This window comes from Musa acuminata, chromosome BXJ1-7 (genome assembly GCF_036884655.1).
Source record: "Musa acuminata AAA Group cultivar baxijiao chromosome BXJ1-7, Cavendish_Baxijiao_AAA, whole genome shotgun sequence".
Lineage (NCBI taxonomy): Eukaryota > Viridiplantae > Streptophyta > Magnoliopsida > Zingiberales > Musaceae > Musa > Musa acuminata.
This window is the reverse complement of record NC_088333.1, coordinates 10,403,442-10,474,850: the sequence shown is the minus strand read 5'-3', so window position 1 is coordinate 10,474,850 and position 71,409 is coordinate 10,403,442. Positions and strand designations below refer to the sequence as shown.

The window sequence follows — 71,409 nt, the reverse complement described above, 5'->3', positions numbered from 1 at the left end:
TTCTTGCGTTTAAAGCAAGTAGTTCCATTCTTTTTGCTTTTTAATTTTCGTTTCATTTTAAGTTCACCATCACTTGAGCTTATGCTCGAGTGGTCTTCAAATGTTCTATGTCCCAAATCCTTCCTGTTCTTTGGAAGGTTGGTTTGTTCATCATTGTCCTCATCACTTGAGTCATCGCTCAAGTGGCATTCATTTGTCCAGAGTTCCAAATCCTTCCTGTTCTTTGGAAGGTGGTTCTCAAGTTCTTCACGTGCATTGCACGTCATTTCATATGTGATCAATGAACCAATTAGTTCTTCAAGTGGAAAATGGTTCAAGTTTTTCGATTCTTGAATAGCAGTTACTTTTGAATCCCAAGTTTTAGAAAGTGAGCGCAGAACTTTGTTAACGAGTTCAAAATCCGAAAAGCTTTTACCAAGTGATTTCAAACCATTGACGACATCCGTAAATCGGGTGTACATGTCAACAATGGTTTCGCTTGGTTTCATATGAAAAAGCTCGAAATCAAGCAGTAAAATATTAACTTTCGAGTCTTTGACTCTACTAGTTCCCTCGTGCGTGATTTCAAGAGTGCGCCAAATATCGAAAGCCGTTTCACACGTAGAAATCCGATTGAACTCATTTTTGTTCAATGCGCAAAATAAGGCATTCATAGCCTTTGCGTTTAAAGAAAAATTCTTCTTCTCCAAAACCGACCATTCGTTCATCGGTTTGGAGGGAAGTTGAAAACCGTTTTCAATGATATTCCATAAATCCAGATTTAGAGAAATTAAGAAAACTCTCATTCGAGTTTTCCAATAAGTGTAGTCCAATCCGTTAAAGAACGGTGGACGAAAGACCGAACATCCCTCTTGAAAAGTCATTTCTCTCGGGTGTAAATCCGAAATGAGAAAAACCCTGCTCTGATACCAATTGTTAGGATCAAGAGCACTAAGAGGGGGGGGGGGGGGGGGGGTGAATTAGTGCAGCGGAAATCTTATAATAATTTAAAAACCAAAAGCTGCGTTCGTTCAAAAACTATTATGATGCAAAAGCAAATTCTCAGTTTGTATCTAAGTGCAGTTTGCGTCTAAGCGCAGATTTACGTCTAAATGCAGATTTACGTCTAAACGCAGATTTACGTCTAAACGCAGTTTTACGTCTAAACGCAGTTTTACGTCTAAACGCAGTTTTACGTCTAAACGCAGATTTACGTCTAAACACAGTTTTACGTTTAAACGCAGTTTTACGTCTAAACGTAGATTTACGTCTAAATGCAGTTTTACGTCTAGACGCAGATTTACGTCTAAACGCAGTTTTACGTCTAAACGCAGTTTTACGTCTAAATGTTGAAACTCGTTCGTAAAATCGTAGAGGACAGATTGCAGTTATTAATAGGATTAAAATGTAAGCGTAAACTGCAAGGAAGCTCGTTCGTAAAAGCGCGGAAAACAGTTCTGCAGAATCAAACGTAAACGTAAACTGTAATGTATGAAAATACAAGTTTACGTCTGAATGTAGATTTGGAAGAACAGCACTTAGAACTTGTTCGTGAAAGCGCAGAGAGCAGTAGTGATGAGGGAGGTTTGCAGTAATGATAAAGTGCTCGAAAATAAACGCAAACCAGAGATTTAGAGTGGTTCGGTCAGCCTTGACCTACTCCACTTTTGGCTTCCTCCACCGATGAGGTTGCCGACGTCAACTAGGTGCCTTCCTTCAATGGGCGAAGGCCAAACTTCCCTCTTACAATTTCTCTCCTTTTGACAGGCTTAGGAGACAACCTTTACAGATGTTTTCTCTCCTCTCTTTTCAACTCAAACTTGAAGAACAGAAGGAGGAGGAAAACTAGCAGTTTTGAGCTCTAAGAACCACTGAAAAGATCAAGATTTCGGGTCAGTTCTTGCTCAATTCAGTGCTGAATGGGTGGGGTATTTATAGGCCCCAACCCAATTCAAAATTCGAGCTCAAAACAATCAAATCGATCAAATCCCAGAATTCTGGGATCAGGCGGTTGCACCTCTCGACTGGAGAGGTGGCACCGCCTGGCAGAGCTCGAAGACTGAGCTCTGCCGATTGCTTCTCTCTGCCAGAGCTCGAAGACTGAGCTCGATGGTTGCATCACCTGGCAGAGCTCGAAGACTGAGCTTGGTGATTGCATCACCTGGCAGAGCTCGAAACAGAGCTCGGTGGTTGCATCACCTGGCAGAGCTCCAAGCTGAGCTCAGGCTGATCCACCTCTCTGCCAGAGCTCGAAGACTGAGCTTGGTGAATGCATCACCTGGCAGAGCTCGAGACTGAGCTCAGGCTGATGCACCTCTCTGCCAAAGCTCGAAGACTGAGCTTGGTGGTTGCATCGCCTGGCAGAGCTCGGAACTTGAGCTCAGGCGGTGCAACCTCTTGGCTGGGGCGGTTGCACCTCCCAGCCGTGCAGCCCTGGCGGTTGCACCTCCTGGCTGGGGCGGTTGCACCTCCCAGCCCCACAGCCCAGGCGGTTGCACCTCCTGGCTGGGGCGGTTGCACCTCTCAACCCCACAGCCCAGGCGGTTGCACCTCCTGGCTGGGGCGGTTGCACCTCCTGGTGCAATCAGGGTCCGAATGGTTCACTCCATTCGACCCACTTTGAATCTTTTCAGGGGCCCAATTGCCCCAAGATTAAGCTAATGGGATCACCTCCCATTTTCATGCTTAATCATCGTGCTAACTACGATTATCTCTAAGACAACTTCTGCAGCTTTGCTCCGATGCGTCAATCGCTTCTTCCGGCGAGTTTCCGGCCAACTTCCGTCGATCAACCGATAACCTTCGGTGATCCTTCTGCGGACATCCGGCATACTCCTGGACTTTGCGACGATCCACTTGGCGAGTTCCGACGAGCTTCGCTTGGCAAGCTTCTGGACTTCTCGGATCTGTTCTCTCTGAACCTCCGACGACCGTCCGAACTTCCGTCGAACTCTCGAACTCCAAACGTGATCATGATCTTGACTCCGGCGCAACTCCTGCTGCTTGTCTTACTCTCATCGTAGTTAATCCTGCACAACAAATCAAAACTTCGATCGAGACAATTAATCCTAAGCAATTAACCAAGTTGTCCGACATGTCATTGGTCCCTCGACGCTTCGTCCGATTCTTCGGCGCATCGTCCTCTCGTGCAGCCTATTGCCCAATCGGCCAGTTGACTCCGCAACTCCGATATCCTTGGCACAATACCCGCTCTTCTTGGCCCGATGCCCGAGTCCACGGCCCGACGTCCAATCTTCTGACATGTTCCTTCGGCACAACATGATTTTCCTGCTTTAATTGTCTCATCCTGATCGAAGCATCCTGCGTCACTCAAAACGCAGATTAAATCATAAACATATATCAAGTAGTTTCATCATCAAAATACGAGATTCAACAATCTCCCCCTTTTTGATGATGACAACCACTTGATGACGGAGTTAAACTTAACTCCCGGAGTTTAAACAAACTCCCCCTATCAATATGCCATATTGATAGAACCTTGAATTCAAACTGAATTCAAGTCATTGCAATATTCATCATGAATACATGCAATACGTCAACATGAACTTATGCATAAACTTATGCATCACATGTCATGTCATCAACATACTTCTCCCCCTTTGTCATCAACAAAAAGGAGAAGTACTACAAACAAGTGTGTGTGATATTGGTTCAACTCATTGCATGAAAAAGATAGTATCAAGTTTTATCATCATGCAAGTTTGCTAATATCAACATGAAAAATTACGATGTAAGCTTTTGATATCATAACGCAAACATTTCAAGTGTTTATCAATTGTAGCATTTCATCACATGGTAAGATATCAATGCGTAAAATTACGATACAAGCTCTTGATATCTTAACGCATGATGCAAACATGGCATAATGCAAGTTTGGCAATCATAGCATCAATTCATATATTTCTCACCCTTTGTTATCAACAAAACGGAGAACGATATAAGCAAATTTTAAGCATAAGTGCTTGTTGTTATGTATGTGAAATAAATCCTTGCAAGTAAAAACACTTTCATCCATATTCATCAAATCAATTTCTCAAAAAATATTTTTCACATGATGTGTGTATGAGAGATGTATTTGCTAGTTAATTACATATGTCAAAAATCAATGATATGAACTAAACTTGATATGACATATGCTTGTTAAGTTTGGAAGAGAGTGAACTTGATATGTTAGATTCAAGAGAATCCGAAAATGAAATTTGACTCTTTCTTCCATTCGGACAAGGTTTTGCTATAGATATTCAATTACAATCATAAAGATAAGACATACTCATCATCATGATAGTATGATAGCAGGTTTACCATATACAAGCTAGCAAAAAATTTCTACATTTTAAGGCCCGCAAGCTAGCAATTTTGAGATGTTCAAGAAAGCAACTCTTGCTTCTTGATATATGCAAATTTGTCAAGTTTTGCTAGATGTGCAAGTTAGCATTTTTGCCTCTTGAGATAGGCAAGATAGCACATTTGCTTCTTTTGAGATAGCAGCTTTTCGCTTCTCTTTAGACTACGAGCTAGCAATTTTTACGATGTACAAGTTTCACATTATACAAGCTAGCAAAAATTTCGAAAGCAAATGCAAGATAAATTTCTTGTGTAAGCTCATGATTCTTGCTTCCTATTGCAATGTGCAAATTGCAAGTTTTGATTCTTGAGATATTCAAGATAGTGATGTTTAAGAAGACAATTTTTCTTCTTGAAATAAGCAAGTTAGCAATCTTTGCTTCTTAAAATAGGTAAGCTAGCAAATCAAGTTTTTGCATCTTCTTGACTTGTACAAGCTAGCTATCTCCCCCTTTGTCATTGTCAACAAGGGAAAAACCCTTTACATCAATTTCTAAATCATGACAAAGGTAAGTAATCATTTTTATTTGTGCATCATTATAGTTTCAATGCACAGATTCATTAACATTACATTTCAAAAAATTTATGCATGATACCGAAAAATCAATCATCATTATGAGCATATCAAACATGATATTCAAGCATTCGTGATATATCATTTTGGCAGCATAATCATAGATATTCAAACGATGGTATCTAGAATTCATTACATCCTATTATGCATGATCATTAACTCCTCATTTGTATTTCATGCATTATTTCATTTCATCTCATAAGGAATATCAAGAAGAGTTATTGGATGATGAGATAAATATTTTATGAATACACAGAAAATCATAAGTGTTTCATGTATCCATATTATCACATGAAGCATATTATCATTTTTAAGATTCATAACATGAATAACGTTATTACTATTTCATCAAAATCAGTTTCGAGATTCACATAATATCATGAAATCATTAATCTCGATAAAATGGGAAGAACATTTTCTTTTTAAGTGATTCTTTTAACACATCATAAAAAAGAAAAACTCATTCATAATTCAAGTGATTTACAAGATATCATAAATGAATTTATCACTTGTATTTCACCAAAATCGAAAACTCTTAGAGATAGAAAATGATTGAAGCATTTAATCTGATTGAAGAATGATTCATATTTAAAGTGTAGCATTTGTCAAATCTGAAATCATCAAGTATAACTTTAATATTTTCATTGCAACATTAAGCAAGGTTTCATTGAACATAATTTTGAATGATTCTTATAGATGCCTAAAACCTCTTTAGTTTTAATTTATGATTGACTTTATAATAGCATGCTCAAATCTTTATTTTTATGTCAAAACCATACATTATATTTCATAAACAAAGACAATAAAAAAAATATCAAGCCTTCCAGACAAAAGCCATGTATCGTCATTGAAAAGCAATATGAAAATCATCAAAATATACATTCTTGCTTCTCAAGCACATAAATAAGATTAATCTCACTAGGTGTAAAATCATTAGATTTCTATCTTGCATTAACATAAGACATGCAATTTTCATTATCATTTTCAAGATTACAAGCATGATCATATTTTTGCATTTTCATTATTAAATTATTAAAAATATAATTTTCAAGAAAATTTAAAGAAAAAGAAAAATGCATCATGAAAAGCATCATGTAATTTCGAAGTAAATTAGGGGGATTTTGATTACCTCATCATTGTAGGCTGTTAAGGCGTAGTTTGCCGCCTTGCTTTTGTTGACTTTCTCTTCTTCGGAGGAGCTCGATTCATCCCAATTTTTGTTCTTCTTCTTGCGTTTAAAGCAAGTAGTTCCATTCTTTTTGCTTTTTAATTTTCGTTTCATTTTAAGTTCACCATCACTTGAGCTTATGCTCGAGTGGTCTTCAAATGTTCTATGTCCCAAATCCTTCCTGTTCTTTGGAAGGTTGGTTTGTTCATCATTGTCCTCATCACTTGAGTCATCGCTCAAGTGGCATTCATTTGTCCAGAGTTCCAAATCCTTCCTGTTCTTTGGAAGGTGGTTCTCAAGTTCTTCACGTGCATTGCACGTCATTTCATATGTGATCAATGAACCAATTAGTTCTTCAAGTGGAAAATGGTTCAAGTTTTTCGATTCTTGAATAGCAGTTACTTTTGAATCCCAAGTTTTAGAAAGTGAGCGCAGAACTTTGTTAACGAGTTCAAAATCCGAAAAGCTTTTACCAAGTGATTTCAAACCATTGACGACATCCGTAAATCGGGTGTACATGTCAACAATGGTTTCGCTTGGTTTCATATGAAAAAGCTCGAAATCAAGCAGTAAAATATTAACTTTCGAGTCTTTGACTCTACTAGTTCCCTCGTGCGTGATTTCAAGAGTGCGCCAAATATCGAAAGCCGTTTCACACGTAGAAATCCGATTGAACTCATTTTTGTTCAATGCGCAAAATAAGGCATTCATAGCCTTTGCGTTTAAAGAAAAATTCTTCTTCTCCAAAACCGACCATTCGTTCATCGGTTTGGAGGGAAGTTGAAAACCGTTTTCAATGATATTCCATAAATCCAGATTTAGAGAAATTAAGAAAACTCTCATTCGAGTTTTCCAATAAGTGTAGTCCAATCCGTTAAAGAACGGTGGACGAAAGACCGAACATCCCTCTTGAAAAGTCATTTCTCTCGGGTGTAAATCCGAAATGAGAAAAACCCTGCTCTGATACCAATTGTTAGGATCAAGAGCACTAAGAGGGGGGGGGGGGGGGGGGGTGAATTAGTGCAGCGGAAATCTTATAATAATTTAAAAACCAAAAGCTGCGTTCGTTCAAAAACTATTATGATGCAAAAGCAAATTCTCAGTTTGTATCTAAGTGCAGTTTGCGTCTAAGCGCAGATTTACGTCTAAATGCAGATTTACGTCTAAACGCAGATTTACGTCTAAACGCAGTTTTACGTCTAAACGCAGTTTTACGTCTAAACGCAGTTTTACGTCTAAACGCAGATTTACGTCTAAACACAGTTTTACGTTTAAACGCAGTTTTACGTCTAAACGTAGATTTACGTCTAAATGCAGTTTTACGTCTAGACGCAGATTTACGTCTAAACGCAGTTTTACGTCTAAACGCAGTTTTACGTCTAAATGTTGAAACTCGTTCGTAAAATCGTAGAGGACAGATTGCAGTTATTAATAGGATTAAAATGTAAGCGTAAACTGCAAGGAAGCTCGTTCGTAAAAGCGCGGAAAACAGTTCTGCAGAATCAAACGTAAACGTAAACTGTAATGTATGAAAATACAAGTTTACGTCTGAATGTAGATTTGGAAGAACAGCACTTAGAACTTGTTCGTGAAAGCGCAGAGAGCAGTAGTGATGAGGGAGGTTTGCAGTAATGATAAAGTGCTCGAAAATAAACGCAAACCAGAGATTTAGAGTGGTTCGGTCAGCCTTGACCTACTCCACTTTTGGCTTCCTCCACCGATGAGGTTGCCGACGTCAACTAGGTGCCTTCCTTCAATGGGCGAAGGCCAAACTTCCCTCTTACAATTTCTCTCCTTTTGACAGGCTTAGGAGACAACCTTTACAGATGTTTTCTCTCCTCTCTTTTCAACTCAAACTTGAAGAACAGAAGGAGGAGGAAAACTAGCAGTTTTGAGCTCTAAGAACCACTGAAAAGATCAAGATTTCGGGTCAGTTCTTGCTCAATTCAGTGCTGAATGGGTGGGGTATTTATAGGCCCCAACCCAATTCAAAATTCGAGCTCAAAACAATCAAATCGATCAAATCCCAGAATTCTGGGATCAGGCGGTTGCACCTCTCGACTGGAGAGGTGGCACCGCCTGGCAGAGCTCGAAGACTGAGCTCTGCCGATTGCTTCTCTCTGCCAGAGCTCGAAGACTGAGCTCGATGGTTGCATCACCTGGCAGAGCTCGAAGACTGAGCTTGGTGATTGCATCACCTGGCAGAGCTCGAAACAGAGCTCGGTGGTTGCATCACCTGGCAGAGCTCCAAGCTGAGCTCAGGCTGATCCACCTCTCTGCCAGAGCTCGAAGACTGAGCTTGGTGAATGCATCACCTGGCAGAGCTCGAGACTGAGCTCAGGCTGATGCACCTCTCTGCCAAAGCTCGAAGACTGAGCTTGGTGGTTGCATCGCCTGGCAGAGCTCGGAACTTGAGCTCAGGCGGTGCAACCTCTTGGCTGGGGCGGTTGCACCTCCCAGCCGTGCAGCCCTGGCGGTTGCACCTCCTGGCTGGGGCGGTTGCACCTCCCAGCCCCACAGCCCAGGCGGTTGCACCTCCTGGCTGGGGCGGTTGCACCTCTCAACCCCACAGCCCAGGCGGTTGCACCTCCTGGCTGGGGCGGTTGCACCTCCTGGTGCAATCAGGGTCCGAATGGTTCACTCCATTCGACCCACTTTGAATCTTTTCAGGGGCCCAATTGCCCCAAGATTAAGCTAATGGGATCACCTCCCATTTTCATGCTTAATCATCGTGCTAACTACGATTATCTCTAAGACAACTTCTGCAGCTTTGCTCCGATGCGTCAATCGCTTCTTCCGGCGAGTTTCCGGCCAACTTCCGTCGATCAACCGATAACCTTCGGTGATCCTTCTGCGGACATCCGGCATACTCCTGGACTTTGCGACGATCCACTTGGCGAGTTCCGACGAGCTTCGCTTGGCAAGCTTCTGGACTTCTCGGATCTGTTCTCTCTGAACCTCCGACGACCGTCCGAACTTCCGTCGAACTCTCGAACTCCAAACGTGATCATGATCTTGACTCCGGCGCAACTCCTGCTGCTTGTCTTACTCTCATCGTAGTTAATCCTGCACAACAAATCAAAACTTCGATCGAGACAATTAATCCTAAGCAATTAACCAAGTTGTCCGACATGTCATTGGTCCCTCGACGCTTCGTCCGATTCTTCGGCGCATCGTCCTCTCGTGCAGCCTATTGCCCAATCGGCCAGTTGACTCCGCAACTCCGATATCCTTGGCACAATACCCGCTCTTCTTGGCCCGATGCCCGAGTCCACGGCCCGACGTCCAATCTTCTGACATGTTCCTTCGGCACAACATGATTTTCCTGCTTTAATTGTCTCATCCTGATCGAAGCATCCTGCGTCACTCAAAACGCAGATTAAATCATAAACATATATCAAGTAGTTTCATCATCAAAATACGAGATTCAACAATCTCCCCCTTTTTGATGATGACAACCACTTGATGACGGAGTTAAACTTAACTCCCGGAGTTTAAACAAACTCCCCCTATCAATATGCCATATTGATAGAACCTTGAATTCAAACTGAATTCAAGTCATTGCAATATTCATCATGAATACATGCAATACGTCAACATGAACTTATGCATAAACTTATGCATCACATGTCATGTCATCAACATACTTCTCCCCCTTTGTCATCAACAAAAAGGAGAAGTACTACAAACAAGTGTGTGTGATATTGGTTCAACTCATTGCATGAAAAAGATAGTATCAAGTTTTATCATCATGCAAGTTTGCTAATATCAACATGAAAAATTACGATGTAAGCTTTTGATATCATAACGCAAACATTTCAAGTGTTTATCAATTGTAGCATTTCATCACATGGTAAGATATCAATGCGTAAAATTACGATACAAGCTCTTGATATCTTAACGCATGATGCAAACATGGCATAATGCAAGTTTGGCAATCATAGCATCAATTCATATATTTCTCACCCTTTGTTATCAACAAAACGGAGAACGATATAAGCAAATTTTAAGCATAAGTGCTTGTTGTTATGTATGTGAAATAAATCCTTGCAAGTAAAAACACTTTCATCCATATTCATCAAATCAATTTCTCAAAAAATATTTTTCACATGATGTGTGTATGAGAGATGTATTTGCTAGTTAATTACATATGTCAAAAATCAATGATATGAACTAAACTTGATATGACATATGCTTGTTAAGTTTGGAAGAGAGTGAACTTGATATGTTAGATTCAAGAGAATCCGAAAATGAAATTTGACTCTTTCTTTCATTCGGACAAGGTTTTGCTATAGATATTCAATTACAATCATAAAGATAAGACATACTCATCATCATGATAGTATGATAGCAGGTTTACCATATACAAGCTAGCAAAAAATTTCTACATTTTAAGGCCCGCAAGCTAGCAATTTTGAGATGTTCAAGAAAGCAACTCTTGCTTCTTGATATATGCAAATTTGTCAAGTTTTGCTAGATGTGCAAGTTAGCATTTTTGCCTCTTGAGATAGGCAAGATAGCACATTTGCTTCTTTTGAGATAGCAGCTTTTCGCTTCTCTTTAGACTACGAGCTAGCAATTTTTACGATGTACAAGTTTCACATTATACAAGCTAGCAAAAATTTCGAAAGCAAATGCAAGATAAATTTCTTGTGTAAGCTCATGATTCTTGCTTCCTATTGCAATGTGCAAATTGCAAGTTTTGATTCTTGAGATATTCAAGATAGTGATGTTTAAGAAGACAATTTTTCTTCTTGAAATAAGCAAGTTAGCAATCTTTGCTTCTTAAAATAGGTAAGCTAGCAAATCAAGTTTTTGCATCTTCTTGACTTGTACAAGCTAGCTATCTCCCCCTTTGTCATTGTCAACAAGGGAAAAACCCTTTACATCAATTTCTAAATCATGACAAAGGTAAGTAATCATTTTTATTTGTGCATCATTATAGTTTCAATGCACAGATTCATTAACATTACATTTCAAAAAATTTATGCATGATACCGAAAAATCAATCATCATTATGAGCATATCAAACATGATATTCAAGCATTCGTGATATATCATTTTGGCAGCATAATCATAGATATTCAAACGATGGTATCTAGAATTCATTACATCCTATTATGCATGATCATTAACTCCTCATTTGTATTTCATGCATTATTTCATTTCATCTCATAAGGAATATCAAGAAGAGTTATTGGATGATGAGATAAATATTTTATGAATACACAGAAAATCATAAGTGTTTCATGTATCCATATTATCACATGAAGCATATTATCATTTTTAAGATTCATAACATGAATAACGTTATTACTATTTCATCAAAATCAGTTTCGAGATTCACATAATATCATGAAATCATTAATCTCGATAAAATGGGAAGAACATTTTCTTTTTAAGTGATTCTTTTAACACATCATAAAAAAGAAAAACTCATTCATAATTCAAGTGATTTACAAGATATCATAAATGAATTTATCACTTGTATTTCACCAAAATCGAAAACTCTTAGAGATAGAAAATGATTGAAGCATTTAATCTGATTGAAGAATGATTCATATTTAAAGTGTAGCATTTGTCAAATCTGAAATCATCAAGTATAACTTTAATATTTTCATTGCAACATTAAGCAAGGTTTCATTGAACATAATTTTGAATGATTCTTATAGATGCCTAAAACCTCTTTAGTTTTAATTTATGATTGACTTTATAATAGCATGCTCAAATCTTTATTTTTATGTCAAAACCATACATTATATTTCATAAACAAAGACAATAAAAAAAATATCAAGCCTTCCAGACAAAAGCCATGTATCGTCATTGAAAAGCAATATGAAAATCATCAAAATATACATTCTTGCTTCTCAAGCACATAAATAAGATTAATCTCACTAGGTGTAAAATCATTAGATTTCTATCTTGCATTAACATAAGACATGCAATTTTCATTATCATTTTCAAGATTACAAGCATGATCATATTTTTGCATTTTCATTATTAAATTATTAAAAATATAATTTTCAAGAAAATTTAAAGAAAAAGAAAAATGCATCATGAAAAGCATCATGTAATTTCGAAGTAAATTAGGGGGATTTTGATTACCTCATCATTGTAGGCTGTTAAGGCGTAGTTTGCCGCCTTGCTTTTGTTGACTTTCTCTTCTTCGGAGGAGCTCGATTCATCCCAATTTTTGTTCTTCTTCTTGCGTTTAAAGCAAGTAGTTCCATTCTTTTTGCTTTTTAATTTTCGTTTCATTTTAAGTTCACCATCACTTGAGCTTATGCTCGAGTGGTCTTCAAATGTTCTATGTCCCAAATCCTTCCTGTTCTTTGGAAGGTTGGTTTGTTCATCATTGTCCTCATCACTTGAGTCATCGCTCAAGTGGCATTCATTTGTCCAGAGTTCCAAATCCTTCCTGTTCTTTGGAAGGTGGTTCTCAAGTTCTTCACGTGCATTGCACGTCATTTCATATGTGATCAATGAACCAATTAGTTCTTCAAGTGGAAAATGGTTCAAGTTTTTCGATTCTTGAATAGCAGTTACTTTTGAATCCCAAGTTTTAGAAAGTGAGCGCAGAACTTTGTTAACGAGTTCAAAATCCGAAAAGCTTTTACCAAGTGATTTCAAACCATTGACGACATCCGTAAATCGGGTGTACATGTCAACAATGGTTTCGCTTGGTTTCATATGAAAAAGCTCGAAATCAAGCAGTAAAATATTAACTTTCGAGTCTTTGACTCTACTAGTTCCCTCGTGCGTGATTTCAAGAGTGCGCCAAATATCGAAAGCCGTTTCACACGTAGAAATCCGATTGAACTCATTTTTGTTCAATGCGCAAAATAAGGCATTCATAGCCTTTGCGTTTAAAGAAAAATTCTTCTTCTCCAAAACCGACCATTCGTTCATCGGTTTGGAGGGAAGTTGAAAACCGTTTTCAATGATATTCCATAAATCCAGATTTAGAGAAATTAAGAAAACTCTCATTCGAGTTTTCCAATAAGTGTAGTCCAATCCGTTAAAGAACGGTGGACGAAAGACCGAACATCCCTCTTGAAAAGTCATTTCTCTCGGGTGTAAATCCGAAATGATAAAAACCCTGCTCTGATACCAATTGTTAGGATCAAGAGCACTAAGAGGGGGGGGGGGTGAATTAGTGCAGCGGAAATCTTATAATAATTTAAAAACCAAAAGCTGCGTTCGTTCAAAAACTATTATGATGCAAAAGCAAATTCTCAGTTTGTATCTAAGTGCAGTTTGCGTCTAAGCGCAGATTTACGTCTAAATGCAGATTTACGTCTAAACGCAGATTTACGTCTAAACGCAGTTTTACGTCTAAACGCAGATTTACGTCTAAACGCAGTTTTACGTTTAAACGCAGTTTTACGTCTAAACGTAGATTTACGTCTAAACGCAGTTTTACGTCTAGACGCAGATTTACGTCTAAACGCAGTTTTACGTCTAAACGCAGTTTTACGTCTAAACGCAGTTTTACGTCTAAATGTTGAAACTCGTTCGTAAAATCGTAGAGGACAGATTGCAGTTATTAATAGGATTAAAATGTAAGCGTAAACTGCAAGGAAGCTCGTTCGTAAAAGCGCGGAAAACAGTTCTGCAGAATCAAACGTAAACGTAAACTGTAATGTATGAAAATACAAGTTTACGTCTGAATGTAGATTTGGAAGAACAGCACTTAGAACTTGTTCGTGAAAGCGCAGAGAGCAGTAGTGATGAGGGAGGTTTGCAGTAATGATAAAGTGCTCGAAAATAAACGCAAACCAGAGATTTAGAGTGGTTCGGTCAGCCTTGACCTACTCCACTTTTGGCTTCCTCCACCGATGAGGTTGCCGACGTCAACTAGGTGCCTTCCTTCAATGGGCGAAGGCCAAACTTCCCTCTTACAATTTCTCTCCTTTTGACAGGCTTAGGAGACAACCTTTACAGATGTTTTCTCTCCTCTCTTTTCAACTCAAACTTGAAGAACAGAAGGAGGAGGAAAACTAGCAGTTTTGAGCTCTAAGAACCACTGAAAAGATCAAGATTTCGGGTCAGTTCTTGCTCAATTCAGTGCTGAATGGGTGGGGTATTTATAGGCCCCAACCCAATTCAAAATTCGAGCTCAAAACAATCAAATCGATCAAATCCCAGAATTCTGGGATCAGGCGGTTGCACCTCTCGACTGGAGAGGTGGCACCGCCTGGCAGAGCTCGAAGACTGAGCTCTGCCGATTGCTTCTCTCTGCCAGAGCTCGAAGACTGAGCTCGATGGTTGCATCACCTGGCAGAGCTCGAAGACTGAGCTTGGTGATTGCATCACCTGGCAGAGCTCGAAACAGAGCTCGGTGGTTGCATCACCTGGCAGAGCTCCAAGCTGAGCTCAGGCTGATCCACCTCTCTGCCAGAGCTCGAAGACTGAGCTTGGTGAATGCATCACCTGGCAGAGCTCGAGACTGAGCTCAGGCTGATGCACCTCTCTGCCAAAGCTCGAAGACTGAGCTTGGTGGTTGCATCGCCTGGCAGAGCTCGGAACTTGAGCTCAGGCGGTGCAACCTCTTGGCTGGGGCGGTTGCACCTCCCAGCCGTGCAGCCCTGGCGGTTGCACCTCCTGGCTGGGGCGGTTGCACCTCCCAGCCCCACAGCCCAGGCGGTTGCACCTCCTGGCTGGGGCGGTTGCACCTCTCAACCCCACAGCCCAGGCGGTTGCACCTCCTGGCTGGGGCGGTTGCACCTCCTGGTGCAATCAGGGTCCGAATGGTTCACTCCATTCGACCCACTTTGAATCTTTTCAGGGGCCCAATTGCCCCAAGATTAAGCTAATGGGATCACCTCCCATTTTCATGCTTAATCATCGTGCTAACTACGATTATCTCTAAGACAACTTCTGCAGCTTTGCTCCGATGCGTCAATCGCTTCTTCCGGCGAGTTTCCGGCCAACTTCCGTCGATCAACCGATAACCTTCGGTGATCCTTCTGCGGACATCCGGCATACTCCTGGACTTTGCGACGATCCACTTGGCGAGTTCCGACGAGCTTCGCTTGGCAAGCTTCTGGACTTCTCGGATCTGTTCTCTCTGAACCTCCGACGACCGTCCGAACTTCCGTCGAACTCTCGAACTCCCAACGTGATCATGATCTTGACTCCGGCGCAACTCCTGCTGCTTGTCTTACTCTCATCGTAGTTAATCCTGCACAACAAATCAAAACTTCGATCGAGACAATTAATCCTAAGCAATTAACCAAGTTGTCCGACATGTCATTGGTCCCTCGACGCTTCGTCCGATTCTTCGGCGCATCGTCCTCTCGTGCAGCCTATTGCCCAATCGGCCAGTTGACTCCGCAACTCCGATATCCTTGGCACAATACCCGCTCTTCTTGGCCCGATGCCCGAGTCCACGGCCCGAAGCCTTCTGTCGATACGTCGACCGATCCACCGGCCCGACGTCCAATCTTCTGACATGTTCCTTCGGCACAACATGATTTTCCTGCTTTAATTGTCTCATCCTGATCGAAGCATCCTGCGTCACTCAAAACGCAGATTAAATCATAAACATATATCAAGTAGTTTCATCATCAAAATACGAGATTCAACAATAAATTTATGGACTTTTATACTCTATATTATAACATATATTTGCACTCTTATATCGTCATTGTAATATATACATACACTTCTATGTTACATGTCATACGATATTCATGCACTCATATACCGCACGTCAGAGAAAGTATATGCACTCTCACATCATATGTCATCGCATATACATGTATACAATAAATTTTTATCATAATATATATATATATATATATATATATATATATATATATATATATATATATATATATATATATATATATATATATATATATATATATATATATATATATATATATATAGCTCATACCTATCCCATGACAATTATATCATTCCAAAATATGCTTTTCAAAATATACTATAAATATTATAATTTACACTATCATTATTTTATAGTAAATTAAACTTATACTTACCCAATTCAATTCAAAAATAAAGATGTTAATGAAAGATCATATTTTTTATTAATCGAGTCTATTAGAGAGTAATACATTTATCAAAGTGGGAGCACACGATCATAAGATGTCTTGATTAAGAATTTTATCTCTTGAACTATTGATTTATAATAATTTATAAAAAAAGTTTGATAAAATCTTTCATGAAATAAACTATATTTAACCTAAAAATGCATCCAGATTTCACCATTATTTTTTTAATAATTAACTTTGTAATATCAATCAAATCATCAGACAATTACGTGAAAAAGTTTTACTTCACTAGTCTATGTAACTAAATGATCTTGAATTATCATAAAATTTAAAACTAAGAGACATAAAACTAAATATACATCAAATTTTAGCTTAAAATAAATCACTTGAAGGTTAAACTATCCTCCTAATTTATTACCAACACTTATTCTATTATGTTAAAATTGAGTTGGGACTATCCGAACTTATAAACCTTATATCATAGTGCATAGAGACTGTATTTATTCAATTTCAAATCTTACGGAATCTTTAAAAAATCTTTTAAAATATATCAAAAGGTCAGAACCTAATCATATTCTTGAGGGCCAATTCAACTTGAATAGAATCTCATATTATGACACTCATACCTTCATGCATAAATATACTAAAGGTCTTATAATCATAAGATATTCATATAAAATATATCCAAAAATTTAATATAAATTCAAATTTTATGTTACTCAAAAATAGCTAAAAAAATCAATCTGAAATTTGTAGAATTAAAATCCTAAATATAGTAAAGAAAAAAATTAGATTTTTCTTACCTCAATTTTTTTTTTAGAGCTAGGGTTTCTTGAGCTCCATAAATAAAGCTGACAAAATGGCTAAAGAAGGAAAGAAATGATCATGAGTTATCAGTTAAGTAAAGAGGATACTGCTAAAATAAGGTAGAGATACTTAAGAGGTTATCTTGATGTCTATTATTCAATCCTATTAGATCTCATTTCAAGTTTCGTTTTACTAAAATAATTCTAATGTTGTAGCAAATTCAATTGAGTTTAATTTAGTTTAATAAAAATGATATTTTTTATCTATGCTCATTCATAAATCTCACTTATATATCTCAACATTTAGTATAACATTATTTTTTATTTGTAGCTCTATTTAATTTTTAATTACTCCATCCATACTTAAGTAACTTATTATCTTCCATATACATGAGATTTAAAATTTAAAATTTATTACTTTAATCATATTAAAATTCATTCAAATCTTAAGATTCACTTAAGATCGATTACAAAATTATTAGTTGTAGCTGAACATGTGTGAAACTCGGGCATTATGCAATCTATATTTCATTATGTTGGATAATGAAAGCACGTGATGGACAATCTTGTATTTTTTGTTTCATTAATTTTATTTCATGTAGTCTTTTAGGAATATCAAAATTAGCATATATGCTCTTTTAAAACTTATGTTTATTCGCACAATTTTGCAGGGAAATATAGCACGTCCCAAGTGAGAGAACTTTCGTTTTGGACCGGCATTCCTTGGTGTCCTTGCTAGGGTTATCTTTTCTAATGGGCTCTCGTTTTTCTTCGTGGGCATTTGGGAAGCTAAGCTCATTTTGTAGTGATCCATTAATTTGGAAATTGGTGTCCTCGTGTTCTTTTAACATTGGAATTCTAAGTTCTCTCATTGGCTTTCGTTTTTCCTCATGTTCGATCTTTTATAGGGCTTTTTCTTTTTTGTGTGGATATGGATATAGATTGAAATCTGTTGCGCTAAGTGGACCATTTGTTCTCTTCACACCCATCAATTCAGGTCACTACAGATTTAGAATGACAAAAGATTTTTCACTCGGTTACCATGTAGCTTGATGCAGTTTAATGATGAACTCTACATAAGAAAAGTATCATACAACTGAGTCCACGGGACTAGCTTGTGAAGCACCGTATATTAATTAGGTGAGTGAGAAAAAGAAAATAAAAGAAAAAAAATACCACACAGCTACTTTTATTATTATTATTATTATTAAGAAGGATCGAGCAAGCAACCTCTCCAACAATCCCTTGTGCTTCCCAATTCCGGATCATAATCTAGTGGTGGAGCCATCCGTTCCTGATTTCAGTTAATTCACTGATGACATCTCGCATCTGCATTCGTTCTTGTGGGGATTCCTTGGCACACCTGACGCCGATCCTGAGCGACAAGTTCACGTACTCCACTGCTTTGTCTCGAATGTAATCGGTGCCTTGAATGTGACCATTTGCAGCTTCACCTTCCTCAAAGTGCAGGTTTGGATCGATGATTTCGGAGACCCGCTCCGGGAGTGCCATCTCCACATATATAGGAAGGCTGAGACCGTCCATGAAACTTTCACCGGTAGGCCTCTTCCCCGTGAGTGTTTCCAGCAGAAGTATCCCGTAACTATAGACATCCCCTTCGACCGAAACTTTGTTGGCCACTCCATACTCTGTATCATGAATCGGTAGGTTAAATGTACAAAGAGAAGAACTTGAGAAACACAACTGCGCAAGTAATGGCATAAAGAAATAACATATTCTGCTCTTGGTTAAAGCAATGTACCTGGAGCAACGTAACCGATGGACCCCTTGAATATCATGGAGGTAGAAGATCTTTGAGATGCTTCAACGGGGCTGCTGTTGAGGAACCTCGCCAATCCAAAGTCTCCAACATGAGCTACCATGTCATGGTCCAAAAGAACATTGCTTGGCTTTATGTCGCAGTGGACAATCGGCTCTGGCCCATGGTGGTGGAGGTAATCTAATGCGGAGGCCACATCGATCAATATATTTAACCTTTTGATGAGGCTTAACGCCCGCGTCTGACCTTGCTCGTTTGCTTCTGGATGCACCCACTTCTCTAAGCTCCCATTCGGCATGAACTCATAAAGCAAAGCTTTGAAATCATTTCCCCGGTAATCTGTACTTGTGCAAACTGTTAAAATCTTGACGAGGTTCCGATGCCGGACATTTCTCAGCGCTTCGCATTCAGCAACGAAGCTCCTTGAAGCTCCTCTCTGTTGGAGGTCGAGTACCTTGACAGCAACAAGTTGGTATTCCTCGTAATTGAGTAACCCTTTGTACACCGAACCAAAACTTCCCACGCCGATGAGATTAGCAGAAGAGAAACCATCTGTAGCTCTTAGCAACTCGGCATATGTGACCATCATATGTGGAACCATTCTGTTGTCTGCGGCACGAGGTTCCTTCTTCGACTTACGTATCCAACGATGAATGCCAAACAAAGCGAGGAGAAAGATTAGGCATATTATTCCCCCGGCAACTGAGATCGCGGCTACCAGCTTCCGGGATAAATGTGATGACCGGGTGGGGCAGGGAGGCAGGTTCAGAGCTTGGACACCCCCACAAAGCTTACTATTTCCAAGCACAGAGAACGCACTGAGGTTTGTGAAGATGCCATGTTTTGGAAGCTCACCCTCAAAATTGTTGAATGAGAGATTCAGATAGCTCAAGAACTTAAAATTCCCAAGAAATTCTGGTATGAGCCCGGACAAGTTGTTTCTTGAAAGATCCAGCGATTGGAGCCCCTTCAGCTGGCTAAATGACGAAGGGATTGATCCCTGGAATGAATTCCCTGCCATGTCAAGACTGTCGAGTTGTTGACAGTCACCAAGGGTTCTTGGAATTGTACCTGATAGTCTGTTGCCAGAGATGTCGAATTCACCAATATTTTTTAGTTTTCCAACTTCAAATGGCAGAGATCCTTCCAATGAATTGTAAGATACATTAAGTAACCTGGTGAGGGTGGGGATGGCCATAATTTCTTTCGGCACTGTGCCATTTAACTTGTTGACTGAAAGATCCAAGAGATTCAGAGGGCAGTTTCCAAGGCTCGGAGGTAAGGATCCTTGCAGTTGATTCGAATGCAGGCGGAGTTCGAATAGCTGAGTTAGATGGCCAAGGGTTGCTGGGATTTCTCCTGTGAAGTAGTTCCTACTCAAGTCCATTATATGTAAATTCGAAAGGTTTCCCACTGTTGCAGGGATTTTACCAGTGAAAAGGTTCGAGTTCATCCGAACCAAGGTCAAAGAAACCAGGTTGCCGATCTCTGCCGGAATGCTTCCGGCTATGTGGTTGTCGTCGATTTCAAACCATTCCAGGGTTGTAGAAAAATTGACGATCGATCGTGGCAGGAAGCCTCCGAGCTTGTTGCTTGTTATTTGCAAATATTTCAGGCTGCTACAGTTGGCTAAATCATCCAGGAAGCCCCATTCGACAGCATTCCTTGCTTCTAGCTGATTATAACAAAGATCAAAGTGATATACCTTCTGTAAGGATCCCAAACCTCTGGGTATGGTGCCTGTGAATCTGTTCTTATATAGTTGAATTTCGATGAGGTTGGTAGCATTGGACAGTGAAATTGGAAGAGGCCCGTAAAACTGGTTGTCGTTGATGTGTAGTGCTTCAAGAAGGGGAAGTGTGATTCCCATATCCCGCGGAATAGACCCGGTAAAGTGGTTGCTCTGGAGCTCTAAGGTTCTGAGAGAGGAGAGGTTCCAAATGGAGGGTGGGATGACCCCTCCAAGATTGTTGAATGACAGTCCAAGATAAGTGAGGGAAGTGAGGTTTCCGATCGCTGCAGGAACTGGGCCCACAAAGCCATTGGACAGTAAATCGAGAAAAGTTAGATTCACGAGGTTTCCAATCTCAGATGGTATAATTCCAGTGAGTTGGTTATCATGCAAAAGAAGTATACTTAGTCTGACAAGATTCCCGATCCCCCGTGGAACAGGGCCTTCAAGTTTGTTGCTATACAAACTGAGATCATTCAAATTCACAAGGCTTCCAATTTCTGAAGGAATGCTTCCTGTGAGACGGTTGCTAAACAAACTAAGAACAGACAAATTCCCAAGGTTTCCAATTTCTGGAGGAATGCTTCCTGTGAGACGGTTGTACGCTAAGTAGAGAAATTTCAACTTTGTCAAGGAACTAATATCGCTCGGAATCTTTCCTTCAAGTGTATTATTTCCCAAATAAACATATTGTAGTTCTGAACAGTGACTAAGGTCGGGTGGGATGTCTCCTACAAGTTGATTATACGAGAGATCAAGCAAAATAAGAGACGTCAAGTTCCCTATCGAGGCAGGAATGACGCCGGTGATTTGGTTGCTATCCAAGTAAAGTTGTACGAGTCTGACAAGGTTCCCAATCTCTGAAGGAACAGATCCCGAAAGCTTATTCCGAGGCAAGTCAAGAATAGTCAGATTCGAAAGGTTTCCAATCTCCAATGGGATTTTGCCCGTGAGTTGGTTTTCATGCAAAATAAGTTTTCTTAGACTGACGAGATTCCCGATCTCCGGAGGAATAGAATGTTCGAGGTTGTTGCTTGACAAATCGAGAGTAATCAAATTCGCAAGGTTCCCAATTTCTGGAGGTATGCTTCCTCTGAGGTGGTTGACCCCGAGTGCGAGAAGCTTCAGATTTGACAAAGAACCGATATCACTAGGAATCTCTCCTTCAAGTGTATTATTTCCCAGGTAAATGTATTGTAGTTCGGAGCAATGGCTAAGATTGTGTGGGATGACGCCTGTAAGTTGATTCTGTGAGAGTGCAAGTAAAACAAGAGAAGTGAGGTTCCCTATTGAAGTAGGAACAGTGCCAGTGAGTTGGTTAACATCCAAGAAAAGTTCTTCAAGCCTGACAAGCTTCCCGATCTCTAGAGGAACAGATCCTGAAAGCTGGTTGATAGCCAAAGAAAGAGTCGTCAAACTTGTCATGTTTCCGATCTCAGATGGGATAGAACCGATGAGTTGGTTTTCATGCAAATAAAGTTCTCTTAGACTGACGAGATTCCCTATATCCGTAGGAATGCTTCCTGTAAGATGGTTGCCCCCGAGGTAGAGAATTTTCAGCTTTGACAAGGCACCGAGATCATTGGGAATCTCTCCTTCGAGGAGATTGTTTGACAAATCCATATATTGTAGTTCTGAGCAGCGGCCAAGGTTGTGTGGGATGGCTCCTACAAGTAGATTGTTTGACAGATCAACAACAGTGAGAGAGAAGAGGTTGGCTGTTGCTGAATAGTGCCATGGAAGCTACTGTGACTTAGCTTTCAGGATTCTGAAGGTGCAAACAATTCTGAAGTTGCGACATCGGAATCATACCTCTTAGAGCGTTGGAGCTCAGGTTTAGACGTTGAAGATGGGAAAGCAGGCCGAGCTCCTGCGGGATGGGACCGTGAAGTCGGTTGTCGGCGAGGTGGAGCCTCCGGAGGAAGGTGAGGTTGGCTAGAGATGGAGAGATCTTACTGGCCAAATCGAGAGACTCCAGTTCCAAAGCTGTGACCCTCGGCAGATGACTCTGGTTGCGGCATGTCACACCTCGCCACCGGCAGAAATGGAGGGATTCATCGTTCCAGGAGGCCAATGCTCGGATTGGATCGGACACGAGGGACTTGAAGGACAGGAGCGCGAGGCGATCGATGTTCTCGTTGCTTGAATTCAAGGTGGATATGGGAGGACATGAGAGCACAAGAATTAGAAACGTTAAAGACGATGGCCAGAAGGCACATGCAGATGCGAAGCAGTGTGGTATGTCTTTCATGGTTGGAGTCATGGAGGTCGTCTTGGGTGGAGGTATTGCATAGATCATGGGAGGATATTGCTTGATATATTTGAGTGTGAATTCACTTGGTAAAAGCTTAAACTTTTGTAGAGTAACCCCATATGATTTGATGGTGATCTGCATTAATAGAGTCTAAGAACTAGAAACATTAAAGACGATGATCAAAAGTTGCAGATGCTAAGCAGCATGAGCTATCCTCCATGGTAAGACTCATAGAGGTCGACTTGGGTGAGATATTGGAATTCACATGGGAAAGACTTTGAACTTCTTTAGAGTAACCTTATATGATTTGATGGTGATTAGGACAAGTAATGGATCCACATTAATAAAGAAGACGATGTGCATAAATATATAGTGGTTAGTGATATGGATATGAGAGTGCAAGAACTAGAAATTTTAAATATGATGACCAAAAGTCAATAGAGATGTGAAGTAGCATGACTTAGCCCTCCATAGTAGGTCTCGCTGAGGTCGACTTAGCCCTCCATAGTAGGTCTCGCTGAGGTCGACTTGAGTAGAGATATTGCATACATCATAGCCCTCCATAGTCACATGTTTGATGGTGATAAGGACAATTAATTGATAGAGAAGATGATGTACATAAATATGTAGCGTTGCGGTAAGTTGTTGGAACATTAACGAGAGAACTCGATTTTTTCTTGCATACCTTCATACCTCAATTAGAGTTGAAGGTAATCATTCATGAGATAATTTTATTTTAGTTTCACATCCGGAGTTGAGTAAAATCATTTATCCTTCTTATAACTCTCTATCAAAGGCATTAACTAATTTGATAGACAAAATGATTTAGTCAAACACATAAAAGATTAAATATATATTTTTTATTTTACCTTTTTACCCTTATTGCAACGATACTTTTTTATTAGATGGAGCCATGACATGGCATCATTTTATTAGATGATAAGTCTAACAAAGTCACGACAGGACATCATCTTATCAGATGAAAGATGTTAGATGTTAACGAAAGGATATGAGAAATAATCTCTAATTTCATCTTTTTTTTTTCTTTGTACGTTCAATTTTATGTTTATGTTGGTACTGGGACATTTTTAATGATCCTTCATGAGCATGCATCTACATCCGATTGTATCTTGGGATGATATTCCTGAAAAAACATATATATGACAATAAATATAGCTTAGGACAGTAAATTATGCTTCTAGGTTTTTTTTTTTTTCTGTTTTTTTAATTCTATCTATAAATTATTTCATTAGATTTTTTTATCAAAATATATTTGTACTTGCTAATTTCTAACATATCTAATATCATAGATGGCTGTGACCAGGCAACCATTCGAGTTTATAGATAAACCAATGTTCATGAATAAAATTTGAGACCAATAATATATTTGATGGCACTGGAGCACGCCATTCAATACGTAGCATGACTTCTCTTGTCTTCGTGTCCAAGTCAATACACCCTAAACTTCTTACATGAGCATTAAAAAAAAGAGAAGAGCCCAGTGGGAAAAACCATCATTTTAACACTCTAATATTGTCTCCAAATCTTGACTTGAATACATAACACGATTTAACAAAAGTTTATAGGATGAGCGATCCAAATAGAAGTATAGCTACGGATTATGAATCCAAACACCTCGAGGGGGCAGTTTCCAAGACTCGGTGGTATGATTCCTTGTAGTTTATTGATGGTCAGGTCAAATTGGTTCAGCACAGTAAGATTGCGGAGGATTCCTCCAGTGAACAAGTTTGTGCCCAATTCTTGGAAGGCTTCCCAGCGTCGATGGAATATTGCCACTGAGAAGGTTAGCGAACAACCAGAGTGCAGTCAAACCAGTGAGGTTCCCAATCCCTGCAGGAATGCTTCCGGCCATTTGGTTATTCTGGACGGCGAGCAATTCCATGGTCGTCGATAAATTGGCTATGGATCTTGGTAACGCGCCTGCAAGATTATTGCTTGGTAGGATCAAATATTTTTGGTTGGTGCAGTTGGATAATGCGTCAAAAAGACTCCAGTCGGCAGCATTCCTTGCTTCTAGCTGACTAGAATCAAGACTCGATGATTTTAAATGTCGTAAGGATCCAAGACGTTTAGGAATCATGCCGGTGAAGAAGTTGACATCCGGTTGAATGGCTTCCAAGTTGGAAGCATCAGACCAATCCGGAAGTGGTCCATAAAGTTGATTGTCATTCACAAAAGATTCTTGCTAATATCTTGTGGAAGAGACCCGACATGTTGGTTACTTTGGAGGTCAAGCTCCACGAGAGAGGAGATGTTCCAAATGGAGGGTGGGATGACACCCCTAAAATTGTTCCCCGCTAGGGCGGTTAGGTTTGCTAATGTGGAAGGAATGATTAGGTTTGCTACTGTAGAAGGAATTGTGTCGGTAAGCATAACTAGCCTCAGAAAATTTATCAATGGGTAATTTTGGTAACCCAACAAAGATAATAAAGCAGAAAAAATAAAAGAAGCGACAAGAATATCAGATTTACGTGGTTCAGTCAATTGACCTACATCCACGGACGAAAGAGGAGCAAATCACTATTATAAAAAAGGGACTATTACAAATGCTTTAGGAAGATGTTTATAGACCATAAAACACTAGAAATTACTTAACAAGAAAAACCTAAAGCAAACAATTAGATTTTCTTGTGGTGTAGCTGGCTTCAAAGCTCAAGCCCTTATTTATAGTTCCAATAGAAGATAACAAGTTTGATTTTCCCGATGTGGGACTATTGGGACTTGCAAACTAATAAATCTCCACCTTAGCATGTCCTAAGAAAACTTGCTCCACCTTCTTCATAAAAGCCCCAATGAGCAATCATCAACAATGTACACCAACCAAGTCCAAGCACTGCTTGAACTTGTAAACCAGAAGAAGCTTCGTAAGCATATCAGCTGGATTGTCCTTCGTATGAATTTTCTGAACAAGGACCTTTCCCTCAGTAATAGTATCTCATTTGCATCCAATAATTTTCTTACCTGAAAACGACTTCACAAGATTCCAAGTTCTATTTCGATGGAGAGATTCAATTTCTTCATTCATCGCGATTAACCACTTAGCAGAATTATCACAAGAAACTGCATCTGAGTAGGAAGTAGGCTCACAAACTTCACTTGTTTCTTTTGCAACAGACAAATATATGCAACCAAATTTGCATATTTTTGTGGTGGTCGAATATTTCTCCGTGGTCTATCCTTGGTTATGGAATATTGCTCTTCTTTTGAATCAACTTCGTTAGTAGACTCAGAACCATCTATCAGTATTCTTTGAGTAGAAGAGTTAGAACTACTAATCTCAAGCTCTACCTGCTTCTACGTATTATCATTTGTACAACTAGTAGATTCATTTTTGGAAGATAACATAGATAATTCATCAAAAGTAACATCTCTACTGATTACAAATTTTGGGGATTTGGGATCAGAACACCATAATCTGTATCCTTTCACCCTAGAAGCATACCCAAGGAAAATATATTTTTTAGCTCGATGATCTAATTTTCCTTCATTTATATGCATGTATGCTAGACACCCAAAAATTTTTAAATCAGAGTAATCAACAGGAGTACCTGACCAAACTTCCTCCGAAGTTTTAAAGTTAAGTGCTGTAGAAGGAGCGCGGTTGACAACGTAACAAATCATATTAATTGTCTCTGCCCAAAAGTCCTTTGTCAACCCTGCATTTGAGATCATACACCTTGCTCTCTCCAAGAGTGTTCTGTTCATACGTTCGGCCATACTATTTTGTTGAGGCGTCATCCTAACAATGCGATGTCGAACGATTCCTTCATTTTTGCAAAATTCATCAAAGTCACCTTCACAAAATTCCATGCTATTTTCTATTCGAAGCCACTTAACCTGTTTACCCATTTGTTTTTCAATCAAAGCCTTCCATTGTTTAAAGGTTAAAAAAACATCATTTTTATACTTCAGAAAATAAACCCAAACTTTCCTGAAATAATCATAAATGAAAGTCAATATATACCTAGCACCACCCTTAGACTGAACATGAGCTGGAACCCAAAGGTCTGAATGAATATAGTCAAGAGTACCTTTTGTTTTGTGAACTACCGGAGAATTGAAGCTGACTCTTTTCTGCTTTAAAAAAATGCAGTATTCACAAAAATCTAGTGGCCCAGTACTCTGTCCGCAAAATAGACCCATTTTACTCAATATGCTCAAACCTTTTTCACTCATATGACCCAAACGCATATGCCATAATTTGGTGATGTCAGAATCAGACAATGATGATGACGAGACTGCAATTGAGCCTGTGATAGTAGTTCCCTGCAAAATATACAAGCTACTAGACCTACAAGCTTTCATAACAACAAGAGCACTTCTAGAAACTTTCATAACTCCACCTTCAGCTATGTATTTATACCCAAGGGCCTTTAGGGTGCCTAAAGAGATGAGATTCTTTTTTAAATCAGGAACATGTCTAACATTAGTGAGCGTCCTCACAATATCATCATGCATTTTAATTCGGATTGTTCCTCTACCAACAACATCACATGCTGCATTATTGCCCATCAAAACAATTCCACCATTACAAGATTCATATGTGGAAAACAAATCTCTATTATGACATATGTGATAAGAACAACCCGAATCTAAAATCCATTCATTTTTAGACCTCGCAATCAGCCTTAATGTGCCCCATTTTATGACAATATCTGCATTCCAAATTTGTATGTCTAGATTTAGATCTACCACTGTCAAATTCTCTTTTATCCATTCTCCCCATAACAACCAAACTTTCAGCCTGATTCTCTCTACTTTCCCCAGTGATATCCATGTCTATCTGCTTAGATTTTAGTGTAGATTTAATTTCCTAATACAAAATTATTTCTTTTCCATAAATCATAGTATCACGGAAATGCTTAAAAGATTAGGGAAGAAAACACAAAAGTAATAGGGCCTTATCCTCATCATCAATTTTTACATCTATATTCTCCAAATCCATAACCAATGAATTAAACTTATCAATATAACAGAGTATAGATGTACCTTCATTCATCTGAATCATATACAAACTCTGCTTCAAGTAGAGACGATTCTCTATTGTCCTCTGCGTATACAAGGCTTTAAGCTTGTCCCACATGCTCTTAGTCGTAGTCTCCATAGCTACCTCCCGTAAAACCTCGTCAGCGAGATTTAGAATGCTCTTAGTCGTAGTCTCCATAGCTACCTCCCGTAAAACCTCGTCAGAGAGATTTAGAATAACGCTAGATCGGGCCTTCTTATATATGCCCGCAAGATCTTCCTTTAAAGTAACATCTGGAATGTTTTCAACCCACTGTAGTGTCAAATCAACTCCGTCTTGAACTAGAATGACCTCCATCTTGAGTTGCCACATGCTGAAATTAACATTTCTGTCAAATTTCTTGATAATGATTTTTGTTATTGTCACTGTTGCCAAAAGATCCCGAAACTAGGCTCTGATACCAATTTGTTAGAGCTAGCTCCAGAAAATTTATCAAAGGGTAATTTTGGTAACCCAACAAAGACAATAAAGTGAAAAAAATAAAAGAAGCAACAAGAACATCAGATTTACATGGTTCGATCAATTGACCTACATCCACGGACGAAAGAGGAGCAAATCACTACTATAAAAGAGGGACTATTACAAATGCCTTAGGAAGATATTCTTAGGCCATAAAACACCGGATATTACTGAACAAGAAAAGCCTAAAGCAAACAATTAGGTTTTCTTGTGGTGTATCTGACTTCAAAGCTCAGACCCTTATTTATAGTTCCAATAGAAGATAACAAGTCTGATTTTTCCGATGTGGGACTGTAAGACTTGCCAAACTAACAAGCAGGTTCTAATACAAATAAAGTATCAGTAAAGCACTATTTAGCATATTTGACTTCGCACACGGATGATATATTCTTTCGACTATAGTCGGTTAGTTATTTGGGGTGAGCTTTTGTGGGTTTTGATGAATTGGTCAATGATGGGGCTCGATGTTGAGTCGATATCATGACATGGTTTGATTGATACGTTTATCCATTAGCTACTCAATATCAGAGGAAGTTGATAAATTTTTCTATTCGCTTCTCAATAGCGTAGCATCAACTTTGACCATCCGATCGAGTCAGTTTGGATCCATAGGAATCTTCATAAGTAGTATTGTTGAGATTCTCATGTGTCACTTCAAAGCTCATCAATTCTACTATTAGTTGAAAACTTCTATCGTCGTATAGTATATTGATATCATTACATGGAATTGGTTGGGAGCGAGTGTACAATGATTGCATTATAAATCAATAGGACATCCACGATTATAAACTTAGTTTTTATCATTGAATAAGTTTTAGGTCCAAAAGTGACATAGAGGTATGTGATTGCAAGGGGAGATGTGAAGTTTTCAGTGAAGCTGGTGAGAGGAGAAAATTAGTTGTAAGTTTTTTTCAATTAAGTCAAAATTTTGTAAACTAATCATAGTATAGGATATTGGTCTAACTTCTAATGTCAATCAAAATTCATTTAATCAAGATATTAAAGATCCTAAGTGACAAAAATAGGGTATTATTATAATCAGGATTTATGTACTCATCTTCCTCTTTAAAGGTGATTACTAGATCTCCTTTTTTGGTTAATGCCTCTCTATGTAATTTTTTCTTTCATAGGTCCTTTGAGTTGTGTTGTTATCTTTTTTTAGTCAATCAATTATAACATCAGCTTAGTGCTCAATCAGACCTCGTGATTGTGGGGTTGTCTCTTATACTCGTGAGAGAAAATGATCCAAATAAGCTCTTTAATTTATCATTTTAGATCATATTAGTCCTATATATTATGATTATGATCCTAGTAAAATCAATAATATTTTAGCTTATCTATTCTTACAAATGGAGTTCTTATTAGATGAGACGAGGCACTAGTAAGAACCCTTTCATCCTTATTTAAAGAAATATTTTAATATAAAAAATATTGAGGAGGATGAACTTTTTTCCGGGAGAGTTCAATCCTCATGAGGAATTGTGTGTCGAGGAAATGTTAATATTGATGTTTACAGGTGTGACCAAATCAAATGCTTCTAGCAACCTTTAATTATATATGATTTTGTGCAATACCACAGTTTAGTATGGAAAAGAAAACTTAATTTAATCTATCAAGGTTTGATATGTGTATATCTATTAAATTTGGTTTATATAATTTAAATTATCGATCCAATCTTAATAAAATTAATAGATCAATTATCATATTAGGATGGACGGTAACAAATGGTACCCCAACGATCTAGTGTTAGACATCATGAGCCTCACATACACTACTATCACCTCAGGTGCACTTTTGATATCACAACTGACTGATCCAAGCTCAATACTTTAACATTTTACTTATTTTAAAATAAAATAATTTATTATATATATATATATATAATAAATTATCACATTTCTACTTTCACATAGGAGTGAAATGAAAAATACATAATTTTAAAATTAAAATTTACTAACTTACTAAACAAAATGATGGGATTTTTTTTATACACAGTATTTTTGACACGTATAAACATCTAACTAAAAGAAAACATAAATATAATATATCCAAAATTTATATAAACAAAATATGCTAAAGTTATCATCCAGACTTATATATGCTCACTTCTCTACCCAACAAGGTATAATGAATAATGATTTAGTAAATATAATCATTTATAATTTTATTTAGGTGAGCATGTATAATGTCATATATATATATATATATATATATATATATATATATATATATATATATATATATATATATATATATATATATATATATATCATATTTCATCCTGTGAGTTTTTTTAGCAAGTATAGTCCTATAACATAACATATAAAAATAAAGAGATAAAATTCTATGTCAAAATAATTTAAAATACTTATATACACATGTAGTAAACATTACAAATTTAATGGACTTTTATACTCCATATCATGTTATATGTACTCTCACATCGTACGTCATTATAATATATACGTACACTTATACATCGTACATCATAATATATATACATGGACTTTTATACTATAAGTTATAACATATACGTGCATTGAATGTCATAATATATTCATGCACTTATACACTACACGACAAATAAAACAAATGCACTCCCACATCATATGTCATCATGCATACAATACATTGTCATCATAATTTATATATTTTTATACTTATAATATATATATATATATATATATATATATATATTAGTGAATCTTAGATTTTGATGATGAAATTAATTGATAAGTTTGAGATCTAATATGCATTTTGAATGACCTAGGACTAGTTTTAATCATAGAGAGATAATTTGACTAAAGTAGGAAGAATTAATATTAGGCCGGAGTGGAATATATCAGAAGATTGAACGTCGAGCCGAAAGATCGATCAACGTGTTGATAAAAGATTTTGTGTCATGATTTCGGGCATCGGGCCAAGATTGGATATTACGTTAAAGAAATCGGATGTTGCGGAAAGATAACATGTCGATTGGGTAATATGTCAGATGAGAGGACAATGCGTCGAAGGGTTGGACAAAACGTCGAATGATCCAATTACGTGTTGGACAATATGTGATTAATACTTTATAATAATTATTTAGATTGAAATAATTTTAATTATAACTAGATTGATTTAGAATGTAATTAACGCTCCAGAACAGCCAACTACCAATCCATGTACCTCTTTCCCCATTCTGTCGCCGTCGTCCTCATCTTTCGATCGCTTTGCCTTTGCTGTACGTGGTCCGTCGTCACTGCATGATATCTCCTTAGCAATTGAATCATGGTGTATGTTATCACTAGGGAAAGATCAAAACTATATGTTGCCGATGAATTGAGACCGAAAAGTGTTTCCTTTCACCGAACTCTCAATGAATCGTTGAACAGCTACTTGTTAAACGTCAATAAGAACAAAAAGCCCCCCGTTTCTCAAAGTTAGTAGACGACGGGACCATCGAACATGGCCCTGCTAATGATTTTATATCCTTTTCTTGTTGCTTTTGTGATCCATTTCGGTCAAACAAGTAAGGCTACTTAAGATCGTAGCCGTCGTCCGTCAAAGTTGGCAATCGGGGGTTGTTCTGCGTTTCACATGAGCGTGTGAACTGTGATCGCGAACAGCGCAAGTTCATATTGCTGCTGCTGCTGGATCTTCTCTTTATGTTCTTCGGACGTCGCCATGCCAATTATTTTATTTGATTGAGCAAGTGAATTTGATACGTTCCATACCATCTCGGAAGTTGCTGCATAAACTCCGGAAAGAATTTATGAACAAATTGACTTTTGGCATCGATCTCGAAGATAGTTATTTCTCTTATCGCTACTATTTTAAAAATTCTTTTTTCTTTTTGAATCAAGATTATTTATTATATTTTTTATAGGAATATTTTGGTCAATTTACAAGCAATATATAGACGTAAAATTAAAATCATTGCAGGTGTACCGAGGAAATGTTAATATTGATGTTTATAGGCGTGGCCAAATGTTGATCAAATGCTTCAAGCAACCTTTAATTATATATGATTTTGTGCAATACCACGGTTTAGTATCGAACAAACTTAATTTAATCTATCAAGGTTGGAAGGTTTGATGTGTATAACTATTAAATTTGGATTATATATTTTAAATTATTGATCTAATCTTAATAAAATTAATAGGTCAATTATAATAGTAGGATGGACAGTAACAAATGGTACCCAAACGATCTAGTATTAGAAGCCTCACATGCACTATTATCACCTCACGTGCACTATTGTGATATCTCAACAAGTGATCCAAGCTCAAACATTTTGCTTCTGGTTCCACTCATATATTCTACATGTATGATTAAAATAAAATATTTTATTTTTATTTTTATTATTGTTATTAATAGGGGTACAATGAAAATTTTATAATCTTAAAAATTAAAATTTACTAACTTACTAAATGAAATATTAAAAATTAAAACTTATTAACTTACTAAACCAAATGATAGGGTTTTCTCTTACATAGTATTTTTGACACCAATATATAATTAAATATCTAACTAAAAGAAAATATAAATATAATATGTCCAAAATTTATATACACAAAATGTCCTTAAGTCATCGTCTATATTAGACGATGCTTGGATAGGGTATTACTTCCCTACCCAAGTTCCCTACCCAATCACTTGGATAGGGTATTAGTATTTTTATATAAAAAATATGATCTACAGTGAATAATAATTTAGTAAGCATAATCCTTTATAGCTTTATTTAGGTGAGCATATATCATGTCATATATATTATATTAAATCCTATGATTGTTTTAGCAAGCATAGTCCTACAACATAACATATGAAAATAAAAAGCTAAAATTCTATGCTGAAATAATTTAAAATACTTATATACACATGTAGTAAATATTATAAATTTATGGACTTTTATACTCTATATTATAACATATATTTGCACTCTTATATCGTCATTGTAATATATACATACACTTCTATGTTACATGTCATACGATATTCATGCACTCATATACCGCACGTCAAAGAAAGTATATGCACTCTCATATCATATGTCATCGCATATATATGTATACAATAAATTTTTATCATAATATATATATATATATATATATATATATATATATATATATATATATATATATATATATATAGCTCATACCTATCCCATGACAATTATATCATTCCAAAATATGCTTTTCAAAATATACTATAAATATTATAATTTACACTATCATTATTTTATAGTAAATTAAACTTATACTTACCCAATTCAATTCAAAAATAAAGATGTTAATGAAAGATCATATTTTTTATTAATCGAGTCTATTAGAGAGTAATACATTTATCAAAGTGGGAGCACACGATCATAAGATGTCTTGATTAAGAATTTTATCTCTTGAACTATTGATTTATAATAATTTATAAAAAAAGTTTGATAAAATCTTTCATAAAATAAACTATATTTAACCTAAAAATGCATCCAGATTTCACCATTATTTTTTTAATAATTAACTTTGTAATATCAATCAAATCATCAGACAATTACGTGAAAAAGTTTTACTTCACTAGTCTATGTAACTAAATGATCTTGAATTATCATAAAATTTAAAACTAAGAGACATAAAACTAAATATACATCAAATTTTAGCTTAAAATAAATCACTTGAAGGTTAAACTATCCTCCTAATTTATTACCAACACTTATTCTATTATGTTAAAATTGAGTTGGGACTATCCGAACTTATAAACCTTATATCATAGTGCATAGAGACTGTATTTATTCAATTTCAAATCTTACGGAATCTTTAAAAAATCTTTTAAAATATATCAAAAGGTCAGAACCTAATCATATTCTTGAGGGCCAATTCAACTTGAATAGAATCTCATATTATGACACTCATACCTTCATGCATAAATATACTAAAGGTCTTATAATCATAAGATATTCATATAAAATATATCCAAAAATTTAATATAAATTCAAATTTTATGTTACTCAAAAATAGCTAAAAAAATCAATCTGAAATTTGTAGAATTAAAATCCTAAATATAGTAAAGAAAAAAATTAGATTTTTCTTACCTCAATTTTTTTTTTAGAGCTAGGGTTTCTTGAGCTCCATAAATAAAGCTGACAAAATGGCTAAAGAAGGAAAGAAATGATCATGAGTTATCAGTTAAGTAAAGAGGATACTGCTAAAATAAGGTAGAGATACTTAAGAGGTTATCTTGATGTCTATTATTCAATCCTATTAGATCTCATTTCAAGTTTCGTTTTACTAAAATAATTCTAATGTTGTAGCAAATTCAATTGAGTTTAATTTAGTTTAATAAAAATGATATTTTTTATCTATGCTCATTCATAAATCTCACTTATATATCTCAACATTTAGTATAACATTATTTTTTATTTGTAGCTCTATTTAATTTTTAATTACTCCATCCATACTTAAGTAACTTATTATCTTCCATATACATGAGATTTAAAATTTAAAATTTATTACTTTAATCATATTAAAATTCATTCAAATCTTAAGATTCACTTAAGATCGATTACAAAATTATTAGTTGTAGCTGAACATGTGTGAAACTCGGGCATTATGCAATCTATATTTCATTATGTTGGATAATGAAAGCACGTGATGGACAATCTTGTATTTTTTGTTTCATTAATTTTATTTCATGTAGTCTTTTAGGAATATCAAAATTAGCATATATGCTCTTTTAAAACTTATGTTTATTCGCACAATTTTGCAGGGAAATATAGCACGTCCCAAGTGAGAGAACTTTCGTTTTGGACCGGCATTCCTTGGTGTCCTTGCTAGGGTTATCTTTTCTAATGGGCTCTCGTTTTTCTTCGTGGGCATTTGGGAAGCTAAGCTCATTTTGTAGTGATCCATTAATTTGGAAATTGGTGTCCTCGTGTTCTTTTAACATTGGAATTCTAAGTTCTCTCATTGGCTTTCGTTTTTCCTCATGTTCGATCTTTTATAGGGCTTTTTCTTTTTTGTGTGGATATGGATATAGATTGAAATCTGTTGCGCTAAGTGGACCATTTGTTCTCTTCACACCCATCAATTCAGGTCACTACAGATTTAGAATGACAAAAGATTTTTCACTCGGTTACCATGTAGCTTGATGCAGTTTAATGATGAACTCTACATAAGAAAAGTATCATACAACTGAGTCCACGGGACTAGCTTGTGAAGCACCGTATATTAATTAGGTGAGTGAGAAAAAGAAAATAAAAGAAAAAAAATACCACACAGCTACTTTTATTATTATTATTATTATTAAGAAGGATCGAGCAAGCAACCTCTCCAACAATCCCTTGTGCTTCCCAATTCCGGATCATAATCTAGTGGTGGAGCCATCCGTTCCTGATTTCAGTTAATTCACTGATGACATCTCGCATCTGCATTCGTTCTTGTGGGGATTCCTTGGCACACCTGACGCCGATCCTGAGCGACAAGTTCACGTACTCCACTGCTTTGTCTCGAATGTAATCGGTGCCTTGAATGTGACCATTTGCAGCTTCACCTTCCTCAAAGTGCAGGTTTGGATCGATGATTTCGGAGACCCGCTCCGGGAGTGCCATCTCCACATATATAGGAAGGCTGAGACCGTCCATGAAACTTTCACCGGTAGGCCTCTTCCCCGTGAGTGTTTCCAGCAGAAGTATCCCGTAACTATAGACATCCCCTTCGACCGAAACTTTGTTGGCCACTCCATACTCTGTATCATGAATCGGTAGGTTAAATGTACAAAGAGAAGAACTTGAGAAACACAACTGCGCAAGTAATGGCATAAAGAAATAACATATTCTGCTCTTGGTTAAAGCAATGTACCTGGAGCAACGTAACCGATGGACCCCTTGAATATCATGGAGGTAGAAGATCTTTGAGATGCTTCAACGGGGCTGCTGTTGAGGAACCTCGCCAATCCAAAGTCTCCAACATGAGCTACCATGTCATGGTCCAAAAGAACATTGCTTGGCTTTATGTCGCAGTGGACAATCGGCTCTGGCCCATGGTGGTGGAGGTAATCTAATGCGGAGGCCACATCGATCAATATATTTAACCTTTTGATGAGGCTTAACGCCCGCGTCTGACCTTGCTCGTTTGCTTCTGGATGCACCCACTTCTCTAAGCTCCCATTCGGCATGAACTCATAAAGCAAAGCTTTGAAATCATTTCCCCGGTAATCTGTAGTTACGCAAGCTGTTAAAATCATGACGAGGTTCCGATGCCGGACATTTCTCAGCGCTTCGCATTCAGCAACGAAGCTCCTTGAAGCTCCTCTCTGTTGGAGGTTGAGTACCTTGACGGCAACAAGTTGGTATTCCTCATAATTGAGTAACCCTTTGTACACCGAACCAAAGCTTCCCACGCCAACGAGATTAGCAGAAGAGAAACCATCTGTAGCTCTTAGCAACTCGGCATATGTGACCATCATATGTGGAACCATTCTGTTGTCTGCGGCACGAGGCTCCTTCTTCGACTTACGTATCCAACGATGAATGCCAAACAAAGCGAGGAGAAAGATTAGGCATATTATTCCCCCGGCAACTGAGATCGCGGCTACCAGCTTCCGGGATAAATGTGACGACCTGGTGGGGCAGGGAGGCAGGTTCAGAGCTTGGAAACCCCCACAAAGCTTACTATTTCCAAGCACAGAGAACGCACTGAGGTTTGTGAAGATGCCATGTTTTGGAAGCTCACCCTCAAAATTGTTGAATGAGAGATTCAGATAGCTCAAGAACTTAAAATTCCCAAGAAATTCTGGTATGAGCCCGGACAAGTTGTTTCTTGAAAGATCCAGCGATTGGAGCCCCTTCAGCTGGCTAAATGACGAAGGGATTGATCCCTGGAATGAATTCCCTGCCATGTCAAGACTATCGAGTTGTTGACAGTCACCAAGGGTCCTTGGAATGGTACCTGATAGTCTGTTGCCAGAGATGTCGAATTGACCAATATTTTTCATGTTTCCAACTTGAGGAGTCAGAGATCCTGCCAGTGAGTTGTAGGAAACATTAAGGAACCTGGTGAGGGTGGGGATGGACAGTATTTCTTTGGGTACCGTGCCATTTAGCTGGTTGAATGAAAGATCCAAGAGTTTCAGAGGGCAGTTTCCAAGACTCGGAGGTAAGGGACCTTGCAGTTCATTGGAATGCAGGCGGAGTTCGATTAGCCGAGTTAGATTGCCAAGGGTTGCTGGGATTTCTCCTGTGAAGCAGTTCCTACTCAAGTCCATTATATGTAAATTCGAAAGGTTTCCAACTGTTGCAGGGATTTTACCTGTGAAAAGGTTTGAGTTCATCCGAACCAAGGTCAAAGAAACCAGGTTGCCGATCTCTGCAGGAATGCTTCCAGATATGTGGTTGTCGTCGATTTCAATCCATTCCAGGGTTGTAGAAAAATTGCCGATCGATCGTGGCAGGAAGCCTCCGAGCTTGTTGCTTGTTATTTGCAAATATTTCAGGCTGCTACAGTTGACTAAATCATCCAGGAAGCCCCATTCGACAGCATTCCTTGCTTCTAGCTGATTATAACGAAGATCAAAGTGATATACCTTCTGTAAGGATCCCAAACCTCTGGGTATGGTGCCTGTGAATCTGTTCTTATATAGTTGAATGTCGATGAGGTTGGTAGCATTCGACAGTGAAATTGGAAGAGGCCCGTAAAACTGGTTGTCGTTGATGTGTAGTCGTTTAAGAAGGGGAAGAGTGATTCCCATATCCGGCGGAATAGACCCAGTAAAATTGTTGTTCTCGAGCTCTAAGGTTCTGAGAGAGGAGAGGTTCCAAATGGAGGGTGGGATGACCCCTCCAAGATTGTTGAATTGCACTCCAAGATAAGTGAGGGAAGTGAGGTTTCCGATCGCTGCAGGAACTGGGCCCACAAAGCCATTGGACAGTAAATCGAGAACAGTTAGATTCACGAGGTTTCCAATCTCAGATGGTATAATTCCAGTGAGTTTGTTCCTATACAAACTGAGATCATTCAAATTCACAAGGTTTCCAATTTCCGAAGGAATGCTTCCTGTGAGACGGTTGTCCCCAAGGGAGAGAACTTTCAAGTTTGTCAACGATTTAATATCGCTCGGAATCTTTCCTTCAAGTGTATTATTCTCCAAATAAATATATTGTAGTTCTGAACAGTGACTAAGGTTGGGTGGGATGTCTCCTACAAGTTGATTATACGAGAGTTGAAGCCAAATAAGAGAAGTCAAGTTCCCTATCGAGGCAGGAATGACGCCGGTGATTTGGTTGCTATCCAAGTAAAGTTGTTCGAGTCTGGCAAGGTTCCCAATCTCTGAAGGAACAGATCCCGAAATCTTATTGAAGGGCATGTGAAGAATAGTCAGATTCGAAAGGTTCCCAATCTCCAATGGGATTTTGCCCGTGAGTTGGTTTTCATGCAAATAAAGTTCTCTTAGGCTGACAAGATTCCCAATTTCTGGAGGTATGCTTCCTCTGAGCTGGTTGCCCCATAGGTAGAGAATTTTCAGTTTTGACAAGGCACCGAGATCATTGGGAATCTCTCCTTCGAGGAGATTGTTTGACAAATCCATATATTGTAGTTCTGAGCAGCGGCCAAGGTTGTGTGGGATGGCTCCTACAAGTAGATTGTTTGACAGATCAACCACAGTGAGAGAGAAGAGGTTGGCTGTTGCTGAACAGTGCCATGGAAGCTACTGTGACTTAGCTTTCAGGATTCTGAAGGTGCAAACAATTCTGAAGTTGCGGCATCGGAATCATACCTCTTAGAGCGTTGGAGCTCAGGTTTAGACGTTGAAGATGGGAAAGCAGACCGATCTCCTGCGGGATGGGACCGTGAAGTCGGTTGTCGGCGAGGTGGAGCCTCCGGAGGAAGGTGAGGTTGGCCAGAGATGGAGAGATCTTACCGGCCAAGTCGAGAGACTCCAGTTCCAAAGCTGTGACCCTCGGCAGATGACTCTGGTTGCGGCATGTCACACCTCGCCACCGGCAGAAACGGAGGGATTCATCGTTCCAGGAGGCCAATGCTCGGAATGGATCGGACACGAGGGACTTGAAGGACAGGAGCGCGAGCCGATCGATGTTCTCGTTGCTTGAATTCAAGGTGGATATGGAAGCCGATGAGGCCAGAGGACATGAGAGAGCAAGAATTAGAAACGTTAAAGACGATGGCGAAAAGGCACATGCAGATGCGAAGCAGTGTGGTTTGCCCTCCATGGTAGGACTCACGAAGATCGACTCGGGTGGAGGTATTATATAGACCATAGGAGGGTTTCGTGGACGGACTCTTCAATTGCATGAAATGTCGAGTGTGAATTCACATAGTAAAAGCTTGAACTTCTCTAGAGTAACCTCGTATGAATTTGATGGGGGTGATCAGGAAAATAATGGATCTGCATTAATAAAGAGGACGACGTAATAGATATCTAGCAGTTGTGATATGGACATAAGAGCACAAGAACCAGAAATGTCAAAGGCGATGGCCAAAAGTCAATGCAGATGCGTTGCAGTGTGGCTTGCCCTCGACTTGGGTGGAGGTATTGCATAGATCATGGGAGGGTACCGTGGACGAACAGTTGACTTGATATGCCTAGTGTGAATTCACACGGTAAAGACTTTGACTTCTCTATAGCAACATCATCACATGTTTGATGGTCATCAGGACAAGTAATCGGTCCACATTGATGGAAAAGACGATGCCCATAAATTTGTAGCGGTTGCTAATGGACTAACGTGAGAACTCTAAATTTTCTCTATCAAAGACATTAGAGTTGAAGTTAAATCATTAATGAGCTAATTTTATTTTAGTTTCGCATCGGAGTTGAGTAAAATCATTTTTACTTCTTATAACTCGCTATCAAAGACATTAACTAATTTGATTGATATGATTATTTAGTCAAACACATAAAAGATTAAATATGTATTGACTTTTTTATTTTATCTTTTCGCCCTTATAGCAACGATCTGTTTTTGTTGTCTCCCATGCGACGTGCTTCCGTAAGATGGAGCCACGACATGACATCATTTTATTAGATGATAAGTCCTACGTAGTCACGACAGGGAATCATCTTATTAGACAAAAGATGTTAGATGTTATATAAGTTTGGTTCATCATCAGAGGAAAAATCTCTAATTTCATCTTTCTTCTTCTTCGTACATTCAATTTTATTTTTATGTTGGTAATGGGTCATCTTTAATGATCCTTCGTGAGCATGCATGTAGATGGATCGATTGTATCTTGGAACAATTTTTCTAAAGAAATTTGTATGAAGACTATGACTTAGGACAGTAAATTATGCTTCGGGTTTTTTTTTATATATTTTTTTTAATTCCATCAATATATATTTATATTTATTATTTTTTAATTGATAGAGATAATCTTAATACTCCTAGCTTATGTAAGCAATATCTAAGCAAAAGTCTAAGAGCCACCTACTCTTTATAATTGTCGATAGGAGATCACCTGTTCCGACTTCTAGAAATGGGCCCACGACCCTCTCTTAACTAATATATTAACAAAAATCATGTCTCGACATAATGACTAACGATATGGTCAACTTTTACTAGTCTTTTCTTCCCAATGATCGATGAAGAGATCACTCATTGCCTAACCTAAAAGGATAAGAAAGTCAATCCAAAAGTGTCCCTCTAGTAGTCCGCCCTAGGCATTAAAGGACACATGTCAACAAATTATCTTTATTAATGTCTCCATTGTACAGGGTAAAGGGGGTCTTGGCAAACATACGTCCAGGTCACTCAATGCCCGGGTATAAAAGTCATAGATCAAACTGGGACAAGCTAGCAAGAGCTCTTCACTCTCTTACTTACATTCTTACCCTTCCCTTCCAACTCTCTCTGATTTAAATATTAGAATAGTCAAACCGGGATACCCGCGACACAAACCTATTGTGCAGGGATCCTGACGCCATCCGAAGAAACAACTAAGAGGTGACCCAACAGGCAGGATAACCCAATTCTCCAACCCGACTTCATCGGGCTAGATCGCTCCCATGGCAAACCACCTCCCCCGTTGAGATTCCCACCTACACTTTCGACAGTAGACTGACCAAGCCGACTCACCCGTCTACAGTTTTGTGTTAACACTAACGTATCTAATTAAACATCATGCCACATTTGTCTTTTGACTGACCGAAACATTTGATGATTTTTTTATATTTTAACATGAATAACAAAGTACAGAGAATTTTGCTTCCTGCTGTCAACTATCTTTTTGCACGCGATGATTTCTTGAATGCTACGGATTGAATGGCTTACGCACTGCCACAGAAAGTGAGGAATGGATACAAGTGTTAGAAGTTTTATGTGAATACAATCAATCTGTTGAGGAAAATTCTTTCCTCTTCACTTGTATAAATAGAAGAGGGACATGTGAATACAATCAAGCTTCTTCCGTAATTTCTTCTCTCTTTTTCTAACATGATATCAGAGCTTCTCCCCAAAGCGTGTGGAAGCCGGAAGGACTGGTGTTGACTTCCTTCCTCCACTGCAGAAGACCGATGATTCCTCTCCTGCTGCCTCCTCATCTTTGTCCAGCTAGAAAGGGCAGCGCCGTTGCTTACCTCTCCTCCGGCGCCTGTGGGCTTCTTCTCCTGCCTCTCCGACTCCGTCACCCATTGCCTCTCGGAGCACCGCAGCTAGTCCGAACTCGCCGACCGCTCGACCACCTCCCGTCCTCGCAAGAACCTCGCCTACGCTGCCGTGGTGGTCGCCGTCCTCACAACTGCTCCCCGGCCAGTGACCTCTCCTCCTTGTTTCCGCATCTCGCTCGAGCGAGAAGTGCCGCTGCTGTCATCCTTGCCGCACAGCCATCACTGCTTTCCTGCGGCAGCAGGAATGATTGCAGTTCTTGCAGCAGCAGCCGCTTCCATCTGCCGCTGCATCTTACTTCCTCTACTGCAGCAGCTTTCGCTGCATCTGCTGCTGCTGCCGCTTCCTTCGTTGAGGCCGATGGAGCTTTAGTAGATTTCTCACAAATTTCTCCTGCTGCAGCATCGCTGCAGATTTCTTTAACATTGCTGCAGCATCACTGCAGCTTCCTTATCGCTGTAGCAACAGTTTTCAGCAGCTTCTACAGCAGCATGCACAGCAATCTGCAGCTGTAGCAGCAGCTACTCTATAGTTACCATCTTCGTAATCTTTTTTTTGATATTCCAGGTCCGGTATGGACTCGTAGCTTTTTTCTTACGGGACTTATTTCCATCAATGCAGTCGTACTAATCTCTTTCAAGGTATCAAAAGATGATAACTATACATTTTGACGGGCTCAATTTTTTAATCTATTATTTAGATACGACTTGTTACGTTACATTGATGGTTCCTTCAATTGTCCGTCAGTCATGCTTAATATCCCCGGAGAACCTAGTCCAGTCAAGATTATCTCATCCTCCAAGCTATTTAAGCATATGTTGGATCCATCGCTCCATTGATTTCTGCATGTGTGATTGTTGCTGATGCGTGATCTAAATTGTAAACAACCTTAGCACTAATCCAATCAATTAGAGCTCTAAAAAGCAAAAGATAATCGCACGGTCTACAACTGAAGTTGAATATTGTACCATCGCCACTACCACTATAGAACTCAATTGGGTCTGCTCAAAGAACTCAAAATCAACTCTACTCTTACAATATATTGTGACAATGTCGGAGCTATCTATATGTGTGTTAATCCGGTGTTCCACTCCTAGATGAAACATATTGCTATCGACTTCCATTTTGTGCGAGATCAAGTTATCCACTATCAACTACGAGTTTCTCATGCCCATTCAGCTGATCAGTTAGTCGACTCACTCACGAAGTTTTTCACATATAATAGCAGATAAGATTTTCTCAACTATATGAAGATATTTTTCTACTCTGTTAAGAGAAATCCTCTAATCTGTTAAGGAAAATACTCCCTTATATAGGAGAGGGACATATGAATACAATCAAGCTTCTTCAAGAAAGGAAAGGCCACGAGCTCTTCCACCCATGTCATCGCCTATGTGGTAATTAAGTTATTACTTTTTCTATCAGATCCATGGTAAGTTTTGAAAACCTGGTTTCTTTGGTGGAAGTCAGGTTTTCCTCCCGGAGATTTTGAGCTCTGACGAGTAAAAGGAAACGACCTGAGACCCTCCCTTATATTACAAGGAATACATACCTCACCTACAATGCTCAAACATTTTTTTTGATGTATACGTTCTTTCTTTTATTTTTTAACCATGTTAGAAGACTGATTGTGTAAGCTAACCGCGGACCATTCAAACTTTGCAAATTATTATAAGAAGCAAATCTGAAATATATCTTAAGCATTCGCTACATGTTCTCTGTATTATGATCTCGTGGTGAGGCAGAGGCACCCTTGGTGCTGGGAAACCCCAGGGATGACTGCAGCAGGAGACTCCCTTGCTGGGTGTTCAAATTCAACCCCGGCAACCTGTTAAAGTAGCTCGACGTCGCACAACCATTCCCTTGTGGTGCCGCCGGGAAGGGAAGCGCAAGTGAATTCAAGTGCTGCTCTCCCCACTCGAGACCATGGCCAACAGCTTCCTTGCCTCCGCGAGCTTCGACATATGATGTTATGGTGGCCGCTAGTGCTGAATGGAACTTAGGATCCGACGTGATCGCCTTTGCAAGCGTGTCAGTCAACGGATGCTGGTTTGGAGGAGTGCTTGGCTTGGTGGTCTTCTGCAGATAGGATCGATAAAGATAGTCATGGGGTTGCCTGCCAAGGCTCAGAGATACTGAGCTCTTGTCATATGGCTTGGCTCCATTGTTCAAGTATTTACTGATCTCATACGTCGGCAAGCTATTAGTATCTGAGGATGAGATGTTGAATCTCGTTGACGAGTATCTTGGGGTGGTGGTGGTGAAGTTTGATGAGAAACTGTTGAATTGGTTTGCTTGGAAACTGCATGATGGTGGTACGGTGAGATCTAAAGTGATTGTGGGATGGGAAGTAATGGAAGAGATTAAAGGGTTTGGAAGGTGAAACTGCTGCGATCTGAGATTGTCTGAAACGCTGAGATTTAGGCCATGAAGGTTGCCATTAATAGAGGTGGCGAGGTTGCACATGGCGGTGGAAAACGAGCCAGGGAAACCAGGTTGCGATGCTGATGAACCAGACAACAGCATGCTGGCGGCAGCTGCGGTCGTGGAGGCCATGGCAGATGCTGAGATTGGCAGTGGATGGTTGTGAGTCCCTTCGTAGGTGGTGATCAATATCGACATATCCTCTTGACATCTTTGCACCTGAACATTTCAGAGAAACAACCGAATTAATATAGATTGCTAGATTTTGATGATGATGATGAGTAATCTTCAGTTAATATGTACGACAAATTGATGTGGAAGTCAGAGATTAGGGAGCTTAATCTTCTGTGTATACCATTTAGTATACAGAAGATGATTGTATCATGCAAACCCTAAATAAACTACTCTGGACAAGAGGTAGGAAGTAGTTTATATATGACACAATGATGTTAGTTCTTAGAATTATCTACAACCATCAGAAATAGCATATATAATGAATTTAAGGATCATCTAATGCAATCAACAAGCAGGGAAGAGATACCTGCTTCCTCACCGGGCATGCTGGTGCAACTGTGCAACGATAGTAAGCTCGAGGGCATGGATTTCCTTTTGATATTTTCTGCCCATATTTCCTCCACTGGCAACCATCATTCATCTGAAATCAAAACAAATCTGATGAGGATTTGAAGTTCTCAACATTTATGTACTACTTATGTTTGCTTACTCTTATCATATTAATATGTAATAGTTATGTTGCAAACTAATGTAATTAACATACTGTATCCACCATGAATGCGCATGCATGCATGTATGCAATGAAGATGATGATGATTCATGTTTGATGAGATGATGACATAGTTTGGAGTACAGACCGTAGTGCCATCGCATCTTGCTCTAACGGATACGCGAGCTTTCTTCACTAGGGGTTGCTGTGAAACCTCATCATCTCCATTTCTGGCACTCTTCGCTGCTTTGCTTGGTGGCCGTGGCTCCGCGCCGGTGTCTTCTTCCTTGAGCTCCTCGGAGCTGTTGTCTGAGCTCAGATTCAGCACCGGCTCTTTGAGACTGTCATCAGACCCTTCAAATTTCATGTTCAGTCCGAGCGTTAGGCATCCTCCAAACCTTTCACTGTCTTTGCCTGTAACTATTTTCATCTTGTCTTCCTTCCTTTGCCCACTTGAGCTTGTCCCAAGTCTCAATGAGATAGTTTCTTCCACTTCTTCATCATCAGCTGGTGTGTTCTTAATAGGCTTCTTAGCTTGCTCTCGTCGAACAATATCGGAGAGAGACTGGTAATCCTCGGTAATCTGAGTTAAAATCATCTTCAATCTTTCGTTTTCTTCCCTCACCTCAACCATTTCTGCTTTAGTGGATTCAAGTCGGTGTACCTACAAAAATTTAAACATGCTCATGAAACATATACTATGCTTATTGATTTAATCAATCATTCTTTGGATAGCCTAAAACAGGTTTTGGTAAACAAGGTTTAAGTCTAGAAGAAGTGGACTAACTTCTATTGGAAGACAAAGCTTACCTGAGTAAGTGAAGTTGAATCTTTGGGGTTTGAAGATGATGGCCTTGCAGATGTGCACTCCATGGCCCATTTTTCACTTGGAATCAAGGTGGAATCCTGTTAAGCAAACACATGTAGCTAAGAACCTTGAACAGGAGATAGATGTGAAGCTATTTACTTGGGTTTCTGCTGTTGTGATGGCAAAGACTAATTCTTGGTTCACTCGATATCCATAAAATTGTGATTAACATACTCTTGATTGGTGGAAGACGTTCTTGGTGGATAATATCTCTCTTGTTGAATGGTTCTAAATTCTATCCTCCTAAAATCGAATAAATACTAAGAACAGATCTTAGACTAACATCCTAAAACCAAGGGAAACACCATGCGGAATCATGCATATTGTGTACTATTAGCCAAATCATTAGTTATGACATAATATATCATAAGCAACTGCTAATATATTTAGATAACCATGACCTTGATGTTCTTCAAGATGGTTTATCTAGTCATCAACGAGCATAAGAAAATAATTAGTTATCTTATCTGTCGGATTCCAAACCTAAGCTCCATATGATGAGTAGAAGTTGGGAGATACTCCTTTGGAACAAAAACAAACAGTATGAATTTCTATGATGCACACAAAAGAGATCCATCTTGATTTCTTCCTAATGTAAAATTAAACAAATACAATTATAGGTAGAATTGCTTCTCTTATCTGAGAGTTAAAAGTTGAGTTCATGTTTGTTGACATCAACATCTTCTTGGATGAGGTCAAGTGCATGACTTCGATGTATCAAAAGAACATGTTAGGGTCATGAGATCAAATGGCCCTCCCAAAACTTACAATAGATGCCGAGATTTGAACCGTATGCTGGTCTTATACGAAAGCATTCTCCAATATGTAGCATCCATAAATTAGATGAGAGGCAGAAAGTAGAAGAAGCATTTCTACACAATTCCTAGAACTTTGCAGTACTGAATTCACGCATCAAAATACCAGAGACAGATAAGAGGAAGCCAAACCTCTCTGATTTGGTCGCCATGGTCGTCGTGAAAACACCCTACTTTTCTCTCCTCCTCAACATCAGGCTTCTCGACCACCACCTCCATCGCGACAAACAAAGGTCTCCTCCTCCTCTTCCTATGGCACGTACAGTATTGTGATCCGTCTTCTAAATTGCCATCGTCCTTGAACTCCCCCTTAATATATATATATATATATATAAAGGGAAGCCTCCAGCTTTGACTTGTTTAAAGAAAACCAAATCTGAGCGCTTATCTCTACCAGGCAAAAAGTATGTAAAATGTCAACATGGCCGTAAGGTCGCTGACATAAGCCGAAAAGAAAGCCGAGGAGATTCAACGTGTGAGACATGTTGTCACTTGGAGCGCTTCCAGCCGCAGTCTTCGGACCCCTTCGAACTTTCGTTCTTCCACCACCTTGACCTAATCCGCTCCTGGTTTCCCACCTCTCACCGTTCCCAGATTCCGCAGGCATTAGATTAACCGCGGGCTAGGATTTATGGATTCTCATTATTTACCTACGACAAGGTCACAAGTCAACGCCAAGAGGTGACTTTTACGAAGTTGTGCAAAATTTCTCTTGCACATACAGACGACTTTGCGAGGCTGCCATTATCTCTGTTCTCTTTGTCCCAAGGATATTGTAGTTTCTGAATTCCTCATGCTGCCGTATATCTTATAAATCTAATATATGCATGCGCATATGATATCCTTGTTTGATCATTTGTTATTATTTTTAGTCATTATTAGACGACTCAATCTGAATTCAGCTCTTAGATGACGTATATAGTAGATTTTTTCTATAAAAAATAAATGACGAAGACTAAATTCGAGTTCAGAACCATATGACATAACTTTATAAGAAAAATAAAAATATACTATGCTTAATATTAGTTAACTTCAATATTTATTTGGAAAAATTATAATATATAATGAACAAATTATTATCGAACGAGCTGGCTACTTGTTTTAGAGTAAATTGTCTCGAGATATATCACAAGGTGTTGAAACACTGGCGTTGAATTTTCTTTTCTGAACCTTAGCATAATCCTGGTTAGGTAATGGCGTCTCCTTCAAGCTTCAAACACATGTCATCTCTTGCAGATCATGCTTCATTTTTTCTTGGATGGTTTCAGTTGAATAAGTAAAGAAGAAAACAAGAAGAAGTTTTCCGGTGATCTCATGATGCCGACTCGTTCCCCTTTTTTTAAAGATGAATAGATGTGCGTAAAACGTAGAGCCATTAGTCAATGCGCGCATTCCAAGGGTCAAAGCTCCTCTCTATTTTTTATGAAGTTGACAAAGGAAGCAGAAAATGGAAGGAGCCACCGAGTCCGCGTAGACCTCCTCCTCCTCCATGATCTGTCCTTATATGAACTTATTCTACCATGTGAGCCGAGCTTAGAATAGTTTCTTCAAACCGGCCTGGTGATGTTTACACTCAAAAGAAAAAAAATAGACTATAATATTATATAATATTAATATTTATTGAAAGGTATTGATTAGTACGTCAATCTTTGTTAAAGAATAACAAAAGGAAAAGAAAATGCTGTCGCCATATTAAAGTAGTTCAATGCTTTGATCAGACCTCCATATAGGCTTTTTAAGATGAAGCTGGACTGACCCTTATTTTAAGCTTTGATCAGGACTTCAAGTAAGATTTGCTCCCTAGCGTCCTCAACAATGGAATTGAAGAACACCAAGGGAACTGCAAATTCCTACCTCTGACATTACATCAACTTGCTACTGATAAAAGAGCTATCACCATCGTGGCAGTTCATTAAGACCACTTGCAGGAAGTTCCACTGGCACTAATTGTTTATCCAAGAAGGGCAATCTTGGTGATTCAATCATCATCACTTAAGCCAAAAATCTTTCGCTTACCCTCGTGCTCCGTCCATTAAGCTTCACAAGAATTCTTTCTTCGTCGGAGGGCGAAGAAGGAGAAAGCACAGCCACCAAAGTTCCTGGTGAAAATAGTTTGATACTGTTTATGGAACTAATTAATCGATATTAGACAACATATCAAGCTATATTGACGTATATATAAGCTCAGTGTCGGCAACATGGACTCTGAATGAAGGGTGTATTCTCCTTGCGTTCTTAGAACATATCTGCTCCTCTGACAAACCAAGACAAAGGTGTAATTCGGTACACCAAACTTTTTGCGGCAACGCAAAGTTGACCAGCAAATCTTTAGATTTAGGCATCAGTCTAACCTACTTCCTGCAAGAATGGCTGCTATATCCACTATTTTGCAGAATTAATTAGCTGTCAGTAGTTGAAATTAATAAGAGATATCAAAATGTCAATGGAGGTTGCGTGTGATGGCTAGTCATCTGCCAGGCTCCTCCTGGCCTGATGAACATGTATGTCCATTGTCACTTACCTTCAACGCAGGAAAACACAAACTGCAATTGGCCTTGTTGATGGATGGGACGAGATGTGGCTTAAAGGTCAGATAACCTACCATCTAAAGCCACATGATGCTAAAACAGATAGCACATAATACGTACGTAAGTACATATTTGACACTGATCCACAACCATGTAAAAGTGGCAGGAATCCCTTTATAAGCAAAAGAACTTGTAGATATGTAGTATGTGAAGCAAAAATTAATGATATGTTTGTACTCCAGTAGTTGTCGCCTCCAATGGTTCAGAAAACAGTCATCATAGTGGAGCAAAGTAGTCCAGTCATCTGGTATTCCCTCAAAAGAAAATTAGACAATGTCCATTATGCATGCTACCTTTTATCTTTAGTATATATCCGATGTTAAAAGCTTGAGGATAGTTTGGTCGGTTGCCACGTAATTAATGTAATTTGGAGTAGCATCTTTGAAGTGTTAATGTAAAATATTGACAATTTTCTGGGGATTACATTGGTTGTGGGAGGGATATATCATGATTACATAATATGATAATGGACTTGATTATCTGAGTTACACTCAGATGGAATTACTTTTGATCCTCCTTTTGGTGTTACTAAATTTAGTTCTAGATCAGTGACCAAGTTGCATCTTTTGACTCTCCCAACAAACATTGAATACAAGAGGAAAGGATTGGTAATAATGGTTTCTTTGGTTTAGAAAAGAGACCCCCCAACTGGACTAGGATCATACCTTTGTGCTGCAGGGGCCTAAAAAGAAGCTATTATTTTTTCAAACAAAGAGAACTATATATTAACTTAATAATCTATTATTAGAGAAGTCACCCGTGACATCAAAGGGCAACAAAAAAAAAAAAAAAAATCTAGCCACAAATAATTGTTTTTATTTTTTAATATATAACACTCGACTAAAACCTGAGATATATCAATTGTATAATAATACGTGAATCATTTCGGATATGATACAATATTTTCGTATTCAATCTCTCAAAATTTAGGATAACTATCTTATAACTGCTAGATCATGATTGAGGTGGTTATTGAAATTATCCTGTAACCACTAAATCATGATAACTATCTAGATAGATAACTATGAATCAAATCTCAATACTCCCCCTTGATTCATAGTTGCATACACCAATTTACGATATAAAATAAACATGCTTTCGAACGGGAAGCGATTTGGTAAGGATATCCGTAACTTGTTTATCCGTTCCACAATGCTTTATTGTTATGGCTCCACTTGCCTAAAGTACTCTTTCGATCATCTAAAACTACTACACAATCACTATTAGTGAAACCAAATAATTTGCATTTAAATTTTGTTTTGAACACCCATTTTAATCTAATCGCTTTCTTTTCTTTCAGTAGATCCATTAACTCCCAAGTTTCATTCTTCTCGATTGACTTATTTCCTCCTTCATTGCTTTTCTCCATTCCTTTTTTTTAAGAGCTTCCTCAAAAGTCGTTGGATCTGAAATAAATAAAGCAAATGTTGAGTTATAAATTTCTGTCAGTGATCTGAAATTTCTTGGAGGGGTTTCATCTGAAGAATCCGAATTTGAACTGCTATTGGGTGAGGTTGACGATGAACTTTTTGGAGCAGGATTTGTCACTTGATTCTACAGAGTGTCTAGTTCTGTTGGAATCTACATTTGTGTTTCACCTTTATTGGTCTCCCAATTCCAACTTGCTCTTTCATCAAACATAACATTTATGCTAATAATAACTTTGTCACTAACATGGTTATACAATCGATATGTTTTTGATTATAAAGAATAACCAATTAAAATGTATTTTTCAAATTTTTCATCAAGCTTGTGATGATTTTGAGAATTCACCAAAGCATAAGCAATACAACAAAAAATTCTTACATGCCTAACACTTGGTTTCATACTATACCAAGCCTCAAAAGGAGTTCAATTCATAACAGTTTTTATTGGTGAAATATTCAACCAATAAACCGCTGTTGCAACTACTTCCGCTCAAAACTGATTTAGAAGATGTTTTCCTTTAAGCAAACTTCTTGCCATTTCAACGACAGTTTGATTCTTACGTTCAGCTACACCATTTTGCTCCGGTGTATATGGTGCTGTCAATTCTCTATGAATATCATTTTCTTCATAAAAAGAATTAAACTCATTAGATAAAAATTCATCGCCTCTATCTGTCCGAAGTGTCTTTATATATCTACCACTTTGCCTTTCTACAAGTGCCTTAAACTTTCGAAAATTATCAAATGTTTCAGATTTCAATTTCAAAAAATATACCCAACTCATGCGACTATAATCATCCGTAAACAATAGAAAATATTGACTTCCACCAAATGATTTTGTATTCATAGGTCCACATAAATCAGTATGAATTAATTCAAGACAATTAGATGTTTTCCATGCTTTTCCAATAGAAAATGGTTGTTTACTTTGTTTGTCATAAATACATCCTTCACATACATCAAGTGTATTAATCTTGGGCAATCCGAAAATTATTCCTTTTTAACTTAACAACCTTAAACCTTTATTGTTAAAGTGTCCATATATTAAATGCTATAAACTAAACTTATTCTTTTGAGTTGTGATAAGTGCATGCCTTTCAATATTTGACACATCAAGTGGAAACATCTTGTTTTGTGTCATGCAAACATTTCCTATAATCAAACTAGATTTTTTATCTCTAATAGTGCATGAACCATTATCAAATATTCTGAATATCCATCATCTACTAATTGTCTAACACTCAACAAGTTATGTGATAAAGTAGGAACAAAGAAAACATTATCAAGGTATTTTACCTTCCTTTGATTTGTCTTCACCTCAATTGTTCCTTTCTCTTCCACTTGGATTTGCTTGTTATCTCCAAGTCTAACATTCAACTTGTGAGTTTCATCAATATATCTAAATATTGATTTTATACCTGACATATGATTAGAACATCCACTATCCAGAAACCAAATATGATTTGAGATATTATGAACTTGTGAATGAGTCATAAACAACTTACTATTTTCTTCATTTTTCTCCACATAGCTTACTTGCTTTTCTCTTTTCCAACAATCTGTCTTCATATGACCAAACTTTTTACAATAGTGACATTGAATTATACTTTTGTAATTTTTTTTATCATAACTTGATTGCCCTTGTTCTTCATACCCATCAAAGTGTCTCTTCCTCTTCCATTTCCTCTACCATGAAATGTTTTTTCTTCATTTTTTTCAAGTAACCTGTTCAACCTTACTTGCAAGAAACCCATTAGTTCATCAAATGAATAAGTAGATAAATCTTTTGAATCCTCAATTGCGGCAACAACATGATCATATTTCGGAGTTAAACTTCTCAAAACTTTTGCAACAATTATATGATCAGAAAAATATTCACTATAAGATTTCATTTGACTAATAATTTCAGTCACTCGAGATAGAAAATCTTGCACCGATTCATTGCTTTTCATGAACAAAATTTCAAACTCATGACGGAGGGTTTGAAGTTTTACCGTAATCACCCAACCCTGAAATTCATTTTGAAGTATCAACCAAGCTTGCTTTGAGGTTGTCGCTGCTGCAATTCTTGAGAAGATTCATGTATAGCTTGTTGAATGAAGAACAATGCCTTTGAGTCCTTTCTATTCTCCCTCAGCCTGATTTCGTCATCTGGATCCGCATATCCATTCTCTATTAAGTTCCAAAGATCTTGAGACTTGAATAGAGTCTTCATCTTGATACTCCAAAATTCATAACTTTTGCCCGAGAAAATGGGGATAAGAGGTTGAGACATGGAATTGCCATTGGAAACCATAATGCCCAGTTCAGATTGAAACTAGGCTCTGATACCACAAATGTTGGGGATGGAGGAGCAAGAAAAAAAACAGAATACTACGATACAAGTAAAAGAAGCCTTTCGATTGAGGTATTAAAAAAACAGGAGGATTGATAAAAACAATACCAAATACACATAGACTTTCTATCCACCCTATAACTACTAGATCATGAGGTAGTTATTGAAACCACCTTTTAACGACTAGATCATGATTGAGATGGTTATTGAAATTATCCTGTAACAACTAAATCATGATAACTATCTAGATAGATAACTATGAATCAAATCTCAACTATATATATATATATATATATATATATATATATATATATATATATATATATATATATATATATATATATATACCAAAAAGCTGATACCATCCTTGCCCCGTTGATCGTAAGAACAATCAACCTAGGTCTTTCTCATTTGACTGCTATACCAGCAAACGCAAGGAAAAACAAGACCAATCGGGCAAGCAACGCTATGAAATCATCATGTGACTTCCAAATCCACCATATAGAGTTAGCAGCAATCGAAGTGTGCATGACTTCCAAATCCACCAACATCTTCACCTTCTTTTCTTCAACTATAGCCGCTAAAATAAAATCACCATGACAGGCAGAATTAATGGAGCAGCAGCATCAAAATTCTACTGTTTTCTCAACATCAAATTCATTGAAACAAACGGAAATGGAATGTTTTATACTGGTACAATAGCGGACTTGATACGTGCTCGACAATTCTTTCTTTGAGCACACCTCCCAACTCTTTCTCTCTGCGTTTGGATTCTGTGTTTACACATTATAGCATCGTTCTTTCCGACAGCAAGAATGCAACATCATCAAAACTAAATCATTGGTCCATAATTTTTGGACCACTATAATTTGCCCCAACTACGATGAACTCATCAGGTTTCTTTCTCTCTTCAAGCCAAGCATACTCCCCATCATCGGTTAGTAACTCTGCATCACCTGTAATACAGCATTTTAGTGATCATGCTAAACTCACGGGCATTACGCACAGCAAGGCTCGAAATTGCACAGACATGATGAACAATATAAGATCTCATAAAAGCAAATGAGTAGGTGACAGTGGCACCAAATGTTGGACCCTATCAATCGACTCCAGAGCTTTTCATAATATCCGGTGTTGACATTCCATGTACTATCCCAGAATGACAAATGGGTTTGCCGGACAGGAGGACATGAATTCTTCTTGATCCAAGAACGAACATATCAAGGACGTTTCTTCTAGATAATAATAGTAATCACCACACCACCAGAGTCTCAAAGTAGTGGTCGGTTCCCTCTACTCGACCAAGAGTTTGTAGATATGAATCGTTGCAGAGATGGTGCCAAAGTATTCCACCAAGGCAATTTTTTCTTGGTGGGTGTCTCTCAGACGTCAAAACACGAACGTGCCAAATCGATCAAATGAAAGTTTGCGCAGTTGACATGCATGTATTAATAATCGTACCACAAAAGCTAGCGTATGGGGAATCGTTGTAGTAGGTGCAGTCCCTTCCTTCTTCGGGATTGGAATAAGGCGGCCCCAGCACATCCAGCACCGCACAAGATGTTCTCGCAGTGAAACAGTGCAGGTTACCTCCATCCTGTGGAAAAAGCACAGAGGTCCTACAAGGCGCAGTGTAGGTGCCATCAGTCTTTACCTTTGCCAATCGCAAACCTGGGGGTTGAACTGCTAAAAACGCAAACACAAGAAGGCCAATCACCAAGATGTACGTGTGAAGTTGAAGAACCAGTCTACAGCTGGTGATGTGGAAGAGGCAGTAAGGAGATTGGGATAGACCAAAACTAAGTCATTATCAGAAAGCTGGAACTAACAGTGCAAGGGATCGACAATCTCAGCGGAGTCCTGAGGTAGATTAACCCAGTCATAGGATTTGACGTGTAAAGATCCAAAAAGAAGCTTGCTGAATACCGTCATGCCTGGGTGGTTGTGCAATGGAATCACACCCGAGGGAGGCAAGCAGAAGATGCAAATCTGCACGGGTGTATAAAGCAAACAAGGAAACAGTCGAAGCATATATAGATATGCGCGTATATCGAAGTAATATCATCGAGATAATACTGCATACCGAGAATTTATCACACTTGTAAATGTGTAAGTATGTAATCGGCGGCCTCCCTTCGGATGCACCATGTCGAAAATATGGCATTTTTGGTGTAAGACCAACATCTGAGGCATCCACGTTGTCTGTAAGTAAGAAAATAATTGCAGCAGTCAGAAGAAGTTCTACTAGTACATATCATATTTGGTTGGAAAGAATTAAGACAAACATAAACAGTTGTGTTGTACATGCTCTCAGCAACCTTACAAATACATCGAAAATCTCTCTATTATATAAGCATTTTCATTTCTTCAATAAATATTTTTTATTTCTTCAATAAAACTTAACAAGATTGTTGATCTCCGTTGATATGGCAGACTGTGGCGGACTATAACTCACTGTTCAGATTGCTTCTTGATAGTTGGGTGCATAGCGTTAAACACATTTCACATGATACAAATCTAACCAAATCACGTGTTCAACATTTCAAGCAAGGTTCGGAATTATGAGCCCACATGAAGCTTGCACTTTAATACTATATAAGAAAGAGGCATTGCAATATGATCAAATTGTAAGGCTTGAAGGAAAAAAATACCACTGAAACGTCAGGTCGCCTGTCAAAGAAAGCATTTGTTGCCACATGTTTAATCGAATGGTATCATACGACAGCATAACCTAAATGCCTAGAACTAGCAATATATGTAAGTAGCAAACATAGTACTCTCGCATATAAATGCAACAAGCAATAAGTGTAGACGAACAACACACCCAAAATGGAGCGAAGGCGATCGACATCCTCCGGCGAGGGAACTATCCCGGGCCCTCCATTGGCGAAGACCTCCTTGCACGTCTCGAACAGCCTCTGCACGGCTGACGGCCTCGGCCCAAGCTTCTTCCGCTTCCTTCCGCTCTTCTTCGACGACTGCTGCCTCTTCTCGGATGCTGAATTGCTGGCCGACACCTCTGACGCCGTCTGCTCCGCCAACTTTTCCCCAACCTTCATCAAGCAATTAGCACTGTAACAGAAGGAGAAGACCAGTCCACAAACACCTTCACCACATGAAATCAGAAACCACACATACCCCGTAGAGCTTACCTCACCAATAGTGGAGAAAACGATGAGGTCTTCGGAGTCGTCGATGCCAAAAGAATGTCGAAGAGACGAATGAACTCGGATACTGGTGCAGGGGAGCGGTGCTAATTCTATCGCCAGAGAGAGGAAAGCAAGAGGTTGGAGAGGCAGGAAGAGATTGTTTCCATCGTGTGAAACATAGTCAGCTTGATATTTATATGACAAGACTAATTGGCTGCTGAGTGCAATATCACAATCTCGATTCTTTGTGGATGGGTTCTCCTCCTAAAGAAGAGGGGATCGCTTGTGGGATGTGAACGTGAATGTGGATGTGGAATAAGGGAGAGGGTGACGAGAGAGAGAGAGAGAGAGAAGGGGTCATTTGGAGTTGGTTGTTTGGAATGGAAACCACGGGCCAAGCAAGGGAGGAAATCTAGTTTCCTGTGTGCTCCATTCAAACAGCCTTTGGAAATGGTATTCGTGTCTTGCCCCTTCGTCACCTCCTACTTGCAGTTTTCCTCCCTTAGCTATCTATCTCATGCTGCAAAGGCCGCGGTGTCTACTAATAAATCAACAATGTGGACCTTTGAGTATTTAATTAAGTAATATATGACTGGTTAAAGCTTAAGGTCATATGATGCCTCAAGAATTTGTTCCCCGTTTATATGTATTTTTAGTTGGGGTTATGGTAAGCATGGTCGAGGCCAACCATATGAGAACCACACGACTCAACAAAGTAGTAGTGAAGCGCTTATACAACCGTCATAGGATGTTGGTGCAAACAGATATGATCATTCATTATGTTTATCATTGAAGTATTAATTGCGATGTCTATGCACACACCAAAAACAAAAGTATCAACTGCAGTATGTGAACTACACGGAACTGATCATTTTTTTCTTCTAAATATTCTTAAATATTCGAGATTGATTTGGAGCTATAGGTGCATTAATTTCGAATCATTAGAGTAATAAGTAATGAATGGACAGTCTGGTAATGGACAATTCATCACTGAAGTAAATTTGGATCCTTAATTTGTTTTAGTAAGGTGCAAATTTTAACCTAATTTGGACTCAGAATGGTGCACTACTGTAGCACCATTATTCTTTGATCCTTCGATTTTTTCGGAATTCCCGCCAAGAAAAAGACTTGTAGATACATGCCAACATCTTGCGGGCCCCAAACATATGGACAAAGATCGTAGACGAGGACTGGAATCGTACCAGGGAGAGCTTCCTTATAATAGGAGATTAAGAACAGTGATATTGAACAAATCACTCCAAACACAGGAATCTCTTATCCTGTAGTCACCTCTCTGAGCATTTCTAAAATGATGCGGATAAACGTCAAAAATTCTGACTAACAGCAAAAAATGAGTGTTCTCTTGGCATAGAACTGCAACCAGGAAGGAGGTCATAGCTAACCTCGACAAGCTGGAAGATGCCCTGAGACCCTAGGACATGGATTTCTGATCACAAAGGAGATCCTTTTGGGGATCTGAATGTTTTCCGAGGATCAGATACATGGCAATATATCTAGAAAGATATCCCTGTGTGAGCTTTTATTTGTTGACATCATCTTACCTATATCTCTCCCTGTGATCATCTGGATCATGCTTCGAGGTTACACTCATCTGTATCAATATCGGTAGGAGGAGGAGTCTTCGCTACAGTAATGTATATTGAGAGCTGAAGCTCCCAAGGTTTCACGGGTCCCCTTCTCTAACCTGCTGACGAAACAAATGGAGATGATGGCTACTTGTTTAATTTGCTTGGCCGATCGAGGCGGCGCTTGTCGGCCACCAATCTTTATCACATTGGTGTTTGTTTACGTGACGTTGCCGCTTTATGTTTTGTTTGACGAAACAAACTCAAGAAGCTATGATAGCTACACAGGAATGCACGTTTTCTTACTCCGATCCGCATGGCAACTGTTCATGACTTGCATGGAATATTGAAGTATTAAGATTTAAAATATTTTTTATCTTTAAATAAATCGATTACATAAAGTTTAAAGATAAATGCCTATTAATTAAAATTATTTTTTCTATATTAATTAAGATTGTTGGTTGATTGAAGCCTAAAAGTAGTTTAAGATTATGTAAGTATTTTTTTGAAAAATTTAATATAGTTTTATTTTTTTTACTTTATCTTAGTTTCTTATCTGTTTGATTTTATATTAGGCTAGGAGTACCTTATTATTACTATTTGAGAAAAGATTACACTTTCAATATCAGAGCCATAAGGGTAATAATTTATATTTCAAAATCTTATTAATGAAGAAAATAATAATTTTTTACTATGAGTTACAATAATCAAGTTGGTGGGTTTGATGTTAAACTTTTTAATCAGTTTAACTATAAGACCAGAAAAAAATATTTGGAATCCTATCTCATAGAAGATCTATGAGACATGGTTAGTGGTAATATAATATCAATACCAAATGCTCTAGAGGAAACACCGTGAAGACATTAAAGATATTAAGGACATTAAATGTAAAAGTTAAATTTGTGTTAAAAAGATTTATTTCCAATGATCTCTTTAAATATATTATTGGTTGTAACTCAGTCGAGGTTTTGATCAGTCTTGATGCATTGCTCAACAAAAATAATATGGCTCAATAAATACTATCTAAGATGATATCTTAATTTCTTATTATTTTTTAAGGATTAAAAATTTATGTTTAGGGATATTACTCTTATATCCAAATGAGTCTATATATGATGCATTAATGAAATATTATATTATTCATGATCTTAAAAAATAATAGATTCCTTATTCCTTATGTTACATCTATTCAAGGATTAGTTCAACAATCATCCTTAGTAAAATTAAAAATTCTTTTTACTTCTCAAGAATCTTAATTCGTTAAATGATGGAGATTTCTACTTTAAGATGAGATGAAAATATCCTTTTTACAAATAAGAAAAAAAATTAATGATAAAAATAAAAGAAAAAAAGATTATGCTCATAGCAAGCCAGACTCTTTTTCGAATAATGGTATAAATCAAAAGAAAATAAAGTGTTACAGGTGTGGCAAATTAGGCTATAACAAGAAAATTTATCATGTTAAGATTTAATGAGGAAATATTACAAATAAAGAAGATTGTTCCAATGCTAATGATAAAAATTAGGACAAATATTTAATGGTTAAAATTATTAAGTTCATGGCATCCATCAACTTAAAACATAACTAGATAGTTGATTCAAAATGTAGTAATAATCTCCTTGGTGATGATATCAAATTCATCAATTTTCATCAATATGAAGGTAATGATATAATTATCATGATAGGTAATATTGTTCACTAAATGGAGAAGGAAGACACTATCATAATTTCAAATAAAGATAATAATTTTATTACATTGAACAATGGTGCAATGTGCATCATGGGGAAAGAATTTTATATTTTGTCAATATCTAACTCTTATGTTGATATGATAAATACAAATGATAGTGCATCAATCGAGCATGCTATACTTGACCATATAAATTTTCTCAAATTAAGTATTACGATATCTAATCAATAGTCTTCTCAATCTTACTACTTTAATAAAGTTTGTGAAAGTTGTTAATATGGCAAAAAACATAAGCAATCTTTTAATATTTTTTTCAATATGTAAATTTTTCTTCAAGCTTATTCATAATGATCTAATGGATCTTAGTCAAAATCTATTTTATTTAGGTTCTAATTATATGTTTAATTTTATTGATGATTTTACAAAGTTTACTTACGTCTACTTTGTGGAAAAAAATTTAGAAGTTTTTTAAAATTTTAAAAGTTCAAGTTAACAGTTGAAAGCATTCTTGAAAGAAAATTAAAAGGTTATACACCAATAATTATGGGGAGTTCACTTTTGATAAAATTTTCTTCTTTCGCAAAGAGCACGATATCAAATTGAAACTCATATATATATATATATATATATATATATATATATATATATATATATGTAAACATATCACAATAAAATGATATGGTAGAATGAAAGATTCAATATATCGTGAAAGGTTAGAAGTGTTGGTTTCTTGTAAAGAATTTATTTAAAGTCTTATGGGAATAAAGTGTAGCATCTGTAACTTATGTTATTAATCGAACTTCTCTACTCAATTAATTGAAGTTTACATATAAGCTCATGAGAAATCAAATATTAAATATTTCAGAGTATTTGGTTCTCTATATTATATTTGCATACTAAACTAAAAAATAAGCAAACTTAATGCTAAGGTAAAGAAATATATTTTTATTGGCTATGATGAAAGGAAAAAATATTAGAAATATATGGATCTATAAACATATATATTTATGGCATCTCAAGATATTGTACTTAATGAAATTTCTTCTTATTATCCTCCACAAATAGTTTCTTTTGAAAATATCATTTACAATAGTGATATAGGGTCAAAGCTTATTGTTAAGTATTTTTTGTCATCTAGTGCTTCTATTGATTTTGGCTCATCTTATTCCTAATATGTAATTATTTTTATTATTTTTTCATCACTAATGGGGGAGCAAAGTGATAGGAGAATAATGACGTTCATGAAATATCAATTTTAATATCAAAAAAAAATTGTCAAATTAATACGCTATAGAGATAGCGATAATGTAAGTATATATTACTATTTCTTTTCTGAACGAATTAAGAATCTTGAGCTTACTTATTTTGATAAGGTCATAAGTGTTAAGAAGTATGAGGATACCATAGATGAAAAACGAAAGCACTTCATAAAAATGAAACTTGAAATTTTATGCCAAAGCTTATAAATATAGATCTAATTAATTGTAAATAGGTCTACAAAATAAAACATAAGCTAGATAATAGAAGTATAGATCATTATAAGATAAGACTTGAAATTAACAAAAGTAAGAAGGTTTTTCAAGTTATAATAATGGCAATGCTCTTTTTCACCCTCATTTTTTTATGCTTTTATTGACAGTCTAATTTTCTTAACAATTACAATATTAGATATTACATTTTGAATTAGTCTTTTAAGTCATTTTATGTAATATTCAAGGGAGCCACATCTTGGTGTAACAACGAGAATCACATATTCATTTATGGCTATGTGTTTTTATATGGTTCTAACCTGTATCTCATAGTGTAGTAAGAAAAAATAATCGATCTCTCCTACAATCGGAGTATAATGCAAGGATTCTCACTTGTTGCTAAGAATATATATTATTAAGACATTTAATTAAAGAATTTTTTTATCAAATTAATAAATTAATTATTTTATAGCAAGACAATCAAAGTGTCTTAAGATTGGCTACAAATCTAATTTATCATGCAAGAACCCAGCATATTAAAATTAAAAATTATTTTATTCGAAAAAAAATACTTCAATGAGTCATTAAACTAATAAAAATCAAAAGTTAAGATAATATCATACATATCTTTACCATCCAAAGACCATTTAAAGACCTTTGAAAAAAAGCTAATATTTATTTCTAAAATATACTCAGTGAGTGTTAAGATTTAAAATATTTTAGATTTTTTTTATCTTTTATCTTATAAATAAATTGATTAGATAGAGTTTAGAGATAATAATCTCTTTATCAAATTGTTATTCTATACTTATAAATAAATAATATTTACATATGTAAATCTATGCAAGTGTAACAGTTGAGATATATAAAACTCAAGAAAAATAGTTTAAAATTCTATAAATATTTTTTTTCTTTTGGAGAAATTTAATATAACTTTCTGTTTTTTTTTTCTACTTCAGTCTTGATTTCTTTTTTCTTTCTTCTTCTTTTATTTGATTTAATCTTAGAATAATAATACCTTATTATTATTATTTTAAAAAAATTACACTTACATGCGATCTCCATTCTTCTTTTGAAGTGCCATCAGCCCCGAAAGAATAGTGTACAGATGCAGCCCTAAAAACAGTAGCAATAGAAATATATAGGTCCAGCATCAGATTTCCTCCCCTCATGATAAGACATTATCAAGCGTAAACCTATCGACCTTTTTTCCATCCAAAAGGCACGTAGATTCGTTAACAATAGGCGAGGGACATAAAGAAATCCAGATACTGAGCTTTCTGGATCTAAACTCGAATGTTATATATCCAGTGAAATCATGACTTGGTCCAAAAAAAATATATCATCCCATCTAAAAGAGATCAGATTGCAAGGCAGAAACCTCCAATCTATACTGCATAAAGGGTTATTGGTTGCGACCCACTTGCATGTGACCACACATGCAAAATGAAGACGAGGACTTAATTAGTGTCGGTGATGTTGAGTACTTAAATAGCTGCACCAGAGAACGAGTGTTACAATACTACTAATAGGTGCATAACTATGGGTGGCCACTAAAAACGGTGGGTGGCCAAACTAGCTTCGGGCATATCTTAATCCCAGATTAGAGGCAAGCTCAAAAGGTGGATACCTTGGCAATCACCAATTATATATGCTAAACTGTATTTTAGTGATAGATGCAGCATCACTAGTGTGCACTACCCCACATACTTCGTTTCATCTCTGGAAAGCTGGCCATTGGAGATCTTAAACCCTATCCAACAACGTTTGCCTCTCACCTAATATTCTTACGTAAGTGCTAAACGAACAGAGGGAAAGACTTTAATAGCATCAGTCTGCAACGTTGTACTTATACATATATTTGGTTTGACTACGAACCAGTAATATACCCCGTATGCTAAGTCGTGTGGATTCAACTCTTGCATGCCCATAGGAACACCAGGATCCCGTCAATGGATCCAATCTCCCCATTGCAAGAGAAAAAGAAGGCGAAAGTGCCTATTTATTGCCTGAAAACGTTGATGAACAACAAAGAAACAGCCTCTCACATGTGATAATGGAAAAGTATTTTAGAAAGAGAGTTGCAATTGTCACGTAATAATCTTCACAAAACCAATATTGACTGTGCGATCAGAGCACGTTCTAATACTTCTTTTCCTTTTATTTTGGCTGCAGCTTCATGCTTTTCAAGATGGTACTAATCTTCCTGATGATCACTATTTCGTCTGCATGCATGATTACCTGATGATCACTATTTCATCAGGTAATCTTCCTGATGGTACTAATCTTCCTCCCTTATCTCGATCATTCCAAGGATAAATGTCCCCACCTCGTGCAGGACTTATCTTCCTGATGATCACTATTTCGTCTGCATGCATGATTACCGAATAAGAAGTACATCAATATGTAACTTCTATGATGAAAAATAAAGAAACCTGAAGCAATAGTGATTGCGGGAAAAAGAAGAAAGTAATCTGCCTCTAAAGCTTGCTCCCAGCACCAGATTCGATATGAGCATCTAGCATGATCCTTGAATCCAGTAATATTACCGTCATATGATTCCAGAAGCTTTCTTCTACGAAATCACATGAGAGCTTGTCGCCCAAAGTTGCGCTTCAATCTGTGCCATCTATTGTAAATTGCAAGTACCACCGAGAGAGTGCCCACTTCTCTACTGCGGAGTTTCAGGTAGAGCTACTTGCTTTTATGGTAATTCCATAGAGATTTCTGTTCATTGTGGATTGCACATCCTTCCATCAATCGGTGGTGGCGATCGTACTCCTTCACTAGAACGAGATAGGCGGACAAAAAATGAGCTTCTAATCTGCTTAGAGTGGAATTGCAGAACCATTAAATGGTGAGATAGGTCAATCTACTTAAAAGGAGGGGTAATAAGTGGATATGACCCAACCTAAAAAGAATACCGTATCTTCACTGTCCATGAGACATCAGAGCATGCAAGATGACTACAACTCTCATGGACCTCAGAGTTATAAGTTTGGGCCATGCTGACCAAGGTCCACCTCAGGCATCTCCTTCCTCAACCTTGGCGATCCAAAAGAACGCCTCGTGACCAAGGTGAATGCCTGGAGAGAGTGTAACTAAAGATGAACTGTTATTATGAACCCACACATCAAAGTCTCAGTGGATCTTAGATCGCCATGGAAACATCAAAAGGAAATGATATCGGACCTAAAATAAGAACAACATATCTTGAAAATTTATGAAACGTTCTACTTTGATATAACGAAAGAAGAAATTAAGAAGACAAGCGATAGATGATTTATTTGCTTGGCTTACAAAATTTAGAACAATATAAACTGCCACTTATCGTACGAGATCAAGTTGATTTAATTTGAACTAATCACATATTATTTCTATTATTTCCATAGTTAGCTATAGAGTTATATTGAGTTTCTATATTTACGAAAACAAAATATTTAATGTTGTTTCTTCTCACGTAATTGATTTGCTGACGAAAATACCGCATATGTGAAATATAACATTAAAATAATATTAAAAAAATAATTTTATAGTGTTATTTTCATCAATATTAATTTCTCCTTTTATAACTCTTGTGAAATCAATTTTCTTCTCGTATCCTTCCGAACGATCTCCCGATAGGAGAAAGATTCAATTAAATCTCAAAAATTTTGTTTCGATCTAAGCTTGAGCTTAGCTATTAACATCCTCCGATAGTCGACCCTTCTATTCTTCTCCGACATGTCCCTTTTTTTTCTTCTGATTTTTTTTTTCCTTTGAATGGTGATAATAATATTATAAAATTATTTTTTAAATTTTGTTTTATACCACTTTTTGTACGTGATAATATATTCAGTATTTTTATCAATAGAATCGACTATACAGTATTTTCATCAGCAAAGTCGACTATCCGGAAAGAAATGAGATTAAATATTTTTACTTTAATAAGTATAAAAATCTTAATATAATTTTTTAAAAAATATAAGAATAAGTTTTTTAATGGTATTTAACTGTCTCGTCATCTTTTGTTAATTAGCCTAAGAAATAAACTGCCACATATCAGGCCTTTGATGTCGTTATAACGAATCCGCTACGACAGTTAAAAATCACCAGCGCGGAGACGGAAGAGACTGTTCCGTTTCAAAGCGATGGCTCTGACGTGGCCGGTGTAGGATTCATTGGGAGAACCAATGGAGACGTCTCCTCGAAGCCAACAGTCCGGCGATGGAAGCTTTTGCCGTGAGAGGAGTTCCGACCTTCCTGCACTCCTCTTCTTTCTTGTTTCGATCGCCTTCTTCTTCTTCTTCTTCAGCCACACGACGATCTCGGGTTTCGTTCTCGTCTATCCCCTCCCTCTCGCGCGCGTGCTTGAGGCGCCTCCATCCCTTCCAACAGGGAACCCTACCCTCCCGCTTCATCTCTTACGGCAACCGGAACCTTTGTATGGCCCTGCAATCCGACGCCAGTTCTGTTGTGGAAGCCCCTTTGAAGGTAAACCCCTGCTTTGCCCATCTATGTATTTTCAGCTTAATTCCGGGCTGTGGAGACAAGATCTTGAGGACCAATCTTTGTCGTCTTTGATGATAAGGGTTCTTATGACGGCTCAATCGCACAAGTACTTTTTTTTCCCCTCTTATTTTTCTTCTTGATTTGGGCTTTGCGTTTGTGCCTTGAGACGATGACTCTTCAAGTGTCCGTAATTCAAGAACATATTCTATCGTTAGGTTGGTATCTAGATAGATTTTCCAGTTTGTTAATCGATTCCACATCGTCGAAGCGGAGGAGTTATGGAACGGGACTTTGTTTGTTTCCCCGTGAGGGATTGTGAAATTTTTATACTTCTGCTGGATGTTAATTGAAGGTGACTGCATGCTTTTCTAGTTTTCTGTGTCTTCCCGAGACTTGAACTGCAGAAAGGTCTAACTTTCCTGTGGTCACCGATCATAAACCACGTCAAATTTCATGCTTGTCCATCAGCGCTCTTAGCTAATATCTGCTTTTTATGTTTGTCCTGTTTGATATTCATGCATTATTAAGCTGAAATTTTCTTGAGGCTAGGACACAACTTACAAGGGCTACCGGCTTCATTTTTTAATTAGCTCATTCTAATGATAAATCTGCAAACTTCATCCCTTTTTGTTTCGTTGAAATTAATAAACTCGAAGAGTCTGATCTTGTCTTTGCTACAGGGTAATGAATTATTCCTTAGAGCAATGATCTCTGGCATGGAGAAGGTCTACTTGAGCAGAAATCCAACTGCTAAGGCCATTCTGGAACTTGTTAGGAAGGATGATGGAGAACATATCTGCTATGATCATTTTGCTTTCCGAACTTTTGGGGTAAATTCATACCTTTGTACTTATTTTCCTGAATTGAACCAATGTATTATTGCCCTTAGGTTAACCTACCATGAACTTTTTCTGTCTTTGAAGGTAGATGGGCATGGCATTGATTCCATGGCCAAAATATTCTTATATTTTGGTTATAAGCCACGTGAAGAATTGAGATTTCCTGCAAAGAAGTTGAGAGCATTGTGGTTTGCCCCTCCCAGTACTGGATACAGTGAAAATGGGACTGGCGTTGATGGGGCTTTGCCAAGGATATTTATATCAGAACTTCTTGTGGATCAGCTGAGTTATGAAAGTCAGGTTGAGTCTCTATAATCTCTTTTCGGATGTTTGACAATTTACATTATAATGGGGTGCTGCTTTCATGTACTTATTTCTTTTTGTTGGAAGAATCATAATTATCCTATTCCCAATGATTGTGAAATTCCAATATGCTAAACAATAAAGCAAACCATATAATGATCTTATGTGTGTGAAAGAAATTGAGTATTGCAAGACTTTCCTTTTATGGGCCTCACATTTTTTATGAGGTGCACAGGATGTACACCTTAGGTGCACCTTGTTAAAGCTGATGGAACACAGCACAAGACTAGGACCTCCAAAAGCCTAGTGTGCCTTTGACAACATTGATGACTTTTATGATCTTGGAACTAGTATTTAATATGGTATTGATGAAACTTAGCCCATATTTTCCTGACTTTCTAGGTTACATGTTGATCATTAGTGTTTCCAAATGGTGTGCCAGAAAAATAATGCATGCAGATTTTATGCATTATTGTCTTCCTATGTTATCAGCAATCTGATTTGTTGGTTAACTAATATGTTTTCCTTCTGGTTTGGTTTTTCAATTTTAGTTTAGCTAGCTTTTGTAAATTAAACACTTAGTTAAAATTGATGTTGATCACATAAAGTGTTTCTTATATGCAGGAAGTAATAAGAAAATACATCAAAACATCTGATAGTGGATATGAACATGCTGCTCTTGCAAGTACCATGGGATGTCTGACTTGGGAGAAGCCTTTGTATTCTGATTATCAATTACTATCTAGGTATTTCGACAAGTTGAACTTCCTATTATTTCAGAAGCAGAGTGTTGTTCATTTTTGGTGTGATGAGAGGGTGTATAATATAATTCTTACCATTCATTAGGTGCTGGTGGGAACATGTTCTCTCAAGTTGATTCTATTAATCTTAATTATTAACTGAAACTTGTGGAGCATGTAATGAAAATAAGTTGGTTTTCTTATTTGTTTCATTTGTTGATTCATTTTCAGAGAGAGTGAATACGCTGCATGGACACTTGTTAATGGTTATGCGTTGAACCATGTCACTATTTCTACTCACCGGCTGAAGTCCCATATCAGAAAAATCGACAGCTTTAACCAATTTATTCATGCTAATGGATTTAAGTTGAACTCTGAAGGAGGGATCTTGAAAGGTTTGCTACCAGCTTTACGTTCCTTGAATTGAAGATTCAAATAGTACAACTAGACCTTTAGGCAGCTTGACTTGGCCAATGTTTTTAATTGATGAAATATCAAAAATATTTTGTTTTCTTGTGTAACTTTTAAAGAACCAGTCAGCATTGTATAAAAGAAACTAACATGGCATTCAAATAAATATGTGCATTTAAGAATTATTTATCAAGTAATGTATATTATGATTCTGAAGAAGTTCTTTATATATCATGACTGTAATATACATACTGTATAAATAGCCAACATATCCGACAAATACTTCTGGTTGGAAGCTTTAGCTAGATCTCTCATTTGTCAAGTGCATACTGTCAGTCCATGCATTAATCCAAAGAAATATGCTTCTTTTCCACTTGCCAGAAGGAATTGGCTCCATTTGGCCACTCTTTTCTTCGCATGAGCCTTTTTCCACTGACCAACTAGAAATCATTCCACTGGAAAACAAGAGCTGAATTGGTTGTCTTCACTAATAACTTGTTGATAAGAGGTTTCTTTTACTTGGTTAGATTATGTGCATTCTGAAAGAAGTCTTCCATGATTCCATCGATGATTACTCGATGGACTGGTCGACTTATATCTTATAGATCTGTTTCACGCAAAATGAAGATGATCTTCATAATACCTTCTTTTCTAAACTAGAAACAACAAACCTACTATTAGTTAATTACTCATTTGTCAATACTGGTGATATCTTAGTTACGTATATGTTTATATTTATACTATTGGAAAAACCAAGCTCTTCAGCTTTCCTTCTATTTTATCTTTCATGAACAGTGAGCCCCGATGGCCTTCTACTACAAAGTTCAACTGTTGCTGATACAACTTCCTTCAAATTTGCTGATGGTGTAACTGAGTATGTCGCTTGTTCGTACATCGAGTTTGCAGAACGCCTTTTGCTTCCCGAGTACGAAAACATACCTGATGAAGAGGTATGGATTTATTAGTCTTTGTTTTCCCCGATTTAAGTTTAATATTAAAGATACTGATGTCTCAATTCAAAGGAACACTTGCCTTCAAGTAACAAAGATTATGTCATCAATTAGGCAGACAACACATACAGGAGATATTCTATCATTTGAGAGAGCTTACCGATAATGTCATCATTACATCTTATAGACTTTCTAATGATCTTTACTAGTTTGGATCATCCTTTTACTTGAAGTTCCATTACCCTTGTATTGTCACATGTGAAACTGTGGAAGACCTTTATTGACACCCTCGCCAGCACCCTTGGATGTTGTGTGATTTTTTCTCTTCATCTAGCTCAGATATCAGTCAGTTCATTATTATCATGCAACATCCTCTAGGTGCACTAACGTTTTGGTCAAAGTCTGCTACATGCTCGTAAATAAGGTTTGGTAATACAAAACTTCCCGAGTAGTCGCAGTTCACCAGAAACCTAGTAACTGTATAGCTTGCCCATCGAAGGTATGCAATTGGTAACCACTGACCTGTGATACATAGAACCTTTGGACCCTCTTGTGTGTTCATGATATTATATTGTTGACATTATTACAGTTCCATATTAAATATATAATCTGTTTATCTGAACATTAAATGGTTCCCTTGCAATACATGTATATATTCTCTTTCACTCATGGTTGTGTCTCTATGTGCCTGTAGGCTCAAGAGTTCCATAGGCGTGATGGTTTTGAAGTAGGCAATGCTGATAAGATCTTTGAAAGCACATCAAGGGATCAAGTAACAAGGAAAGCTGCTTGACAGATGAATCTGGATATCTAATGAAAGCAATGCCATGAGTATGGACTATCCAGTCACCATCCTCTGTATCTATACAGATCCAGTTAATTTACAGATCTGATAAATAAGGATATTGTAATTTGTATATATCTAACATATGTCAGATGTGAACTGTTATTGCTGTTACCATAATACTTATCGTAATGTTCGATGAAATCAATTTATAAACAGAGGGGATGAACTGCCTCTCGCCTAATTAGAAATCATCTTTATCCGAGTTTTGAGTACGGCTGGACTGAATGTGATGCATCAGCCAAGAAAAAAAAATATTTAAAATATTTGACACATCCTAAAGCAAGATGCATTCGTGTCTATTCGACATGCGATCTATTTGTTCAAGATTAAAAAAAAAGTATTTAAAATATCAAACTCATTAAAATATTTTCTATATAAGCGGCATATCTCCCGAAACAAAAGTTTCCGAAATCTCCAATGTAACTAAAGTGTTTGTTTTGTTATGATGGATGTGATGCATCCATCCGAAACACATGAAGCACTTGATAGGATCAAAGAATTCTCTTTACTAATGATTTGTTGTTTGATCAAGACAAAAGATATCTAATGCGGTGATGTGACCAAGGCATCTCATTCTTTTCTATGCATTCATCTATGATAATAAAAGAAAAACAATCTAAACACCATCTAATCATTTTTGAACTTAGATAATAACAAACAAGGTATTATGAGCCCTTAATCAGAATACAAGCCTCGCCGCCTTTGTCACTATTTTTGGCGGGAAAATTTCCTTATAAATCCACCAAATCTTTTCCCGATCATCCCCAATTCATGACAACTCTCTCAAACTTCACCTCGAAACCCTAGCAATGGAAGATGCGCAAGACGATCGAGAGCAACAACGAGGAGCGGGAGGAGGAGGACAAGAAGCAGAAGTAGAAGAAGAAGAAGAAGAAGAGGAAGAGGAGGAGGCTGGAACGCTAAGCCCGTCTTTCCCGATGGGGAGGGTGAAGAAGATAATGAAGTTAGATCGAGAGATCAACAAGGTGAACTCGGAGGCTCTCCTCCTCATCTCTCTTTCTGCCCAACTCTTCCTCGCATCCCTTTCTGCTGGCGCACGCCACGCGGTCCTACAGAAGAAGCGGCGGATCATCAAGCTCGACCACATCCGCTCCGCCGCCCGCGCCCACCGGCCCACCGCCGCCTTCCTCCTCGATTGCCTTCCCAAGCCTCCTCCGCCCCCGAAAGCAGTGTCACCTACCTTAAAAGCCAGATCCGCCGATGAGAAGCCCCTCCCTCCCGGCGCCCGCCGCATCGATGATTTCTTCCGGAAGCCGTCGGCGGATACTCAGTGATCTCGATCTGTGGTACGCCTCGCTGCCCCCCTTTGCGTTTTCAGATCACGTGGCCGGTGCCGTTTAGTAATCGTCAGAGGGTAAATGAGTAACCGATCGGTTTGATTGCTATCTATTATTGCATCGAAAGCTTACGATTTAATATCTCAAAACATCAATTTCTTTGATGATTATATAATTGTTGCTGCCATATTTCCTGCTAAATGATATAAAGTTCTTTAGAGATTTTGGCTTTTAAGCTCTTTGAGATTATCTTTTTAACATCTAAGTGACCTTTCGAGGAAATTAGGGTTAGACGCTGTGGTCCTGTTGTACATTATGGTCTAAGATATATACATTAGGTTTATCTAGGGAGGAGAACATGAAGCTCTCGGGGATCAAAACTGACTCATCTGAGGTGGTGAAGCTGCTTCAAGTCCAACAGATCCTCCTTGGAGACTGCTTACCATTGTTAGAAATAAAATAGTCTTGATAGGTTCCTTCGAGGGTGTTAAACTCTGTCATATATTCAGGGAAGGTAACCGTTGTGTAGATTGGTTGGCTGATTTTGCCAACAAAGTTTCTTTTTGTGGAGAGGCCACTGACTGAATCCTTTTGCTTCCTTTTTGAGTGCTTATTCTTCTAGCACTGACTGTATTCGCTGCTTTTAAGTGATACAAAATTTTCTTTTTGCTTTCATTTAAGTGATA

At 37.6% G+C, this 71,409-nt stretch overlaps 6 protein-coding genes across 8 annotated transcripts; 2 read left to right on the top strand and 4 right to left on the bottom strand.

Annotated features, from left to right (window-relative positions):
* Positions 1-17,953: 17,953 nt before the first annotated feature.
* LOC135678744 (receptor kinase-like protein Xa21) lies at positions 17,954-22,833 on the bottom strand. 2 transcript variants are annotated; one of them, XM_065191875.1, is made up of 4 exons: positions 22,236-22,833; positions 20,123-22,090; positions 18,674-20,050; positions 17,954-18,560 (listed from the first exon to the last, which is right to left on the bottom strand). In XM_065191875.1, exons 1-4 carry the CDS (start codon positions 22,816-22,818, stop codon positions 18,184-18,186), a joined length of 4,305 nt encoding a protein of 1,434 aa, XP_065047947.1. In that variant the 5' UTR covers positions 22,819-22,833; the 3' UTR covers positions 17,954-18,183. The 2 variants fall into 2 exon arrangements, with proteins under 2 accessions (XP_065047947.1, XP_065047945.1); XM_065191873.1 differs by having other exon boundaries at positions 18,674-22,090.
* Positions 22,834-35,303: 12,470 nt separating this feature from the next.
* LOC103991870 (receptor kinase-like protein Xa21) lies at positions 35,304-39,377 on the bottom strand. Its single transcript, XM_018828790.2, has 3 exons — positions 38,924-39,377; positions 36,010-38,778; positions 35,304-35,896 (listed from the first exon to the last, which is right to left on the bottom strand). The coding sequence occupies exons 1-3, from the start codon at positions 39,375-39,377 to the stop codon at positions 35,520-35,522; spliced, it is 3,600 nt and encodes a 1,199-aa protein (XP_018684335.2). The 3' UTR covers positions 35,304-35,519.
* Positions 39,378-43,369: 3,992 nt separating this feature from the next.
* LOC103991869 (WRKY transcription factor 72A) lies at positions 43,370-46,883 on the bottom strand. Its single transcript, XM_009411408.3, has 5 exons — positions 46,732-46,883; positions 45,727-45,822; positions 45,065-45,580; positions 44,734-44,847; positions 43,370-44,411 (listed from the first exon to the last, which is right to left on the bottom strand). The coding sequence occupies exons 1-5, from the start codon at positions 46,816-46,818 to the stop codon at positions 43,476-43,478; spliced, it is 1,749 nt and encodes a 582-aa protein (XP_009409683.2). The 5' UTR covers positions 46,819-46,883; the 3' UTR covers positions 43,370-43,475.
* A 6,685-nt stretch (positions 46,884-53,568) lies between these two features.
* LOC103991576 (plant cysteine oxidase 2) lies at positions 53,569-56,438 on the bottom strand. 2 transcript variants are annotated; one of them, XM_065191872.1, is made up of 6 exons: positions 56,102-56,438; positions 55,774-56,021; positions 55,033-55,151; positions 54,779-54,938; positions 54,411-54,632; positions 53,569-53,905 (listed from the first exon to the last, which is right to left on the bottom strand). In XM_065191872.1, exons 2-6 carry the CDS (start codon positions 56,006-56,008, stop codon positions 53,787-53,789), a joined length of 855 nt encoding a protein of 284 aa, XP_065047944.1. In that variant the 5' UTR covers positions 56,009-56,021; positions 56,102-56,438; the 3' UTR covers positions 53,569-53,786. The 2 variants fall into 2 exon arrangements, with proteins under 2 accessions (XP_065047944.1, XP_018684402.2); XM_018828857.2 differs by having other exon boundaries at positions 54,411-54,635; positions 56,102-56,437.
* An 8,502-nt stretch (positions 56,439-64,940) lies between these two features.
* On the top strand, positions 64,941-69,616 carry LOC135678742 (2-oxoadipate dioxygenase/decarboxylase, chloroplastic/amyloplastic-like). Its single transcript, XM_065191871.1, has 7 exons — positions 64,941-65,317; positions 66,016-66,165; positions 66,259-66,474; positions 67,102-67,223; positions 67,449-67,612; positions 68,424-68,578; positions 69,273-69,616. The coding sequence occupies exons 1-7, from the start codon at positions 65,051-65,053 to the stop codon at positions 69,369-69,371; spliced, it is 1,173 nt and encodes a 390-aa protein (XP_065047943.1). The 5' UTR covers positions 64,941-65,050; the 3' UTR covers positions 69,372-69,616.
* A 618-nt stretch (positions 69,617-70,234) lies between these two features.
* LOC135680151 (uncharacterized) lies at positions 70,235-70,720 on the top strand. The gene has a single exon (XM_065194138.1). The coding sequence runs from the start codon at positions 70,235-70,237 to the stop codon at positions 70,718-70,720; it is 486 nt and encodes a 161-aa protein (XP_065050210.1).
* The last annotated feature ends 689 nt before the right edge of the window (positions 70,721-71,409 follow it).

What these genes read in the sequence shown, in the direction of transcription:
- LOC135678744 (XM_065191873.1), bottom strand. Translation starts at nt 22,818, where the DNA reads ATGCAGATCACCATCAAATCATATGGGGTTACTCTACAAAAGTTTAAG. An exon ending in GAGCTCCAACGCTCTAAGAG is followed by an intron (nt 22,091 to 22,235) that starts GTATGATTCCGA and finishes ATCTACTTGTAG; the next exon opens with GAGCCATCCCACACAACCTT. An exon ending in CATCGGTTACGTTGCTCCAG is followed by an intron (nt 18,561 to 18,673) that starts GTACATTGCTTT and finishes TTCATGATACAG; the next exon opens with AGTATGGAGTGGCCAACAAA.
- LOC103991870 (XM_018828790.2), bottom strand. Translation starts at nt 39,377, where the DNA reads ATGGAGGGCAAACCACACTGCTTCGCATCTGCATGTGCCTTTTCGCCA. An exon ending in GAGCTCCAACGCTCTAAGAG is followed by an intron (nt 38,779 to 38,923) that starts GTATGATTCCGA and finishes ATCTACTTGTAG; the next exon opens with GAGCCATCCCACACAACCTT. An exon ending in CATCGGTTACGTTGCTCCAG is followed by an intron (nt 35,897 to 36,009) that starts GTACATTGCTTT and finishes TTCATGATACAG; the next exon opens with AGTATGGAGTGGCCAACAAA.
- LOC103991869 (XM_009411408.3), bottom strand. Translation starts at nt 46,818, where the DNA reads ATGGAGGTGGTGGTCGAGAAGCCTGATGTTGAGGAGGAGAGAAAAGTA. An exon ending in ATTCAACTTCACTTACTCAG is followed by an intron (nt 45,581 to 45,726) that starts GTAAGCTTTGTC and finishes AAATTTTTGTAG; the next exon opens with GTACACCGACTTGAATCCAC. An exon ending in CAAGATGCGATGGCACTACG is followed by an intron (nt 44,848 to 45,064) that starts GTCTGTACTCCA and finishes TTTTGATTTCAG; the next exon opens with ATGAATGATGGTTGCCAGTG.
- LOC103991576 (XM_018828857.2), bottom strand. Translation starts at nt 56,008, where the DNA reads ATGAAGGTTGGGGAAAAGTTGGCGGAGCAGACGGCGTCAGAGGTGTCG. An exon ending in TCGCCTTCGCTCCATTTTGG is followed by an intron (nt 55,152 to 55,773) that starts GTGTGTTGTTCG and finishes TCTTACTTACAG; the next exon opens with ACAACGTGGATGCCTCAGAT. An exon ending in CCCATACGCTAGCTTTTGTG is followed by an intron (nt 53,906 to 54,410) that starts GTACGATTATTA and finishes GCTGTATTACAG; the next exon opens with GTGATGCAGAGTTACTAACC.
- LOC135678742 (XM_065191871.1), top strand. Translation starts at nt 65,051, where the DNA reads ATGGAAGCTTTTGCCGTGAGAGGAGTTCCGACCTTCCTGCACTCCTCT. An exon ending in GATTATCAATTACTATCTAG is followed by an intron (nt 67,224 to 67,448) that starts GTATTTCGACAA and finishes ATTCATTTTCAG; the next exon opens with AGAGAGTGAATACGCTGCAT. An exon ending in TGAAGGAGGGATCTTGAAAG is followed by an intron (nt 67,613 to 68,423) that starts GTTTGCTACCAG and finishes TTTCATGAACAG; the next exon opens with TGAGCCCCGATGGCCTTCTA.
- LOC135680151 (XM_065194138.1), top strand. Translation starts at nt 70,235, where the DNA reads ATGGAAGATGCGCAAGACGATCGAGAGCAACAACGAGGAGCGGGAGGA.